Source organism: Panicum virgatum, chromosome 4K (assembly GCF_016808335.1).
Source record: "Panicum virgatum strain AP13 chromosome 4K, P.virgatum_v5, whole genome shotgun sequence".
Lineage (NCBI taxonomy): Eukaryota > Viridiplantae > Streptophyta > Magnoliopsida > Poales > Poaceae > Panicum > Panicum virgatum.
The window spans coordinates 33,948,185-34,018,935 of record NC_053139.1 but is presented as its reverse complement, the minus strand read 5'-3'; the positions used below and the strand labels follow the sequence as shown (position 1 = coordinate 34,018,935).

Genomic DNA, 70,751 nt, shown 5'->3' with positions numbered 1-70,751 from the left:
CCTGCATCACCTTCAACTTTTGCATGGCGAACCCTGCGGACGATCAAAACTCCAGATGTCACCCCTTCTAGTAGCTAGAATCCCAGTCACCGAATTGAAATTAAGTACTCGAGAAAACCATTCATCACAATGTTGCACTACTAGAAAACGGGCCATCGGTCCTGGCCAAAGGTACCAGCTGCTGTTGCAGCCGGTACCGATGGTACCCATCGGTACTGGTTGTAACAGCAGTTGGTACCTTTGGCCATCGACGATCTAGTGGAGGGAAATTGGCACCGGGTGGTAGTACCAATCGGTTCCAATGCATCACCATAGGAACCGGTCTGAACCAACACCCGGTACCAAATGAAGGCCGCGCTAAAGGCACCAGTTTATAGGAATAACCGGTTCCTATGGAAATGAAACGTGGCAGCTGCCAGGAGCTCGGACCTAAGGCACCGGTTGGTGCCTTGACCTGGTTCTATTGAATTAATTTTAGCACCGGGTCATTGAAATCAACCGGTGCCTTTGGCCCGAGCCTATAAATACCCCAGCCCCTCCCCCTCTCAAGCTGCCGTGAACTCACTGTTCATGGCAGCTGAGTGGGGTGAGGGGAGGCGAATTTTTGCTCTTTTTTTGAAAAAAAGTTAGTTATTTTTCTTTATAACTTAGCAATTAATTTTTAGAAACAGTTATTACTTGATTTAGTTTATATATGTGATAATTATTTTTATTTGTAGCATCTTATTGTAGTTATATACGTTATCAATTTATTTGATATTTGAATACTATCAAATTATTGTATTTATATGTTTTTTCAATTTATTTGATAAGTGAATAGCATCTATTTATTATAGTTATATGCATTATCAATTATATAAATATATTGTTATAAATTGGTAGTATGAATGAACTATTTGTACAGTACAATGATGTATATAAATGTATTGTGGACCCGGATGAGTCGGCAATGGATGTACATGGCCGACCGGCGTTCAAAGGAGTTCATGGATGGCGTGCATGAATTCATAGAAGCGGCCGAGAAACACAAGTATGGCGGTTTCATTCGTTGTCCATGCAAATTCTGTAAGAATGAGAAGGATTACTCATCATCAAGAACCATCCATAGTCACTTGTTCAATAGTGATTTCATGCCGAACTACTATGTTTGGACCAAACATGGCGAAAGAGGAATTGTGCTGGATAATAATGTAGAAGAAGAGGACAGGATTCCTGACTTTGTAGCCAATTATAATTCCTTTTTCAATGACACTGCAATGGGTGAGTCTGAAGAAGATACTGAAGGATACATTGTAGAAGATGATCTTGGTCAGATGCTGCGCGAAGCTGAGGAAGGTTGCGAAACAGAAAAGGAATCGAGAGATCTGAAGCGTATGTTGGAGGCTACTCTTCGAATATAAAGAGGCTACTGAACTTGAAAGAGAAGAAATTCGCACACGTAAAGTCCCATGACTGTCACGTGTTGATGACGCAATTGATTCCAGTTGCACTTAGAGGTATTCTACCAGCTAGTGTTCGAGCAACAATCATAAAGCTATGCGCATTTCTCAACACAATTTCTCAGAAGGCAATCGATCCATCGAGTTTAAGCAGGCTACAAAAGGATGTTGTCCAAAGTTTAGTCAGTCTTGAAATGATATTTCCTCCATCATTCTTCAATATTATGACGCATCTTCTAGTTCACCTAGTCAAAGAGATTGGTATTCTCGGTCTTGTTTTTCTTCATAATATGTTCCCTTTTGAACGATACTTTGCAGTACTAAAGAAATATGTTCGTAATCGGGCTCGTCCAGAAGGAAGCATTGCGAAGGGTTACGTCACAGAGGAGGTCATTGAATTTTGTGTTGACTATGTGGAAGAACTCTGCCCAATTGAGATTCCAGTATCACGTCATGAGGGGCGGCTGATTGGAAAGGGCACACTTGGAAGAAAATCAGTAAATGCCACAGATCATGCCACGTTGAGCAAAGCACATCTCACAGTTTTGCAACAATCAGCCTTGGTGGCTCCATACATGGAGGAGCACATGCAAATTGTGCTAAGTATATACCCTTTGAAGTCTGAGACATGGATTACAAAACATCATAACGATACATTCGCCACCTGGTTGCAGAAGGAAGTCATGACCAACGATCAAATTCATGAGCAGCTAGCTTGGCTGGCCAGGGGTCCGGCAAATTCAATCCTGATGTACCAAGGACATGAAATTAATGGTTACACATTTTATACAAGAGCCCAAGATAACAAGAGCACCAATCAAAATAGTGGTGTCCGTATAGATGCCACCGACTCTAGTGGCCAAACAAACTCATATTTTGGTTACATTGAAGAGATCTGGGAACTCGACTATGGGCCGTTGAAGATACCTCTATTTCGTTGTCAATGGGTTAAACTCACAGGAAAAGGTGTCGATATCGACGAGTACGGAATGACAACGGTAGACCTCAAAGAGCTTGGCTATCGAGACGAACCATTCATCCTAGCTAAAGATGTCACTCAAGTTTTCTATGTGCAGGACATGTCTAACAAAACGAGAAAGGACAAGTCCAGGAATAAATCAAGTTTTGTAGGTGCCAGAGATGAGGCAAAGCGCCATATTGTTCTGGCAGGAAAAAGAAAAATTGTGGGAGTCGACGATGTCACAGATGAAGAAGAATACAATAAGGTTGAAGATATGACTCCGTCCGCAGTGGAGGTTGACACAAGTATTCTTTTAGCCGAAGAGGAGGCTCCGTACGCACGTCATGATCATAATGAAGGGACAATTGTAAAGCGAACCATCGTTAATATTCCCTTAGTTGAATGATTATGTCTTGTAATATTCTTTGTGAACATTATTAGATTTCTTATGCAATGAATTGATTTATTGGACAATTAAATGATTTATTATGCAATTATTTGATTTATTATGCAATTAAAATGATTAGTTATGCACCTAAATGATTTATCATGTAGTATTTATAATTATTTTGCATTTAAATAATTTATTATGCAATTATTTGATTTATTATGTAATTAAAATAATTAGTTATGCACCTAAATGATTTATTATGTAGTAATTAAAATTATTGTACATTTAAACGATTTATTATTGTGCACCTAAAACCATAGTTAATATTTTCTTAGTTGAATGATTTACTAGGCAGTTAATAAATTTTTTGAGCAAATAATAAATTTATTACACAATTATTTTAACTATTAGACAATTATTTAAATTATTAGATAATTATCAGATTTTCTAGTCAATTATCATATTTATTATAAAAATATCAGATTTATTATGAATTATGAGGCAATTAATAGATTTACAAGAGAAAAAGAAAAGGGAAAAGAAAAGAGAACCTTTGGTACCAGTTGGAAAATCCAACCGGTACCTTAGGGTCCTATTTGGGTAAAAAAAAGCGGGGCGTCGCGCGGGAGTCGAACCGTGGCCGCGGAGCCCAAATTACCGAGCGTTATCATTGAGATACTGAAGAATTCCATTCAAACTGGGTCAAAGATTTCTGAAAAGTGAACTTTAAATGGCCTAAGGTACCGGTTTTGGATATTCACCCGGTACCATTGGGTCTTTTCATTTCCCGCCCGTTGGGTCCTAAGGCACCGGTTGTATATGCAACCGGTACCTAAGGCCTACATAGGTACCAGTTGAATTTTTGACCCAGTACCCTTGGCCAAGGGTATAAATCCATTACCTTCTTCCTCCATTCTCCACTGCTCACCAGCGCACTCCTCCGGTCGACCGCCGCCGCCCTCCATCTCCGCGCGCGCACCGTCGCATAGTCGTGCCGCCGCTGCCACATTGTCGCGCCGCCGCCTCTTCCTCTCTGCGCTCGGTCCGGCGTCGTCCGCCCGCGCCGGTGGCCCCCGCCCCTCCTCCGCTCTAGCCGCCGGTAAGTGCTCCGCCCGTGAAATTCCACATCGCCGGCGCGATTCCGACCTCCCTGACCCCTCCACCGGCTTCGCAGCTCAACCCCGAAGCTTCCCGTGGAGCCAAGAGTCCCGGAGGACCCCTGCATCGACTCGTCCACGGGCACCGCACCGCCCTCGCCGCTCGCCTTCGACGCCACCGCCCCTGCACGGCCGCCTTGCTCGATTTCGAGCCTCGGTAAGCCCCCCAAGCCCCCGCCATCCTTTTGCGCCCGGATCCGAGCCCCAAAGCCGCCCAGCGCGTACGCCCCGGCGAGCGCCGCCGCGCAGAGCTGCCACCGCCGTCGAACCCGCCGCCCCGAGCCTTCCCTAGCCCCGCACAGGCCATAGGTGGATCACGCATGCCGTGTAGTCCATCCTAGACCCAAAGCCCGGTCGATTTGACCCCCGGAGGGCCGAGTTCGGCCATCTCCGGTGAGCCTCCGCCGCGGGAGCGTCGTCTCCGGCGACTCGCGCCGCCGCCCCGCGTGCCCAACCAACCTTAGCCGCCCGATCTTGATCCAACAGCCGGAAACACCCGAGCCCGAGTCAATCCAGGCGGATAACGGTCAGCGCCCACGTGTTTTGCTAAAGAGCCCCTCAGCTTCTTCAAAATAAACCCGCAGTCCATGCTAGTTGAAAAGTATTTCCTAATCCGCCCCTGCTTTTACGTTTTAGACCCTGATCTTCTTTAAAATTTAACCCACAGTCCACCCAACCGCCGCCCCTAGTCTTTTTGGGTCCTAACCCCCGCGTATACCCTTTAATTACGTATAGGTCCCTGGTTTTGCAGAAAACCCCTAGAAACTTAGTTTTTCTTGCAGAAAAGTCCCTAGACCTTGTTTTAAGCGAAGTTTTCACGTTCTAGCTCCATTTTAGGCGTTCTTTGTGTCCACGCGATCGTTGTAACGCGTAGAATAGTTCTAGCATAGTTTTGGTTGCTATTTTCATGTATTGTTGTACTGTTTCTTAGTTTTTGCTATTGTTTACATGTATGTTTATGTTGTGTATTGTTTTTGGCCATGTGTTCGTGAGAAGACGTTGATCCATCTGATCAGTAGCCCCAGTACCAGTACCCGGAGCAGCCATCTTCTGAGCAGTTTGAGCAGCAGGAGCAGTTTGAGGAAGACAAGTATAACATGAACAACACCTATCACTTTAAATATATTTTCATACTGCATTTTAATACTGTACGCCTATAAGGACTTTCCTAGCCACTTTATATCCTTTATATATAGTGTATAATTTAGTTATAGAATTTAGTTATTAGAGAGACTTTATTTAATCATGTATTTAAATAGAGAGTGAATAATGCTTGTATTTATGTATTTATCATGTATTTTTGTAACTCATGTATTTATCATGTAACTCGTGTAACGACGACGAGTAATTTCGTATTCGCTCTCTAACTCACGCATTCGCCATCCCTCGACCCTCAACTCTAGACCTCGACCCTCAACCCCGTTCCTCGACCCGGTTCCTCGACCCCGTTCCACGACACACACACACTGTCTAATACACTCTAACACACACACACACTCACACTAACACACACAGACACACACACACACTCACTAACTCTCTCTCTCTTTCTCTGTCCCTCTAACATACACACACACCCTCTCAAACACGCATATTCGTTCAAAGAATTGAATTCTCCTGCTTCATTTAAGGATGGACACATACTCTAACATATTTTTACGGTTTCAGTTAAGGATGGACCCCTTCGGTGATGAGCAGGCCGCCGGGCAATACATGTTGGACGCAATAAACGAAGATACGAGGGCCAACACCACCCAGCCAATCGCTGAAGAAGATGCTCGGGCAGCTGATTCATTCCTGAATATGTCTGGAGATGCCGATGAAGAAGATGATGACTTTGCGCCGCCGCCCAATCAACAGCAGCATGTTCCAGTACGAATCTTAAAACTATTTGCATAGTGACTTCGGTAGATTAGTTTTGCGATTAACATATCTTTTCTGTAATTTAGTCGACCTCCGCATCGACTTCGTTGAGCCAGTCAAAAGGGAGACGCCGGCCAACCAAGAAAATGGAGGGAAGACAGGTCGTCACAGAAGTAGACGCAGAGGGCTGTCCAAGTGCTCCAGAGGATGCTAGCACAAAATTTGTCAACCAATGTGGGGTTATTGTTCGGGCAAGATTTCCGATCACCATAAGACTATGGAAAACGACCAAACCCGAAGAACATCAACACGCCGTGCCTGCACATCAGAAGGAAATGCTATGGGCAGAACTCAAGGATATGTTCACTCTTTCTGAAGGAGTTGACCAAGAACTTGTGAAGAAATGTGCCTTGAGAAAGATGGCCCTTGCCTTTGCAACTTTCAAGAAGAAGTTGTACACCAATTACATCAAGAAGGATAAGGAGCCGAATTGGGACGATCTTCCTTAGGTTAAACCATACTGGGAGGAGTTCAAACAATACAAACTATCAGAGGAAGCCCAAAAAAATCCGAACAAGCCAAGGTGAATGCAGCAAATAAGAAGTACAGCCACCACCTTGGGGCTGCCGGGTACAAGAAGTCAGTTAAAAAATGGCAGAAGATGGAGCAGGACCTTATGGATAGAGGCATCAGGCCGACGAATTGGGATTGGCCGGATAGATCCAAGTGGTGGTTATTTGCTAATGGCGTGACGCTAAACCAGTTGGATGGAAGTTTGGTCGTGCCCGAGCATATGCAAGAAGTGTCCCGCGGTCTAGTCGCTACAATAGATGAGACTCAACAAGGAACATTCCATCCTCAAAGGGAGAATGATGAGCTGACAAGGGCATTAAAGAATCCGGAACACCCTGGACGAGCCCGCGGCATCGGCGTGGTCCCATGGAAAGTTGCTTGGGCCGGAGATCCCTCTTACAAGACTCACCGAAAGAGCAAAGCCGAACAGGAAGAGAAACTTCGTGCCATAGAAGAAAAGATGAACAAGAAGGTTGCGTCCTTGGAATCTCAGATGGACGCCAGGGTCAATGAGGCGGTGCAGCTAGCTCTGAGCCAAAGGGGCACTGCTGGGTCGCACCCGGATGTTGTGATAAGCCCGGCCTCTCAGCGACGCAGCAGCTGTGCATCCACAGCGGCGCCCGACGTACAAGCAGAAAAGCAACCCCAGATTGAGCCAACGGCGGTAGATGACTAGAGGTATCCAGTGGATGATGTCACCATGCCGACACCGTGCGAGCTTCATGTGCGAGCAAGAAATATATCCATTCATGTCGCATACGGGTCAGCCCTGCCCCTGAATCCTTCTACTACAATTCATGGAAGACCGATACCCCCAGGCTACACCTCCGTCACAGTCGAGCAGATAGTTGGAAACAATGAGGATCTTGAGCTCGACTTCGTTGGAGGGGATGGAGAGAAGACATTGGGAGATGCACTGCACGGGGTCGTTCTATGGCGCAAGGCCGACATCAAACTTACTGCAAGCACAACGGCTCCCGTGCAGACTGATCGCCCGTCTCCGCGGCCTACCTCACCGCCGTCCCCACTGCCACCTCCTTCACCACCGTCTCCGCCGGCGCAAAGGGCCACGAGTACTCCAACTCCTCCTGCACCAGGAAAGGGAAAGAAAAAGACAGCATCCCTCCTAGCGGCTGGACCCTCAAAGAAGAAGCAGAAAATGGTCGAAAGACAATTAACCTACGAGAAAACCGCTGAGGAGTTGGAAGAGGAGACTGCTCGATATATAAAAGAACAATTGAAGACTAAAGTCCCCCCGGCGAGGGAAAAGGTACCTCTAGAACTAGGGAAAAAGCTTCTCGCAAACCTAGACAACTCACCAAAACCGAAAAGCTTACCCTCGGACTATGATCGTACTCTGACAAAGGCACACAAGGTGAGAAATCTGAAGAAAAAATATGGCAAGATCATTCCTCAGTTTGGCACACAACAAAAAGAACTCGAACCCCTCCGGGTGCTAGGGTTGCCACTCCTACACCCGACGGACGTACAACTCTAGGCGGACCTATAGGCCGCAATATTTCTTTCTGAAACTGGATTAACGCTAGAGGAGGCAACGGGGCATGTGGAGGCAAAAATCCCTGTCGCTCGCACTATTACTCCATTCCAGCATGGAAAACCTTTTGTCACTGAGGAAGAGGAGAAAAGTCTAGGCACGCAGATGTTCAATTTGTATAGATGGTACCTGCGAATGGCGAAAGACGAAGGGAAAATGTTTGGAGTCAAGTATCGTGACCATGATTTTTTCCGCGGGGAGGACGACTTCTGGGTGTACTTCCAAAATTTATATCACATTTACCATCGACAAGCCCTCGACGCCTCTATCATCACCATTTGGGTTTTGTAAGTATCACTTACCTCTACATTAATACTTTTTGTTAACAAGAACATAATTATATGTGTGCATTATAAAATTTCTATTGCATCATTTAGACAGGAGACCCAAAGAAGCCGAAAACATGGATGTCACCATTAGATCGGTTTCATGTCTCCTTTGCTAGTCAACCAGAAATTGATCAACGAAAGTTACAAGGAAACGTGCGAAAACATGTACGATTCGTTGACTAGGCAAAGTTACAAATCCTATATATTCATACCATACAACTTTGGGTAAGCCTTGATCGACTCAAACTTCTGTTATATTACTAAATAAATACTAAGTTGTCTAATACATTTATGTATATATCCTATCTATATCTGCAGTTATTATTGGATTTTACTCATACTTTCCGTAGAGACCGGCAATCTTATAGTCTTTGACTCAATGAGAAATCCAAAGTCCGCAATCCAACATATCATAGACCCCTTGAACAGGTAAGTTTAGTTTGCACAATCAAATCCTTTTTCTGTTAATAACAATTCCTAAATATCAAACTTAACTTTGAGCGCAGGGTTTGGAAAAAAATTTGTGAAAAATAACAAAGGACGTCGTCAATGGAGGCCCGAATTGAACGTTAACATGGATTATCCGGTATGTTCATTCATAAAGATTTGTCTAGTTAAGTATATAATCCCAAATTGTTCTAAATTGAGTAATTTATTTGTTTCTCCTTAAGTGTGCGAGACAACAACAAGGAACTGATTGGTGCGGGTACTACGTATGCGACTACTTGCACATCATGACTCCATGCGGGAAGGCTACTGATGAAGAAACGAGAGTATGTCCAAACCGTTCACTAGTATATTTTCATAATTGTACTAACACACATAATGTTAATGCTTTTTTCCTAAATGATAGATGTCTCAAATGGGAGATGAATATTACCTTACTGATCGGATCAATGCCGTGTGCGAGCAGCTCGCCGGATTCATTTTGAACGAGATCTTGGATCCTAGAGGCGAGTTCTACCACGACGGTCACATCTATAGAGGACTTCCATCGACATCCCGAGGGGACTAGTAGTTGGACGGCTAACATGACTTGTACATTTGTAAATATTTTTAAACATTATGCCTTAATGTTTGTAAATTTGTAAATATATTAGTTCATCTAATTAGCTTAATTATATGCTCGCATTTCACTTTTAGTTAGTTTCAAATATTCTCTGAAAACGAACACGAACGACCAATGAACGTAGAGTATTGTAGAGCTTGAGTGCGTTTAGCAATTATAAAAGAATAAACAGTAATAAATATAACAAACAAAACTGGATTTGGGAAAAAAAAGGAACAGGTCATTGGTATCGGTTGGAAATACCAACCGGTACCAAAGGGGGCTGCCACCTTACGTCAGCGTGGCAGCCTCTTTGGTACCGGCTGTTATTTCCAACCGGTACTAATGTAAGCCTAAGGCACCGGTTGAAAAATCCGGTGTCTTAAGTCGAGGCCAATGGTCGCGGTTGCGGGGCACCGGTTTCAACCGGTGCCTAAGGCCCGTTTTCTAGTAGTGTTAGTAGTGTTGCAAGACCATCCTCGATCATAGTCTTATAGTCTTAGTGCGCTGGTGGTAGCATGGGCATGTCATCACGATGTTGCTGTCAAAATGAGCTCAGCCAACGCGCCGCGCCAAACGGTTGATGAAAGGGCACCGTATACGTCCTAGTTTGGGTAGGAACGCGCGCTTTCCGTTTAGTAGTAATTAAGAACGCACATCACATCCAATCTGGTTCCTCATTAAAGTACTACTAGTATATTATTACTGTAACATCTATCAGAAGGGGCCAAGCTAATTTATGGCCGGCTGTAGAGACAGCTCCCTACAGTCGATCTCCGATTATTTTTTTCTATTTTAGTAAATTTTTTATTATTTCCTGATTAAAATGTTTTCGTAGAAATTTTTCAAAAAGAAACTCTATGGTTGGTTAGTCCACTAGACCGGCATCAATGGGGTTTTATGAAGGATTTCATGATATTAAATACTATTATTTTTGCTGACATAACAAAGGGATATAATGATAGAGTTTCATATATTGTGAGGAGAGTTTCATCACCATGACTCATCTGGCACAGTTATCTAATTCACAGACTAGATATTTGTACTTATAAAACTCCCACTGAAATTGGTCAAAGTCGCGTAGCTGTTAGCCTGTTACAAAAGCAGCAGGGGTTTCATTTAGTTTATGACGATTCATGATGCATGGAAATAATATCAGTAATTGTTAGGGCCCTTTATTTGGTCCCTCATAATTATGAGTTGCAACACTCGAATGTGTATATCCGGAACTGTTGACATCGTTGATATGGTTGATTTGTTTGGACTGCACTTTTTTTTTCATCATGACCGTTTGGGTGCAATCACAGGCAGAGAGAGGCCTGAGGGGTGGGTGGCCACCAACCACCCAAATGATAGGAAGACCCTGTATATGTCTACACATTTTTCGCCATATAAATCGAACAAACTTTTAGAAAAACAGACCCTGTTGTGATGGTTTTCTACATGGGCACCAATTTATGATCAACATCACCAATTTTATTAGTATATAAAATACTAACTTAATATGTATACAAGCATGATGTGATTGTCACCAATTCTTTCATCCACATGTAGGAAAGAAGTGACAAATATTGATTTCTATGCTAAATATAGTGACCATGTATACACTTTTTATATGTATGTATGAAAAAGTTTGTAGTGTAATTGCTAACTAAAGTATATATGTATGATCTGAGTCTCTAACAATTAATATATTATATTCAAAATTTTAAAGTAAGGTAAGCAATTGATTATTAGCTACAACCCATATTTTTTTAATACTTATTAGCTTGCTTGCTTCAGCTGGCTCTGCAGTCATAGGCAAAAAGAAAGCTTTAATGAGTACGCCTTGTATCAATTATTAGTCTTTGCAGGAGCATGGGTTGATAAACTGATATATGGCTCAAGATGCTAATATGAAAATGATCAGCTTGACAAACCCGTTTCACCAAATAGTTTTGATTGGAGAACAAAGGGTGTCGTCCTACGTGGGTAGGAACTTCCTCTCGCTTGTTTTCCTTTTTGTGTGCATCATATCCACCATGATTCTAAAAGTATACTAAAGCAGGTCTTGATAGGGAGTGTCATCGCAGAGTTATTTATGAGAAAAGAGTAGAAGTTTTATGAGATGAAAGAGAAGTGTCATCACCATGATACTCCTCCATTATAATTATCAAGTTCCTAATCTTGGTACGGCGACAGTTCCTCCTAAGAATAGGACGCACTTGAGACCTTGCATTGACCCTGTCCTGGTTGGGCGCAATATGTATATATATGAGGGCGCGTACACTGAAACTGCTGAAACGGCGCACAACATGTACACTTGTCCATGAAAAGTAAAGATTAAGCAACCGGATTTCGTATAGTGGTTACTAATAAGTGCCGTCGATATAAAGCATTCTAATCCATTCTACTTCGAACCATGTTGACCATACTATATTCATGCGACAATGGACCTACTTTATGGTTAATCCATTAATTATTATTAGTCAATACTAAGTCGCGCAGCTATTATTACAAAAACAGCAGGTAGGAGTATTTCATTTAGTGTATGACCATTCGTAGTTCAGGGCAATCTCATAAATTGCCCTTTTGGCCTCTCATAATGATGAATTACAACATTTAGAAAATGTACTCCATAATGTCGCCTTGATTCATATGGTTTGATCCGTATGATATTGATACATGTTTGGGTGCCGCTAGCCAGGGGCGGCAGGGGAGAAGTGGTAAACGGATCATGGCTCTAGTTTTGCAATCCAACTTGATTTTTATATATTTTTAGATCAAAATTGTATAAGATAAAAATCAGACTCTATTTGAGCCCGCTAGGTTAAAATTTAAGACCTTTACTACCTAGAGACTGAGGGAGGGTGCCTTTACTACCTAGAGACTGAGGGTGGGTGGGCACCCTGTCTGCTTATTAGCCAGACTCCGCATATCAAACCAACCGCTACTTTTCCATATTATGGATGAAACGAGTGAAGGAAATCCTATTTGTAGGGCCTTGTTTAGATCCAAAAAAAAAAGTTTGGCCGAAAATGTCATATCGAATGTTTGGACACATGTATGGAGTATTAAATATGGATAAAATAAAAAAATCAATTGCACAATTCACGTGTAAATTGTGAGACGAACTTTTGAGCCTAATTGTGTCATGATTTAACAATGTGATGCTACAATAAATATTTGCTAATGAGAAATTAATTAGGCTTAATAAATTTGTCTCACAGTTTACAGTCGAAATCTGTAATTTGTTTTTATTATTAGTCTATGTTTAATACGTCAAATCTGTGTTCGAATGCTTCGAAAACTTTACATGCATGTAAACAAGTAAACACAGCCTGGTAAACGGTACCCAGCTGAATCTCGGCGACTCCTGCCGAATCAACTAGCCCCGAAAATGGATGGTGCTAAAGCGCGCGACTCACACCCGGCCATCTGGACAAGCGCCATGCCCCGATGAGTAGGAGCGGCCGTCGGCGCAGATCTTAGTGGTAGTAGCAACTGAGCAGAGCATGTAACACACCTTCGGCAAAAACGAGCCCGTAGATAGATTGAAACTACAGCGGAAAAAAAAACCACACGGGAATCGTGGTGCCCTCTCTGTCACGACGTGCGCCTCCCATGGTCCTAGCGCTCGCTTGCCTGTGGCGCCTTGCGCGCGTGTCGCACGCGTGGGGCTCGTCCTATCCCAGTTCCCAGCAGCAATGTGCCTGGACTTGCTCCTGCTGTGTATTCCCAGAGCAGTGGAGTGATTCAGGAATACAGCAGCAAGCGAGCACATCCAGGATTCCAGGCACATTGCTTGCTGCTGGGCCGAGACGACGAGCCCCAGGCCGTGTTTAGTTTCAAAAATCAAAATTCCAAAAAAAATTCCGACACCTACATGGAGATTTAAATCTAGACGAAATAAAAAATGTATTGCGACTGCTGCCTGTAAATCGCGAGACGAATCTAATGAACCTAATTAGGCTGTAATTAGACGCTAAATTACTACTCCCTCCATACCCAAAAAACTTGACGTTTAGGACAGCGACACGGTCTCCAAAACACAACTTTGACTTCTTATTCCTCTAAAAATATTTATCAAAACGTGATATATGTATACTTTCATAAAAGTATTTTTCAAGACAAATCTATTCATATAATTTTTACATTTTCAAACTTAACAACTTGAGAGTTATTCATGATTTATATTCTCAAGGTTTGACTCAAACATTTTCCTAAACGTCAGGTTTTTTGGGTATGGAGGGGGTACATTAATGCTACAGTAAACAGCCTCTGATAACAGATTACTTAGGCTCATTAGATTCGTCTCGCGATTTACAGACGAGTTCTGTAATTATTTTTATAATTAATCTATGTTTAGTACTTTAAATATAAAAAGATGTTTTTTCAAAAATTTTACGGGAGGCAACTAAACATAAACATGGCCCCAAGCGGCAAGGCACGACATCCGCCTAGTGCTCTATCTGCGACCCGGGAACCCCGCGCGTCCGGTCGGCCGGGGCTCGGCTTGCTTCCGCCGCCGATCGAGGAGGGAAGGCCAGAAGGGGGGAAGCCCGAGGCACACTGGCCGGTGGGCCGCCCCGCGCTCCCGCACGCCGCACCCACCAGTCCACCAGACCACCGCAGCGCGCCGCCCAACGTGCTGCCGAGGCGCGCGTACCCGTGCCCACCTACCGCGCCGGCCGGCTTCCCTCCCCGGCGCCGCCACGCCACGGCCCCCGGCCCCCGCGCGCCCTGCACCCACCCACCGCAGTCCACTAGGGTTCAACCGCACCTGCCGCCGCGAGTCCTCGTCGGCTCGTCGCTCTTCCGGCCTCCGGTTTCCGCCCCCCACCAACCGCCCAACCCGACCGGGCCTACCAGCACAGTAGTATGATCGAGTCACACGCTGGACGCCGCGCCACCGCCATGTCTTTTTTTTTCCAACCGAACATGAAAAGCTCGTAGCAAACCCGGTGAACTTGGCAGCCAGCAGGGCAGCAGCCAACCCCCGTTCGTTCCCTCCCGCCTCCCCCCCCCCCCCCCCCCCCCCCCCCCCCGCGCGAGCCGCATATAAACGCGGGCGAGCCCGTCGCCTCCCCCACTCACTCCCCTCTTCCGGAGACCCGATCATGGAGCTCGCACGGCACCACCACCAACTACCGCACTGAGACGTGCACGCTTGCTCGCACACGCAGCGCCACCGGCGCCGTTCGAGCGAAGCAGCGCGAGGGGCGTGAGACCGAGCACCGGCCGGGCCGGCGCTTGAACGGCGCCGTACGTCCAGGCGGGCATGGAGGGCGCGATGGAGAAGGTGTGGGAGTCGGGGCGGCGGGCGAGCCGGAGCATCAGCCGGGGCATGGGCATGGACGCGTGGGGCGTCGACGACGCCTTCGTGCCGCCGCACCACCAGTCCCGCTCCCGGTCCCGGCGTGCCGGCGGCAGCCGCGGCGCCGACGACGACGAGGAGGCGCTGCGCTGGGCGGCCATCGAGCGCCTCCCAACCTACAGCCGCGTGCGCACCGCCATCCTCTCCTCCGCCGCCGACCAGTTCAAGGAGGTGGACGTGCGCAAGCTCGCCGTCGGGGACCGCCAAGAGTTCATCGAGCGCGTCTTCCGCGTCGCCGACGAGGACAACCAGCGCTTCCTGCAGAAGCTCCGCAACCGCATCGACAGGTACAAACGCATGCATCATGTCCATCATCATCCGCTGTTGTTGCCTTTCCTTCCGCTCAGCTGTTTTCATGCCATGGCTATACCACGCCACAGTTGGGAGACACCTTTCCGGGTTAGCTAGCTACTTAGCTAGCCAGGCCCCAGGCCACGGGATAGCTTGCTTGCTTCCAGTGCAGGCTGCCAACACACACCACAAATAAATTTTTTGATTTTTCTGTGGCCACAAGTACGAGTATTATCTATCCACTCGCTCCCCTTCTCTTTTCTTCAGTAAGTAGCTAGGTAATCAAACGTACAATCGGAGAGGGACCTTCTTCAGTTTGTCCTTTCCTTAGAAGACCCTACACACACAAAACAGCACGTTTAAAAAAAAAGAAGAAAAAAGAATCAAGGAACATACATAAAACCAATACATCTTTTTCAGATATCGAGAAGTATGAAAACAATCTTTGGTTCAAACTATTTTCTGCTCTGTTTTCAGAAAGAAACAGCTCTTTTTTAGCCCTCTCTTTTTTTTTGGTTGTTCTCTTCTCATGTGTGCTGCCCAGAATATTTACGGTTCCTTCCTTCCTCCTCCTCCTCCTCTATCACATAGTACTATGCATCTAGAAGACTGGGACATTGTTCTTGAGGTAACCAGCACCCACCATGAATCGACACCCATTGATTGATGGGGTGTCACAAGGAGAACGGCAGATGGCCCTCCCTTTCTGCCCCTTAATTTCCCTTGCAATTGCTTGGGTTTGGCAGGCTACCTGCTTGTGTCACAAGGCCATTTCAGTTGAGCAAACCCAAATGGCCATGCTACTGAATCCATCAAACCAACTATAGTGGGCTCTTTTTTCAAACAGAAAGAAAGAAAAAACTATGGTGGAAGTGGAGCCTTATTAATGAGGTTATCAACCAAATCTACATGACGACGAGGTTTCTCACGGATTCATTGATGGAGTGTTTCCAAGTTAGGACCAGCAAGCTATATTTTTTTTGGAAGAAAAAATAATTATAAAGTGTGCACTTGGATGTGATGATTCCAAAACAGTAGGCTGGTTCTGTATGTCTGCCTCTGGTCCCAAAGGTTTGCTCAAAAGTTGACATCCAGACCTCTACTATACAGAGCTGATAGCTTACTCCAACACAAGGCGACAACATAACACCAATCATTCCCGTTTCTATTTAGAATTTACAGTAGTATGTGATGATTTTTTCTTCTGAATTTGTATGAACCAATAATAAGGAAGTTTTGCCCAATTAATAATCTGGGAAACGAATTCGAATTGAAAAAAAAATATGTATACGCCGCAGGGTGGGCATCGAGCTGCCGACGGTGGAGGTGCGGTTCGAGCAGGTGACGGTGCAGGCCAAGTGCCACGTGGGCAGCCGCGCGCTGCCGACGCTGCTCAACACGGCGCGCAACGTGGCGGAGGGCGCCCTGGGGCTCTGCGGCCTCCGGCTGGGGCGGCAGGCCACGCTCACGATCCTCAAGGACGTCTCCGGCGTGGTCCGGCCGTCCCGGATGACGCTGCTGCTGGGCCCGCCGTCGTCGGGGAAGACCACGCTGCTGCTCGCCCTCGCCGGCAAGCTGGACCCGGCGCTCCGGCGCGCCGGCGAGGTCACCTACAACGGCTTCGCGCTGGGCGAGTTCGTGCCGCAGAAGACGGCGGCGTACATCAGCCAGACCGACGTGCACGTCGGCGAGATGACGGTCAAGGAGACGCTCGACTTCTCCGCCAGGTGCCAGGGCGTCGGCACCAAATACGGTATGACCGAGCAGCCTTTTCAGTCACTCGATCATGAGCAGCGCACAATGACCCGGCAAGAATCAACCATGAATAATCCATGATCGAGCAGATCTTATGACCGAGCTGACGAGGAGGGAGAAGGAGGCCGGCATCCGGCCTGAGCCTGAAGTCGACCTCTTCATGAAGGTGAGGACACGGAAGAGCATGGTTACTTTAATTTTGTCAGCACGCACAGGCTTGTCGCGGAGCAAAGCATCAGATAGGAACCCGACATGAAGAAGCTTCAAAATTTAGTTGCAGCGTTCAAATCATGGTCCCGAATTCCAAACAAGTGGGGCATCTCCTGCTTCAGACCACGGAATCTGCTAGGTCATCCGATCCCTAAGCTAGTGTGTACTCTATAGTGCCGGGATAGCCTAATTAAGTTTTCAAAGTACATCGTGCGCAAATAGTAGCCAACCCTGCTTTGTTTTGAACTTTACGCTGTTCATTTGTGCACATGTACTGATTAGACATCATGTTTTTACTGCTACCAGGCCACTTCAATGGAAGGGGTGCAAAGCAGTCTCCAAACGGATTACACTCTCAGGGTAAGAGTTCTACAGCTTGATTTTTTTTTCTATCTCGCATTGCTTTACGTTTATGAGCTTCTATTTTCATCGGGGTGAAAAACAGGTTAACTGAAATAATGAATAGTTCTATTTTTGATAATGCAAGGACCACTTGATTGAGCACTTCAATATCAGATAACTTTTTTTTGGGTCAATATGTTCCAGAAGATAAAAAGAACAAAGAATTACTTTCCCGTGACACTCCAAAATTGGCCATTGACACAAGGCTCCAGCAATTGCACTTTCCCCAGCATTATGTCACCCCAAAACCGCTCTTTTTCCACACTAACAGCGCAATCACTAGCAAAAGGCGGTAGAGACGTCAGATGTGGCCGCATACGGCCCACGCGCAAACGGGTATGATCTTGTGGATCGTGGTGCCATGATAAGGTGAACGAGATGATGGGAACGGGGAGCATTTTTCCAGGAAGAATCCATCACCAAGTCCACTACTTTGACACACACCATCAAGTAGTTGAGACTGATGCTGAACCAGGACGACTACTGGGCAGTGCAGCAGGGGCCAGTGGGTTGGTTTGCTCACTTCTAAATCTTTTGACGACTAAACCCAAACCAAGTCATCTCCTTCACCTGCTTGGGGGACACTTCCTCTCCATTCCGGGTGGGGTCTTGCTGCAAGCAGCTGTGAAAGCGGGGGGTTGGTGCACCAACCTCACATCAAGGCGATGGAGCGCAGGCGTCACAGAATCAGCTCACCTGTGCACACGCCCGCGACGTGTTCGTCGAAATGCCCAGCCGAAGGTTTCCACTTTTTTTTTCTAGCTTTGCCATCGGCACAGTTTGCATGGTCAGGGAGGATGGACGGTTGGTGAGGTTTGAAAAGGGAGTTTTCACGGGCAACAGTCACTTTCGAGATGTTAACTGAGTAGTTTGACTCCTGCTAATGGCGCTCTACCAGTGTTTTCAGATGTGTAATTGCCTTGATTGCGATTGGATGCCTGACCAGGTTGTTCTTGGTGCAGATACTCGGACTCGACATCTGCGCCGACACCATCGTCGGCGACCAGATGCAGCGGGGGATCTCCGGTGGCCAGAAGAAGCGTGTCACCACAGGTAAATATATGTAATCTGCTTTGCTCAGCATTATGTCATGCTTACCAAAATTTATGCGAAAACAAGAAGCCGGTGGGAGTTTAAACATGTATTTTCCTGAAAGAAACTTGCAACTCACAAGCATGTAGGGTTACATGAGTGAATTTTCCTATATTTTCCTGAAATTTCTGCAGTGTAGGGTCACGAGTGAATTTGATAGTTCTAAAATGATTAAAAATGAATGGGACGAAATCTGATAGAACATGACTGTATGGGACACTGATTACAGAGGAGCCCCAATATTGAGTGATAAACTTTTGCTGAGCATTTTTTTTAAAAAAAACTTTACTTATTTTGGAATGCAGGAGAGATGATTGTTGGCCCGACCAAGGTGCTATTCATGGACGAGATATCAACCGGATTGGATAGTTCCACCACATTCCAAATTGTCAAATGTCTCCAGCAGATTGTGCACTTGGGCGAGGCCACCATCCTCATGTCCCTCCTTCAGCCTGCCCCTGAGACCTACGACCTATTTGACGACATCATCCTACTGTCAGAAGGCCAAATTGTTTACCAGGGACCTCGCGAATATGTTCTTGAATTCTTTGAAACATGTGGATTCCGCTGCCCTGAGCGCAAGGGTACTGCAGACTTTCTTCAGGAGGTAGCACTCGTCTAATAATCACTTGCTATGTCTCTGAAAGTTCCAGTTTATGAATTGCACGACAAGCTTTTCTTTGGCTACTTTTCAGGTGACATCAAGAAAGGATCAGGAGCAGTACTGGGCCGACAAGCAGAGGCCTTACAGATACATTTCCGTCCCAGAATTTGCACAGCGGTTTAAACGTTTCCATGTCGGGCTCCAGTTAGAGAACCACCTCTCACTGCCGTTTGACAAGAGCCGTTGCCATCAAGCTGCTCTTGTATTCTCAAAGCACTCGGTGTCAACCACAGAGCTACTCAAGGCATCCTTTGACAAGGAGTGGCTCCTCATCAAACGGAATTCATTTGTGTACATCTTCAAGACCATACAGGTAAGCGAACTTCTTATGTAAGTCTCACTCGTTTCACTACTCAAAAATCCCAATGCTATTGACTGACGTTTATTATCTGTTTGTATGAACTCTGAAGCTCATCATTGTAGCCCTCATTGCGTCAACAGTGTTTCTAAGGACCCACATGCATACAAGGAATGTAGATGATGGCTTTGTGTACATTGGAGCACTGCTCTTTAGTCTGATAGTCAATATGTTCAATGGTTTTGCCGAGCTCTCTTTGGCCATAACAAGGTTACCGGTGTTCTACAAGCACAGGGACCTCCTCTTTTACCCTGCTTGGATCTTCACACTACCAAACGTCGTTCTCAGAATCCCATTCTCCATAATTGAATCTGTAGTCTGGGTTCTTGTTACATACTACACCATAGGGTTTGCTCCAGAGGCCGACAGGTACATAAAATAGTTGTCCTTTTCTTTTTACTATTTTCTGTTTCAGGAACCCACAGTTCATATACTAATTGTGGTATTTGTGTGCAGGTTTTTCAAGCACTTGCTGCTTGTGTTCTTGATCCAGCAGATGGCAGGTGGGCTTTTCAGAGCAATTGCCGGACTTTGCAGATCCATGACCATCGCTCAAACTGGTGGAGCACTATTTCTTCTTATCTTCTTTGTTCTTGGAGGCTTTCTCCTGCCAAAAGGTTCATTACCTGTCTTTTTCCCTTTTTACTCACATGCTTCTGTAGATCAATATATTTTTAGATCAATATAGCCTTGCTGAGTGGTTCTTTGTACAGGTTTCATCCCTAAATGGTGGATCTGGGGCTATTGGATTTCACCTTTGATGTATGGATTTAATGCTCTAGCAGTCAATGAATTCTATGCTCCTCGGTGGATGAACAAGTTCGTAATGGTATGCTCACGACTGCACTGATTTTTCACTAGTTTACAAATATATATTTTTGTTGACAAGGTGTTCGTGCTCATGTTTATAGGACCAAAATGGTGTTCCGAAAAGACTAGGGATATCTATGCTTGAAGGCGCCAACATCTTTGTTGACAAAAACTGGTACTGGATTGGAGCAGCAGGGCTCTTGGGTTTCACCATTTTCTTCAATGTACTTTTTACACTGTCACTTATGTATCTGAACCGTAAGTGCCTAAACTATAATCTTAATTCGTTGTAGATCATCCATAATACAAAAAATTGCCGATGATTGTTTTTGTGTTGGTATCTAATTTACCTGTTCTTTAATCGCCAGCTCTCGGCAAACCACAAGCTGTTATATCAGAAGAAACTGCACAGGAAGCGGAAGGCAATGAGCATGCAAGAGGGACAGTAAGAAATGGCAGCACGAAATCAAAGGACGGTGGTCATAGCAGTAAGCAACTCTGACGAAAGACAGGTCATAAATGAATCTGAAAAATAAGTGACAGTTTCTAATCTGAGGTTTGATTATTACAGAGGAAATGAAGGAGATGAGATTGAGTGCGCGTTTGAGCAACTGCTCATCAAATGGGGTTTCACGAGTCATGTCCATTGGCAGCAATGAAGCTGCTCCAAGAAGAGGAATGGTTCTTCCATTTAACCCTCTTGCCATGTCCTTTGATAATGTGAACTACTATGTCGACATGCCTGCGGTGAGTTCACATTCAACTATTCTCAGCAGTTTTTCCCCTCACGTTCCTCACCATCCTCAATTTGCTTGTACGTTCGAGCATGGAACATTGATGAAGAATTCCATTGGTTGCCCAGGAAATGAAACAGCAAGGAGTGCAGGATAACAGGCTTCAATTATTGCGTGAGGTTACAGGGTCATTCAGGCCTGGAGTACTGACAGCGCTTATGGGTGTCAGTGGAGCTGGAAAGACTACTCTTATGGATGTCTTGGCTGGAAGAAAGACTGGGGGTTATATTGAAGGTGATATCAGAATTGCCGGCTATCCCAAGAACCAAGCCACATTTGCAAGGATTTCTGGTTACTGCGAGCAAAATGATATCCATTCTCCTCAGGTCACAGTTAGGGAATCTTTGATATACTCTGCCTTCTTGCGCCTTCCTGAAATGATTGGAGATCAAGAAATCACTGATGATATCAAGATTGTAAGTCATTGGTTTTTTTCCTGTCTCTGACACATTCCTTTAATTGATCGATATCTTTGCTTGGAAGATAAAGTGTCTGCTAGTAAAACCTAATGAACGTAAGAAGTTTGTCTTGCTTGTTGTCACTAGGACCTGTTTGTTGTATGTGCAAGTCTGCATGATGTTTGAGATTTGAAATATTGCAAGAAACAGTGCCAATAATATCATTTCTTCTGTTTTTAAAGTAAATTAAACGTCATATTTTACCAAACTCACATGTAACATGTCTCAATGGTTGCAGCAATTTGTTGATGAAGTTATGGAACTAGTGGAGCTTGACAATCTGAAGGATGCTTTAGTTGGCCTACCAGGAATCACAGGGCTTTCAACAGAGCAAAGAAAAAGGTTAACAATAGCTGTGGAACTCGTTGCCAACCCATCGATCATCTTCATGGATGAACCAACATCAGGTCTTGATGCAAGAGCTGCAGCGATTGTCATGAGAACAGTGCGAAACACAGTTGATACTGGACGCACAGTGGTTTGCACTATCCATCAGCCAAGCATTGACATCTTTGAGGCTTTTGATGAGGTTGATATGAGTAACTTTTACAAGTTGTACCACCTTTTAAACTATTAAATGTTAACCTGAGTTCTTATGTGCAGTTGCTATTGCTGAAAAGAGGAGGCCAGGTGATCTACTCTGGACAATTGGGTCGCAACTCCCAGAAAATGGTTGAGTATTTCGAGGTACATAAAGCTCCACCTCGCGAATCTCAAACAAAAAAAAGCTCCATCTCACGTTTAAATTTTTGTGCATCAATAAATTTTAAACAAGGGTGAAAAATAAAAATAGAGAAAAATATCTAATCTGCCGTTCAACTATGCAACTAGACAATTCCGGGAGTGCCTAAGATCAAAGGTAAGTACAATCCTGCAACGTGGATGCTCGAAGTCAGTTCAATTGCAGCTGAAGTGCGACTAAAGATGGATTTTGCTGAGTACTACAAAACATCAGATCTGTACAAGTAAGTGATAGATATGCTTCTTGTTTATTTTTTTAAAAAATTGGTTGCCTTTATTCTCAGCTAGCCAGTGTATGCAATATATTCTCAAGTTCAGTAACGATTCCTTGCGTAATTCGATGGTATTGTTTCCAGGCAAAACAAGGTACTGGTCAACCAGCTGAGTCAACCAGAGTCAGGAACATCAGATCTTTATTTCGCTACACAGTACTCTCAATCCATAATAGGACAGTTCAAAGCCTGCCTTTGGAAGCAGTGGTTGACCTATTGGCGCAGCCCGGATTACAACCTTGTTAGATTTTCCTTCACTTTGTTCGTTGCCTTACTGCTTGGCTCCATTTTTTGGAGGATAGGAACCAAAATGTAAATTTTCTAACTCTCTTCATCTTTGATCGTTAGTTCCTAACTTACCGGCATCTGAAAGTGTTGATGCATTCTATTGCAGGGGAGATGCAAACACTCTCAGGATGGTTATGGGAGCAATGTACACAGCTGTGATGTTTGTTGGTATCAACAATTGCTCAACTGTACAGCCAATTGTTTCAATTGAGAGGACGGTTTTCTACCGAGAGAGGGCTGCTGGGATGTACTCTGCAATGCCCTATGCCATTGCTCAGGTAAAGAAATATTGTAGAACCATTACAAAGCAGTGATAACTGAGATGATATTTGCTCTCTGGAGACACTCAAATTTTGCTTTCACAGGTTGTCATGGAGATCCCCTATGTGTTTGTCCAAACAACTTACTACACCCTCATCGTATACGCCATGATGAGCTTCCAATGGACAGCTGCCAAATTCTTCTGGTTCTTCTTCATTTCCTACTTCTCCTTCCTCTACTTCACCTTCTACGGCATGATGACGGTCTCAATCTCACCGAACCCTGAGGTTGCAGCCATCTTTGCTGCAGCTTTCTATTCACTCTTCAACCTCTTCTCGGGCTTCTTCATTCCAAGACCGGTTAGTTGTCTCTTCACTCAAATAGCTCCCGCGATCCTTTTCTGTAGAATTACAAAAACTGATATTTTTTTCTCCACTTGTTTCAGAAAATTCCTAGATGGTGGATCTGGTACTACTGGATTTGTCCACTGGCATGGACTGTGTATGGGCTCATAGTGACGCAATATGGAGACCTGGAAGAGGTCATCGAAGTCCCCGGCGAATCCAAGCAGACAATTAGCTACTACGTAACACATCATTTTGGATATCACATGAATTTTATGCCAGTTGTTGCGCCGGTCCTTGTGCTCTTTGCAGCGTTCTTCGCATTCATGTACGCAGTCTGCATCAAGAAGTTGAACTTCCAGCAACGATAGGACCAAGATCTGGCGACAAAGCTCTTGAGAATTGAGATCTTTTTTGAAACAATATATCCTTTTTCTCCTTCCACTTTTGGGTTACTTGTATTGTCAGTGTACATATAGGGTGTAGTTTTGGTACTGGACGCGTCGTCAAATGTGGCGAGGTCCTATATGGCATTCTAGCCATTTAACTGTGGAACATTACAAGAGCGTAATTATTTGTAGAATCTGTTCATGCCCTATTTATTCACTGGTTCATATTATAAAATTCCCCAATTCCTCATGCCTCTTAGATGTTGATCCGATGATTCAGATTGAAGTTTGCATAGTTTTCAAAAAAAATTGGTTTGCACCTAATACGTTCCCTTTACATAATGGGAAATATTCGGATTTAGCCTCTATAAAGATATCAGTCCAAACTTATTACAAGGCGATAACCATCAATCTGCGAACATTATGCATACATGACGAGGGTTCGAGGAACTATGATAAAAGCAATCATAAAACTCTATAGTTGAATGAGAGACATTACTGGAAAATTATGTTAGATTACAGGGACATTATGTTAGGGCACGTACAACGGCCGTCGGTTTGCCGTCTGCTCACGATATATTTTGCAAAAAAACACCCCGGGGCATGGGCTCGTTGCCCAATGCGAGGAGACGACGGCGCTGCCCTGTTGTGCACTGCGCTGCGGCTCGTCGACGGCAGCTACGGATCGAGTGCGGGTTGTCACGCACGAGTGGAGGTTGTTGCTGTAGCCCCAGAGCTCGGCCACCGCACCGCCCGCCGATGTCGTCTCCGCGGAGGCCGTTGCCGCTACCCCGAGCTCAACCATCGCGCCGCCAGCCGAGCTCACCGCCTGCCTCGCTAAGATGTGACGATCCGGGTCGGGATAATAGCTAAGATCTACTTTGCACGTTTAGTAAAATACACTTGTTAAATAACTTTCTTGTGCTTTCGTTCTTACTTCGCGCAAAAAGTTCGAACCGGACTTACTAGTTTCTCAGGCTCAGGTTTTCAAGCTGGTCTGTCTCTCGTTCCATTTCCGGTATGAGACTAAACTGGGAAGTACTGTGCTGCCGCTACAGTACCACACGCTACAGTACCACACGCTACAGTACTTTTGCTATAGTGCCGCATATTCGGTCCTGCCCAACAACACGGCCCACGGGCTGTCACAATCACCCTCCGTTGAGGACTCGACGTCCTCGTCGAGACATCGATCCAGCTTACCCATATGGGACAAAGGAGCAGGATCTCCTCTCTTGGCCACGTCTCATACGTGTAGTGCTAACGATCACATGTGTCACGTCCGTGGGTTCACTACCAGCAGCCCATGTGTGTCCATCCACATGCCGGTGGCATCTGTGTCCCCGTGCGCGTACGTGCTCATGTACGCGCACTTCTGCCCGTATATGGCGTGAAACCGCGAGAGTTTGGCTCTGATACCCTGTAACGACCCGGCCCGGGATAATGGTTAAGATCTACTCTGCACGTTGAGTAAAACACATATACTAAATAACTCTCTTACACTTTCGTTTTCGCTTCACGCAAAAAAATCGAACCGGATTTACTATCTTTCCAGGCTCAGATTTTTAAGTTGGTCTGTTCATACACTAAATTAGAAAGCACCGTGAGCACTGTGCCGCTATCACAGTACCCAAGACACTACAGTAACTTTTTACTACAGTGTCACACCTTCCGTCAGGCCCAACAATACGGCCCACGGGCTGTCACATAAGCCGCCCGCGCACGCCGGCCAGCGCTGGCTGCCACGACACTGCACCTTTGCCGAGCCGTCTGTGGTGCTGCCCGCGCTCCCTGGTTGCTGCGCCGCCGCGCCTTGCCGCCCGCCTCGCCGAGCCAGCCGCGGCACCACTTGCGCGCGGCTGCCGCGCCGCCGCACCCGGCGCGAGGAGGGACGGCGAGGAGGCGCGCAGGGTGGATCTGTGCTCTGCGGCTACTGGAGGGCGAGTGGGCCACCATCGACCTCATCTCACTTCCCCATCACGAGGGCCGCTTAGTTCCCATCGCGGCAACACTCCTTTGCAGGTCAGACGGACGCACCTCCTATTCCATCTCTCTTCCTGCTCCTGGTTGAATCTGTTCCTATGCTAGGTTGTTTTCTGTGTTCCCGTAGTGGGTCTGGGCACCAAGTGTTAAACGAAATGCCTAGCTGGGATGGAAATGATACCAGTTATAGTTTGCACACTACGATTAGTAAGTAGCAGTAATTAGCCTTTGCATAGTTGTGAATTGGAGAGAGTTCCTGACATGTACAATTGATAAATGGGTATATGTTGATTAGTGAGTTACGATTTTTGAACTATCAGAGCAATCTAGATGTTCCTTATTGCTTCTTAATTAGAATATGCTAATCCGTCTGCTCATGGAGCTTTAATTTACTTTGATCCTCTGAAGAGTATATTTGATTTTGGCAGGAAGTACACAGCAAGCATGTCTTCTGATTGATTGATGAGTGTGCTTTCAGATGAGGCAATCTCTTTTTCATGTAAATATACTAGTAATATTTAATCTCGTCTTCATTTCCGAAATCGAATGTGGCTAATCACCTGATGCATCCGTACAATGTGGTTCCATTTCAGAGATAATTTTTGCCTTACTTGATTTATTTCCCAGAATGAATGCCGAATTATTTGATTCATGTGTAGAACTGCAGTTCCATTTTAGTTTCTCTTTTTCTTGTTGTAATCAGTAATCTTCATGTTTGTTACTGCCGTTCAAACTATTGTTTGTTCCCTTGCTTGTTGTGTAACTTTAGTGATAATTGCATAAGCATTTTACCATCAGTGCATAATATATCAACTGAAATTAGCTTGTTAACTTTAAGGTTATATGCTATCACTGAATACTTGAATCGTCTGTGCAGTTAGTCTAGAATGTTACAATTCTTGTGATGGAATACTTCTTTCAATAGTAATATCAAATGCTGGAACTGGTTTTAATTCGAATTTGCTAATTCAAAGTTTGGATTTTGTGTTCAGTGATGTATTTAAAATAAGTGATATGAATAGAAGTATAGAACTCAGCTCCTGAACTGATTGTGCTAATTATTTGGTACTCTACCAGTAAAATTAGCACATAGTTCATTTTGTGAATGACTGAACCGGCAAGCAGAATGTACATTGCATTGGCTTATAGGGAAGTAATATTAATTTGGTACTCGACCAGTAAAATTTATGGACTATGGATGGCATATGGACTGTAGGAATTTGGCAGTAATCCTTTTTGTTTTTTTTGTTTTTTTTGAAAGTACCCAGGAGCACTGGGGAGTCATGTAAGATTTCTGGACGCTCACGTTGACCGGACTCAACGCAGACGAGGCTGCCCGAGTAGTCTCGAAACGCGCCATACCGAGGACGCACACCACCACACACGCGCGCACACACACAGCACACACGCACACAGCCCCAGTACCCAGGTGCGGACGGGGGCTCGAACCCCCGCCGGTAGGCTCCCATCAACGGGAGTTACCGCTGGGCCAGAGGCCCATCTGCAGTAATCCTTTTTGTGGAATGACCTATGGATGGCATATGGACTCTAGTTGACTGCTAGTTGTTATCATGAATATTTCAAATACTTGTCCAAGTTCAGGGAAGAACTCTCAGTAATGACTGCTAGTTGTTATCATGATTATTAATTTGAGCATCATTTTTACTGAATAAACTTGGGCTAAAGAGCAGAATATGATTTATACTTGTTTGCAGGGGTCAAAATGCTTCCATAATATGATAGTGGAAGATGAAAAGGAGTTGGTTAGAATTCCATTAGATTTGAATGAGAATCCGAGTGCAACAGTTGTCCTACCATCGGAAGTGAGACAATTGTTCTACCACCGGAAATTAGAGCCACATGTCCAATAAAATAGTGACTTTATTGTTATATCATATCATGTATTCTTGAGACCATTTCTTTTGAATATATATATTTTTTATATGTATGCATATTTTAAGAGTCATGAATTATTTGAATGTACTGTGTATTCTCTAATGTATGCAACAAAAGATCTACAAAGATCAGTTATGCACTAGATCACCACGAGTTTGTGTGTCAAAGGATGAATTAATCACTCTGTAGACAACCAAAGAGACAGCTCATTGTACAAGCTGTCTGTTTGTGACAAAAAGACAGCAGCTGTCTGCACTGTTGTACTTGCCCTTAGATGTATATGCATCTTATGTATTTAATCACTAGTATAGGGTGCTCTTTGCATATTATATGTGACCTTATCGCCCCCATTGGGCATGTGATGAGAACATGCCCCCAGAGGTTACTCAAGTTACACATAAACATGTTTATGATGGGCCAATTACACGAAGCCGTGCAAAATTACTACAAAAAGAGGTGAACTCACTCCTATCTGAAACTAACTTCAATATATTTGAGGATGTTATACTGCCTAAATGTTCTATTTTGATTCTACTTAGGCATGTACATAAAGAAGATTGGAACATCAAGCAATCAGCCAACCAATTCACGTCAACCAGTTCGGACCAGTCCGAACCAGTTCGGACAGCCAGTTTGGACCACCAAACGAAACACCCATAACTCTTGATTCTCGAAAGATTTGAAGGCCCATGAGTACCCGTTGGAAAGATTATGAAGTCTACTTTCCAACCCAACAAGTTTCATGTCATTTCGACTTCCCAATCAGGATTTATGATCGAATCATTGAAGACTGCTCAGAATGTCAAGAGTCTGCCCGAGGATTTATCTTGCTCAACTTCCCATGGAAGACTGTACCATTCTACATTGTTTCATGGCGCATGCCACACAAGCATGGAAAGCTTATCAAGTCTAGTTTCACACCCAACAAACGGCTTATCGTTTCGACTTCCGAGTAGGGAGAAATGGTCATTTTACTAAATACTGCGCAGAAGCCCAGGAGACGCGTGGGAATTGAAGATGATCTCGTGAATGCTTCACCTGTTGGGCCTCCATCTTCCAATGTGGAGACTTCAGTTCATACCTATCTAGGAGGGTTGTTCCTAGTATAAATATTCTTTATGTGTACTCAGAAAAGGACCTTTTGATCATTTGATAAACCGATATGGTATTCCAGCTGATTTGCTGACGAGTGTCTTACACCTTTGTTCTTGCGAGTTCTTCTCGGACTTGTGAGAAAGATCTCTCTGAGGTCCCCTACTTCGTGCTCAACGGTTGCCAGTTCGGCTGCGCCGTTTTGTGTGGATTAGTCCCAAATTGTGGTTCTGCGATCGTTCGGAGATCGAGTCGAAGTCCTCAATGTTTCGGTGTCTCTCTCCCCGTCGCTTGGTCGCATCCAACCTTGGCAGGTATAAAGCTATTTACCCGCTGTTCGCAGCAAAGTTATATTTGTTCTTGAACCTACTGTCGTGAAGATCGGGCCATCCTTGTGCTGGTTTATATCGGCACCTATCATGTGGTAATCAGAGCTATCGTTGTCACGGTAGGTTTGTTTATCATCCACTTATCTATCATTTGTTTACCATCTATTACTGTTTTCATCCATCACATATATTTTGTTTTGCCACATCCTATAGTCCACTGAAAAGTCATACAAAAAAAATCCTATAGCCTTTTGTTGGTACTGTTTATCTTGTGTTGTTTGCACTCATCTTGTTGCTTGCTAGTCATCATCGTTGTTCTTCTACCGTACTCTTGTTAAATTTTTTCCCACCCTCCTCCTCATATACTATCTTGTGTCTGCTAAAAAAAAGAGAAGAAAAAAAAAGAGAGATCTGAAAGAAAGAGTTGAAAAAAGTAATAAAAAAAAGAGAAAAAGTTAAAGGGGTTATATTGTGGATTGTGTAGCTGCAAATTTAATTTTAGATTCTCAAGTTTGTGGTGTCTATGACACAACAACGTTTGCATCTTTTTGAGGGCATACACACTTGATTTTTTAGTACCATAAGCCTCCCTTGAATAGCCACCTATAGCTCCACAAAAATCTAAAACCGGACCTCTCGTCTTGTATCCTTTCGATCGCTTAATCACAGCTGCGGTACTTCCACATTAGTACACTCACAGTCCTTGAGAACGAGTATGAACATTGTTAAGTAAGAGGTGAGATTGTGTGACTCCACAAATTTTACCTATTCCACTTTCCATTACATTTTTGCTAACAATGGCAGGATCTGATTCGAGTGTTCGTGATGGTCATCATGGTGAGCAAGAACCTCCTGTTGCACGGGCTGAGCTACATCAACTACAAAACTCATTGTTGGAGGCTATGGAGAGGATGTTCAATGAACATCTTCCCGCGGCGGGTGGTCGAGGTCGACATCAAGAAGAATCTGGAGATGAAAATTCTGGTTTTGGTAATGGCTTTCATGACCGTTTCGGCAATGATCATGGTGGTCGTGGTGGTGCACGGCGTGCTGATTTTCGTGATCAGCGTGGAGCAGGACATGGACGTGATCGTCATGTGCATTTTGATGATGAAAATTCAGGTTTTGGGAATGAGTTTCATGATGATTTCAGAGGTCATGGTGGTGGTAGGCGTGCTGGTCACAATGATCGGCGTGCTGGAGGAGAATGCAGACATGGTCGTCGTGTTCACTTTGATGATGAAGATGAAATTCATAGTGAATCTGAAAATGGGGAATATGATGATAATGACAACCCTTTTGCTGACCATGGGCGTTTTGGACAACATCGTGATCACCGTCGAGGTGTTGGTCATGATGGAGGACATTATCGTGGTCGTCACAATAGGGATGATCCGGATAGCATTGCTCGAGTCAAGTTGAGTGTCCCTAAATTCAATGGTAGAGAAGATGCAGATGCATATCTTGAGTGGGAAGAGCAATGTGATCAGATTTTCAGAGTGCATAATCTCTCTACTCAGATATGTGTAAATCTTGTTTCCGTTGAGTTCTCTGGTTATGCTCTCACTTGGTGGAATCAAATTCAAGAAAATAAGCTTGTGTTGGGACATGATCATATCAACACATGGGATGAGATGAAAAGAGTGATGAGAAGACGATTTGTGCCATCAAGCTATTATCGTGACCTTCGCAATAGGTTACAAACATTGAGACAAGGATCAAAATCTGTTGATGATTATTTCAAGGAGATGGAGTTGCTTTTGGTGAGATCTGTAATTAGAGAAGACGAAGAATAAAAAATGGTAAGATTTTTGAATGGTCTCAATGAAGAAATTTCGGGTTTTGTTGAGATATTTCCATATAACAACTTGCAAGCTCTTGTGCAGCAAGCCATGCGCACTGGGAGAAAAATTCAGCAAGAGGGCCGACAGAGGTCATATGGCATTCAATCTATTTCAGCTCCATGGCGTCGGCAGCAAGCTGGAACCGCTGTGGTGAGAGGTCGATCTCAATGTGCGCAGCTAGGCCTGCTCCATCTATTGGTGCTGCAAAGACGGCGGTTTCTACTGCGTCTTCACCTGCAATTCAGCAAGAAAAACGACATCCTACTATAGGTACAGCAGCCCCCTCTGTTGCATCAGCTGCTGCATCATCTTCACATAGCCGAAGCATTGTTTGTCACAAGTGTCAAGGTCGTGGGCATGTTGCTGCTCAATGTCCTAGTCGAAGGACCATGGTTGTGAATGAGCTTGGTGAATGGGAGTCTGAAAGTGAAGAAGAAGATGCACCATGCTATGATGAGGAAATTGAAAATGATGAGAATGAGATCCAACCCGAAGAAGGTGATGATAAATGCTTCATTTCTCGGCAAGTGCTTAGTGTTACTGCTGCGAAGGAGAAAAATGGACAGCGGCATAATCTTTTCCATACTCGAGGCATGATCAAGGATAAATTATGCAGAATCATTGTTGATAATGGTAGCTGCAATAATATTGCAAGTCAAGAATTGATTGAGAGATTGGGATTAAAGCAGCAGCGCCATCCATCTCCATACAAAATGCAGTGGCTTAATGAGTGCGGTGCGCTGCGTGTGACCAATATGGTGACCGTTCCTTTCTCCATTGGAAGATACAATGATCAAGTCGAGTATGATGTGGTGCCAATGCAAGCTTGTCAATTGTTGTTGGGAAGACCTTGGTTGTATGATCATGATGTTCAGATTTGTGGTCGATTCAATAAAGTTGTTCTCATGTACAAAGGAGACCAAATCACTTTGCTTCCTTTGTCACCGGAGGAGATTTTGAATGATGATCTGAAAAGAAAACAGCGAGAGAGTGAGAAAAATTACGAGTGACCCACAAACATAGCGAGGGAGTGTTTCCAAAGCCAAACAAAACTCCACAGCTGCCAAGAACCGAGCCAAAGAGAAAAGAGGGTTTAGTGATGATGGCTAGGAAAAGGGATTTAAAAGAATTGAGTGAACCCAATGCCATGTTCTTTGTACTCCTGTACAAGGACAATTTTCTTTCCGCTAACGACTTACCTTCTACTTTACCTAGTGCTGTTTTTGATGTGTTACATGATTATGAAGATGTGTTTCCAGAGGAAGTACCACCTGGGCTGCCACCAAAGAGAGGGATTGAGCATCAAATCGATCTTGTTCCAGGTGCTTCACTCCCTAACCGTGCCCCCTATCGCACAAATCCAGAGGAGACAAAAGAAATTCAGTGCCAAGTGCAAGAGCTCATCAACAAAGATTATGTAAAGGAAAGTCTCTCACCTTTTGCTATTCATGTTCTTTTAGTTCCAAAGAAAGATGGTTCATGGAGAATGTGTGTTGATTGCCGAGCTATAAATAACATCACAATAAGGTATAGACACCCCATACCTAGACTTGATGACATGCTTGATGAGCTTAGTGGTGCTATTATCTTTACAAAAATTGACTTAAGAAGTGGCTATCATCAAATCAGAATGAGAGAAGGAGATGAGTGGAAAACAACTTTCAAAACCAAGTTTGGGCTCTATGAATGGTTGGTAATACCTTTTGGATTGACTAATGCACCTAGTACATTCATGAGATTGATGAATCATGTGCTTAGGACTTTCATTGGAAAATTTGTTGTTGTTTACTTTGATGATATCTTGATTTATAGCAAGTCTCTTGATGAACATGTTGAACATATAAAATGCGTGCTTGCTGTTTTAAGGAAGGAATATTTGTTTGCTAATCTTGAAAAGTGCACCTTTTGCACCGACAAGGTAGTTTTTCTTGACTTTGTTGTTTCAGCTCATGGCGTGGAGGTGGATGAGGAAAAGATCAAGGCTGTTCGTGAGTGGAAGCCTCCACAAAATGTGAGCCAAGTGCGAAGCTTCCTTGGACTCGCCGGCTTTTACCGTCGGTTTGTGAAAGATTTCAGTTCCATTGCTGCCCCAATAAATGAGTTGACAAAGAAGGATGTACCATTCCAATGGGGTGAAGCACAAGAGAAGGCATTTAAAGAGCTGAAAACGAAGTTGACAACAGCTCCACTCCTTGCACTTCCAGATTTTAGTAAGACCTTTGAAATTGAATGTGATGCAAGTGGTGTAGGGATTGGAGGTGTGCTCATGCAGGACAGAAGGCCCATTGCATACTTCAGTGAAAAGTTAAGTGGTCCAACTCTGAATTATTCTATTTATGACAAAGAACTTTATGCTCTTGTGAGGTGTTTGGAGACTTGGCAACACTATCTTTTACCTAAGAAATTTGTGATCCATTCAGACCATGAATCTTTGAAACATCTTAAAGGTCAACTAAAACTGAACCTAAGACATGCTAAATGGAGTGAATTCATTGAATCTTTTCCTTACTTTGTCAAGTACAAGAAAGGGAAAGATAATGTTGTTGCTGATGCTTTGTCTAGACGTCATGCTTTGCTGTTCCAACTTGATGCTAAAATTCTTGGTTTGGAAAGTATTAAAGATTTGTATGCAACTGACACATGCTTTGCTGAACCATTTTCGAAATGTTGTGATGACAAGGGCTGGGAAAAGTTCCATTTACATGACGGATTTTTGTTTCGAGCTAACAAACTTTGCATTCCAGATTGCTCTGTTTGTCTAATGCTTTTGCAGAAAGCTCATGCCGGTGGACTTATGGGCTATTTTGGAGCGAAGAAAACGGAGCAAGTGTTAGCTGATCATTTCTTTTGGCCAAAGATGCGGCGAGATGTAGAGAGACATGTTCTTCGCTGCGAAACCTGCCACAAAGCTAAGTCACGCTTGAACCCTCATGGTCTATATACCCCATTGCCTATTCCTAGTGTTCCATGGGAGGACATTTCTATGGACTTTGTTCTTGGTTTACCTCGAACCAAGAGGGGGAGGGATTCAATCTTTGTTGTGGTTGATCGTTTTAGCAAAATGGCACACTTTATTCCTTGTCATAAGAGCGATGATGCTTCACACATTGCTGACTTATTATTCAGAGAAATTGTGCGTCTACATGGAGTGCCACGTACCATTGTATCGGATCGTGACACCAAGTTCTTGAGTTAATTTTGGAAAACTTTGTGGGGTAAACTTGGGACAAGGCTGCTGTTCTCCACAACATGTCATCCACAAACTGATGGGCAAACCGAAGTTGTGAACCGCACGTTGTCAACAATGCTGCGAGCTGTTCTTAAGAAGAACTTGAAACTATGGGAACAAAGCTTGCCTCATGTGGAATTTGCATACAACAGGGCGGTACACTCGACCACTAAATTTTGTCCATTTGAGATAGTATATGGTTTCAAACCTACTGCTCCCATCGATCTTTTGCCTTTGCCTATGCAGGAACGTGTGAATGTTGATGCAAGCAAGAGAGCAGAATTTGTCAAGAATATTCATGATCGAGTTAGAACAAATATTGAGAAGATGACCAAGATGTATGAGAAGTGCGCCAACAAGGGTCGCAAGAAGATGTTATTTGAACCAGGAGATTTGGTTTGGGTGCACTTACGCAAGAATCGCTTTCTTTAACAACGCAAGAGCAAGTTGCAGCCACGAGCTGATGGTCCATTCAAAGTGCTTCGCAAGATCAATGACAACGCATATGAGATTGATCTTCCTAGTTCTTATGGTGTGAGTTCAAGCTTTAATGTCGCCGATTTGTCTCCATTCTTTGGAGTAGAAGAGTCGAGGACGACTCCTTTTCAAGAGGGGGAGGATGATGAGGACATGCCCCCGGAGGTTACTCAAGTTACACATAAACATGTTTATGATGGACCAATTACATGAAGCCGTGCAAAATTACTCCAAAAAAAGGTGAACTCACTCCTATCTGAAACTAACTTCAATATATTTGAGGATGTTATACTGCCTAAATTTTCTACTTTGATTCTACTTAGGCATGTACATAAAGAAGATTGGAACATCAAGCAATCAGGCAACCAATTCACGTCAACCAGTTCGGACCAGTCCGAACTTGTTCGGACAGCCAATTCGGACCACCAGTTCGGACCACCAAAAGAAACATCCATAACTCTTGATTCCTGAAAGATCTGAAGGCCCATGAGTACCCGTTGGAAAGATTATGAAGTCTACTTTCCAACCCAATAAGTTTCACATCATTTTTACTTCCCAATCAGGATTTATGATCGAATCATTGAAGACTGCTCAGAATGTCAAGAGTCTGCCCGAGGATTTATCTTGCTCAACTTCCCGTGCAAGACTGTACCATTCTACATTGTTTCATGGTGCATGCCACACATGCCTGGAAATCTTATCAAGTCTAGTTTCACACCCAACAAACGGCTTATCATTTTGACTTCCGAGTAGGGAGAAATGGTCATTTTACTGGAGACTGCGCAGAGGCCCAGGAGACGCGCGGGAATTGAAGCTGATCTCGTGAATGCTTCACCTGTTGGCCTTCCATCTTCCAACGTGGAGACTTCAGTTCATACCTATCTAGGAGGGTTGTTCCTAGTATAAATATTCTCTTTGTGTACTCAAAAAAGGACCTTTTGATCATTTGATAAACCGATATGGTATTCCAGCTGATTTGCTGACGAGTGTCTTACACCTTTGTTCTTGCGAGTTCTTCTCAGACTTGTGAGAAAGATCTCTCTGAGGTCCCCTTCTTCATGCTCAATGGTTGCCAGTTCGGCTGCGCCGTTTTGTGTGGATTAGTCCCGGATTGTGGTTCCGCGATCGTTCGGAGGTCAAGTCGAAGTCCTCAAGGTTTCGGTGTCTCTCTCCCTGTCGCTTGGTCGCATCCAACCATGGCAGGTATAAAGCTATTTACCCGTTGTTCGCAGCAAAGTTATCTTTGTTCTTGAACCTACTGTCATGAAGATCGGACCATCCTTGTGCTGGTTTATATCGGCACCTATCAGCATGGAATAGATCGAGTTGTTCATTCTCCAACATGGTATCACACCCAAGGGTTGCCATTGATCCGGCCACTGCTGCCGCCGTCATGCTACCGGCTTGTCACTGGTGAGTCTCTGGCACGGTCACCGGCAACTCCACCCTCCTTTCCCTTCACCTCCACCTCTGGACTCGCGCCCCTGCACGCCGTCGCCCCACGCCCTGACCCGCGCCCTGCACACCTCTGCCCGAGCGGCTGCTCTCCCCTTCCTCTTCCCCCTCCCCTTCCCTACCAAAAAAAAAGAAAAAGAGAAGCCGAGAGAGATAGAGAATTGAGACAAGGTTTCCCTGTTGGTGCCATGGCTTCTATGGGTCGCCTAGGTGCTGTATCCGTCCCTTGGTGCCCTGTTGTCTTCAACGGAAACAATTGGGGCGAGGTTTCCTTTCACATGGAGATCCACATGAGGGGCTAGTAGCTATGGTGCTACCTCACGGGTGAGCGGCCTTGCCAGCCCACCCCGACTGCTCCCATTCCACCAACCTATGCACCAGATGCTCAATACGGTGAAGAAGCCTCTCCTTGAGGCATTTGAGGCTGAGCTGGAGGCGTACTAGTTAGATCTTGACAACCATGCAGCGACTGCGTGTGGAGGCATGTGCTATGGCCATCCTGTTTGCGAGCATCAAGGTAGAGATTCCCATGTCCCTCCATGGTCTTTCCACTCCCCACCTAATGTGGGTTCACCTCCATCGCAGTTACGAGATTCGTAATGAGGCATCGTACCTTGCGGTGGTCGAGGCTTAGTCGCTCTGCCAGCACGACTCCATCGTGGAGGAGTTCCACTGTCAGATGTACGCTATCTGGCATCGTCTGGACATCTTGGGTGTGGAATTCTGTGCTAGCGGCACTTGCCAGTGTTGCGATCATCACCGGAGCCAGCAGGAGACTCTACGACTTCACGAGTTTCTCTCCCGCCTTCGTTCTGAGTTTGAGGTTGTCAGGTCCCATCTCCTAACCCATCGACCTCGCCCGCCTCTCAATGAGGCAATGCTGGAGCTACGTGCTGAGGAGTCTCAGCTTTGGGCCGGGGGCATGACTGGGGCCTCGCAGTCATCTGCTTTGGCTGCCAGAGCTCCCCTTGTGCCCAGCACCCCTTGCGCTTCACCGCCCCCACTACCCTCTACGACGAGTACTACACCTTCCTCCGGCGACCTGTGTGGCTACTGTGGCAAGGGTCGTCACCCTGAGGTTGTTTGTCGCAAGAAGCAATGCGAGAAGTTGGCTTGCCATGGTGGGTCCAGTAGCTCGAGGGCTACTCGTTCTGTTTCTATCATGGAGCAAGAGCTCCTAACACCGCTATGTCTCCTCACTCTGATTCCTTCCTCACCCTCTGGCACTACTGGTCAGGCTTCTGGACTGCCACCACCTCCTCCTCCCTTATGTATATCATCTAAATGGTTCCTTGACTCGGGCGTGTCTTTCCACATGACACTAGATTCTAGCTAGTTGTCCTCCATGTCACGTGTTGATCCACCTCTTATTGTTCAGACAGCTGGTGGCACACATTTCTTCCTATTGTTGGACGTGGTGTTCTCTCTACATCCTCTTTTCATGTTCCTACTATTTCTCATATCCTTCAGCTCACCATGCAGTTGATGTCTATCGATCAGATCACTGATCATGGATGTCATATCATACTTGAGTCTGACACTGGGCCTAGGCTCCATGACTCTCAGCGGCTATGGGAGCTTGACTGACTGCATCTTCCATCGGCCACTCTCACTCCTCCGTCATCCAAGCCCACTGCCTTTGCGTCAACTGCCTCCATTGCTCCTACTTTTGCTCGGTGGCATTGTCGTCTTGGACATCTCTCTGGTTCCAAGCTCTCCACTCTTGTTGGTAGTAGTGTTTTAGGCCCTATTTTTGGTGATGCTGGTCTTCATTGTACGGGCTGCAAGTTTGGCAAATAGCTGCAACTCCCATATGCCTCTAGCGATTCTGTGTCACAACGTCCTTTTGATCTCATTCACCCTGATGTATGGGGGCATGCAATCTTTGCTTCGAAAGGGGGTCGCCATTACTATGTCATATTTATTGATGATTACTCATGGTTGACCTGGATCTAACTTATGTCCTCTTGTGGTTAGTTTTTGAAACAAACCGGGTTCCCAAAAGAAGAACCCGACTCCCTGTATTATCGTGATAGTCCCTGGATCAGTAGCTATCACATACAGAACTCATTTCAATTACATATCATAGTCATACTTTGCGATAAAACACAACAGAGGTTTGATTATTACATAATCCAGCGGATTGTAGTACAAAATTCTAGTACAAGCCCATTTGGGCTAAAGCGAAACAAACAGAACACGGAAGCGGTAGCTAGACTTCTGGGCATCCTCCATCTTGATGTCCTTCCTCCACAGGCAAACTTGAGCGAAGCATGAGTCGTCCTTAGTCCTTCCTTCAACATCGTCGTCGACCTTCAAGTTGGATCCTGCATCTACCAAACTATCCCCAAGGGCGGGATAGGTTCACGTCACCATCTGTATGCAAGCTTTAAGTGGATGCAATATAGTATAAAGAATAGCCAACGGATAAGGCTAGGGTTTCCTATACAAGCAGCCAGCAGTATATATATAAGTCATCCATATCACTTGGACGCGGGCCATTCCGGCATCCCGGACTCTTGGTCAAATCTATCTTCCACTACGAAGCAACCCATCCCCGGTTTGGGGAGGGAACTCCAACTCCCTGCGCCTCAACTGCTATCCGAGCAGGAAATGGACTAGAGCGAGGTAGAAATATCAAGGCACACTAAACTAGGTGAAGTAACTGAAGAGTAGGAATGTACATGATCGAGTATGCAGCTATACGCATAGTTTTCACCCTGTAGGGTTTGTACACCTGTACCCACTAGTCACGAAGCCAACCGGCAGTAACTCCGTCCGACTCCGAGGCACCAGTCTACTAAGATCAATAACTAGTAGCCAAGGTACCATCCTGCTTTCCCGGGTTGGGATGCGTCCTCTCGCAAGAGGTCGCCCCAGGACTGTGAAGCCATCTAGAATAGGATTCCTATGAATCCCGCGAATCGGGGAACGCCAGGTCAACACCTGCTTCTCCTGCACTGATAGTACATCCTACAGGCTTGGCACCGTACTTACTAGCCTCGGACCGGATCCACCCGCATAGTGGATAAGTGGTGTACACGCTCACAAAGTCCCACTAATCATAGTTACCGCATATGTCCTTACGAGCCGGGGCAAGCATCTTCTGTCGCAGTCCTCCGCAGTGGTCCGCCAAAGGCACCCATAACAGGTATCACCTCTCCTTGGGCACCCATAACAAGTATGCCCCTCCTCATCCCGTACCTGCCACATGTGCTCCTTAAGATGTGCCCAATCCACATTCCCAGCCAGTCGCTTGCCCCCGCCAAGACTATCATATCACGAGAAATCCCACACATTCTCAAGCAAGCATATCAACAATTCAACATGATTTATAGTAGGAGTTCAAGGAATTAAGGCACAGAAATGACTATGCAGGTTCATCTCATAATAGTAATAAAGCGATAGCAGTTCTAGCAAGCAATGTCTAATAGGTTATCAAGTCATAGATAGGCGTGAACTTGAGACTTCTCATAGTCGTCCTAGGTCTTCGTAGTCTTCTCGTAGTCCGGGATATCCTCCTGGGTCCTTTGGGTGTTCGGGGCATCGATCAAGTCCTCCTCGCTAGGGGCCTATTCATAATTACAAATTAATATAGGGGCCAAAGTGCAAGAATGTACAAAAGTATCCAAATAAGTATCCAAGTAGATCATGATTTTAGAAAAATTATGAAACCGGTTTCATAATTTTTGGAGCTCCGGTTAATTTATTAAGAATTTTTGAAGCTTAAATCTATTTCTGAAATTAATAAATTATTTTTGGAAAAAGAAAAACACACAGGTTAACACGTGGTAGCCTCTGGGCGCGCCATGTGTCATGCTGACGTTAGCATGAGGTCAGCTTTTGCTGAGTCAATGCTGATGTCAGCATTGACTGGTCAACATTGACTAAGTCAACGGTCAGTGGTCAACTGGGTCAACTGGGCCAACATGTCAGTGCCCCCACATGTCAGCCTCACACAGAGACCGACGCATGGGACCTACGTGCCAGCTGGGTAAAAAGAAAAGAAAAAGACCTTAAGGTTTGGTTGTTGGGCTCAAAGTGGGGGCAGGCTGGGTCGGCTTGGTGGGCCGAGACAAACAGGCCACAGCCCACTTGGTTGCCCTCCCTCTCACCCCTCTCTCTCTTACAGGCAAGTCCCGCAGGTAGGTTTTTCCCGCCACGCTGACAGGTGGGACCTATCTATCAGCGAGTGGCTGATCCGGTGCGGCTCCAGGCGGATCCCGTGTGGCTCGGTGGTGGTGTGTCCATGTGTGTGCCACTCAAGCGGGTGTGTGTGCGACGTCCTCAGGTGCTCGACCAAATGTCGTCAAGGTCTTGGGTGCACCGTGCGCAACGCCGTAGTGGCGAACACGAACACCACGTGGTGGCGAGGCAGGGCAGGTTGGTGGCGAGGCAGTGGGCGTGCGGCCAGGCCAAAAGGCAGAGCCTTTGGGCGGTGTGGTGCGTGCGCACGCCGAGGCGTGGCCACGACATGTTCCAGACCGGCGGAGCGGTGGTAAGGCGAGGCCAGGCTGCGCGGCGGCGGCCTACCGGCGGCGAGGTCAGCGTGGTGCACGTGCGAGGTCATGTGTGTGCAAAACAAGCCAAAAGGTATGGCCTTGGCCGTCCAGTGCGCGCGCGCGCGGACAAGGTCACGTCGCATCCATGGCGTGGCAAGGACGGCGGCAAGGCGAGCTCGGGCACAAGCTCGCGGCGACGAGGTCATGGCGGAGGGTGCACGGAATGGGCTTGTGTCCGCGCGTGAGGCCACGTACCCTTGGACCGCGGCGGCAAGGTTAGCTCGGGCCAAAGGCAAGGCTTGGCGCGGCGGTGGCAGGCCATGGTGCGCCGGTGGGTTAATGTTAGGGCCTTTGGGCCGGAACGGGGTGTGCGCTCATGCGCGGGCCTCCTGGTTTCTAGGGCCGCGCATGGCTGCGCCGAGCAATGCCCGTCACGACAGCGGGGTGAGGCGACAGCGGCTGCGGGTTGCAACAACGGCGGAGGGTTCCTGTAGAAAAACTAGGGAACGGGACACCTATGGCTACTACGGAGCCTCATCGGCGGCTCTTGGTGGCTGGACAGCAAGGAGAGAGAGCAGGGAGCGGTGGACGGCAGCCTACCGGTTGGGCTGGGGGAGATGGATGGCGACGTAGTGCTGATTTGCTCCCGGGACGAGTCGTGGCCGTGCTGGCAGCGCTGGGGCGTCGATGTCGTCGATTGAGCGCCGGCTTGGTGGAGTTCCTTGCGGTGGCATGGCGGCTTGGTCCTGGTGGCGCCCCTCCTCGATTCCTTCCCTTGGAGCGGCGGCGTCCAACTGCCGAAGCGGTCGTCCTCCTCTTCACTCCTTCTCCCTTCCTCCTCCAACTTCTCCTCTTCTCCCTCCTTCCTCTGTTTCTAAGTGGCGGCGGTGGAAAAGGGGGCACTGGGGCGGCTAGGGCTCAAGGATGGAGGTCGGGCCTCTTATAGAGGAGGCTCTAGGGTTGCGCAAGCTTGAGCGAGGGCGGACGACCGACGATTGTTGTAGCTCAGAGGCTCGCGTGCGGGCGAGCGCGCGGCACAGACGTGGTGGCCGACAACGGCATCAGGTGATGTCGTCACCAGGGCAAGCGTGGCAGGTGTGACCGTTGAACGGCTTGGCGCGGAGCAGGCGGCATCGGACGAAAAGCAGAGAGGCAGCGAGAGAAGGGAGAAAGGCACACAGTGCCGCGATTGACAGGTAGGTCCGGGATGGCAGCGAGAGCGGCGAAGGGAAAGGGGGTGCTGGTGCGTGTTGGGCTGGCTGGGTTGGCGGGGCATGCGGTTCGGGCCGACGAGCTCGTGGGCCGTGTGCGGGCGGTGATGGGCTGTGCGGGTGAAACTTAGCAGGCCGGGGTGGCTGGTGCTAGCGGGCCGCACGGGCTGGGATAGCAGGCCGGTGGTGGGGTTTAGGTGGGTTTGCGTTAGATGTTAGTATTTGAGTTCAAATTAATTGGCTCAAATTAATTTGAACTCCACTCAATCCAAACAATAATTATTCAAACCAATTTTGAAACAAGGTAGATTCGAATAAACTCCAAACTCCAAAAGTTCACTCTAGCATTATTGTCCTTATTTTAATTAAATTTTATTTTACTAGGAGTTTGAGAGGGAAGAGAATTAAATCCATACATTATTTCTAGCTATTAGCACACGCTCACAAATTTTTTTCGAAATTTCATATTTTTGCATTATATAACATTTCGTAAAAATTACGGGATGTTATAGTTTTTGTCTATCTATCAGTAGTTCGCCACCATGATTCACACTTAGTTTGATTCTCCCATTCATGTTTTCCATGTTGATTCTACTGGCAAGTACATTTTTGATGTGCGTCGTCATTTTCTTGCTACACTGGGCACTCTTCCTTAGTTCTCCCATTCTGGTGCTCATGCTTAGAATGGTGTTGCCGAGCGTAAGCATCATCACATTCTTAAGACCTCTCGTGTTCTCTTGCTTTCCTCTGAGCTTCCACCTCACTTATGGGCTGAGGTTGTCTCTACGGTTGTTTATCTCATTAACAAACAACCCTCCTTTGTTTGACAGTGTTGCACTCCCTATGAGTGCCTCTTTGGTCACCCTCCTCACTACAGTCACCTCTGGTGCTTCGGGTGTTCCTGTTTTGTTCTTCCTCCTCTTTGCTCAGTTAGTTGAGTGTGTTTTCCTTAGGTATAGTACAGAGCACAAGGGTTATGTTGCTCATCGGATGAGGATCTCTCGGGATGTCATATTTAGTGAATCTCGTCCTTCCTCTAGCCCCTCTTCCACTGCTATCGAGTCTATCCCCTTCTTGACTATTCCTAATGTGCCTCTTCCACTGCCTCATTCCACGTCGCCACCTATCTTCCCACCTTCCGCTCCTCCTCCAGCTTCCCTGCTTCCATCTACACATGAGTTTTCCCCACCTTCTGCTCCTCCTCCAGCTTCCCCACTTCTACATACACTTGAGTCTTCCCCACCTCGAGTTCCTCCACCACTTCCAGCTCCACCCGACAATTCTCCATCTGTCCTTGTACGTCCTATGATGCCGCTGCCTCAGACGATTACTCATGTTTACACTCATCGACTGAGGTCTCCACCCTCGCTGGAGTCCTCTCCCTCTCTTCTTGGTCTCCTTCCAAGTCGTCTCCTTGGTATGCTCTTCGTCATTGTGGTGCTTTGCGCCCCCCTGAGCACGGGTACACAGTTGCTTCTTTTGTTGAGCCAACAACTTATCGTGAGGCTGTTATCCACCCTGACTGACTACAGTACACCATGTCTGAGGAGATTGCTGCCTTGGAGCGCATCGGTACTTGGGATCTTGTGTCCTTGCCGCCTCATGCCACTCCTATTACTTGCAACTGGGTCTATAAAATTGAGACTTGATCTGCGTGGTTTTCATCAGGAGCATGGCCGTGACTATCATGACACTTTTGCTCCTATTGCTCACATGACCATTGTCTGGGATCTCCTTGTTGTTTCTTCTGTGTGGCAGTGGTCCATCTCCCAGCTCGATGTTAAGAATGCTTTTTTAAAAGGAGAGTTGTATGAGGAGGTCAGCATGCAGCCATCTCCAGGGTATTTTGTTCCTTCTTGTATGGTTTGCCGGCTCCTCGGGCCTGGTTTGAGCACTTCTCCTCTGTTGTCACTGATGCTGGCTTTAAGCCAAGTGACCATGACCCTGTCCTCTTTGTCAACACTTCTCCTCGTGGTCGCACGTTTCTTCTCCTCTATGATGACATGATCATCACCGGTGATGACTCTCAGTTCATTGACTTTGTGAAGATGTGTCTCAGTGATAAGTTCATGATGTTCGATCTTGGTCTTCTTCATTACTTCCTTGTGTCTTCAGGTCTCTTTCATGGCTGATGGCATCTACCTCTCCCGGGAGAAGTATGTTCAGGATCTTCTCTCTCTCTCTCTCTCTCTCTCTCTCTCTCCCTCTCTCTCTCTCTCGTGCCGCTCTCACAGATTAGCGCATTGTTGATACACCCATGGAGCTTGGTGTTCACTTGCGTGCCACAGATGGTGAACCCCTTGCTGATATGACTCTCTATCATCATCTTTTTGTAGCCTTGTCTATCTTGGGATCACTCGTCCTGACATCTCTCATGTTGTCCATATACTGAGTTGGTTCATCTCTGCTCCCACCCAACTCCACTACACCCACCTTCTTCATGTTCTTCGGTATCTTCGCGGCATCATTTCTCCATGGTTGTTCTTTCCTCGCTCTAGCCCTCTCCACCTTCAGGCGTACTCTGATGCGACCTGGGTTAGTGACCACTCATTCTCTCTGTACTTATTGTGTCTTCCTTGGATCCTCCTTGATTGCTTGGAAAACCAAGAAGCAGACAACAGTTTTCCGTTCGAGTGCTGAGGAGTTGAAGGATATGGTGACCGTGACAGCTGAGGTCACCTGGCTTTGGTGGCTCCATGAGGATTTTGGTGTGATGGTTTCCACACTAACTCCTCTATCTTCTGACAGCACTAATGCAATCAGTATTGCTCGTGATCTAGTCAAGCATGAACTCACCAAACACATTAGGATTGATGCTTCCTACATGCGATCGCAAGTGCATGATGCAGTTGTGGCCCTTTGCAATGTCCCTTTGGGGTTCCAGTTGGCAGATTTCTTCACGAGGGCTTAAACAAGGGCGCAACACGATTATTTTCTCTCCAAACTTAGTGTTGTACACCTACCATGAGTTTGGGGGTGGGGGGGTTGGGGGGGGGGGGGGGGGGGGGGGGGGGGGGGTGAATGTGTATGCATCTCATGTATTTAGTCACTAGTATATGGTGCTCTTTGCATGTTGTACATGACCTTATCAGCCCCATTGGGCATGGAATAGATCGAATTGCCCATTCTCCAACAAATTATAAAGGAGAATCAACATCCATGAGGCGAAAATCTGCCTGAATGTTGTTCCCATCGTACGCGACATGCTAAAAAACATTATCTCCTTGTCTTTTTCACTGCGCTTCAGTAAGAAAAAATTATAGGGGTTAAGGAGTTCTTGAACAGTAATGTAGTTTGTTTACTATTAAAGAAGGTTAATATACATTTACTGTCTACAGGTGTTGAGCACTAGAGGATCAACTTTGCTTTCGTTTGGATTTGTGGCAAGGCATTCGGATAGAATAACTACTATGACAATACTAAAAATAACAGTGAATCTAGTTATACAACTTTTATGTCTGCTCACATAGACATGTTAAAAATGATCAAATTCGATATTTTATTGTGCTAAATTTTCATAACATCACAAGCTGGCTCCTTTTAAAATAAAAAAAAATAAAAAGGAGTAACTTGTATTCAACAATCAGCCCCTTCGGGGGTGGAATTTGTACAGAAAGTGTACCGAAAAAATCGACGGATTTTTTCGGATGTCATTTCAAGACTTGTATTCAACAATCAACGAAGATTTATTCTGCTTTCAACAAATCATTAAAGCTTTTAGCCTTTTACTATCCTATAACCGTATATATGTACAAGAAAAATTTACAGTCATGACACAGAAAGAGAATCTATCTCTTTCATGAAAAAAAAGAAAAGGAAAAAGAACTATCCAGCTGATTTTTCTTCCTGAATGAATCTACTGATGTATAAAATTTCACCAACTGGTAGGAAAAGCAGATGGCATCAACGACGAGCACCATAAATATACAAACACTTTCTCAATGCTGTAAAAAATATAATAAACTAGTACTGGAACAATGTGATCAAACTTGAGCTATGTCCACCCCTTTGAAGTACTCGACGTTCTTGGCATAGGTATTGCCTTAGTCGATGATGTTCTCCCAGCTGACACTACACCAAAAAACATTTATAACATTTTATACATTTTTATAATGCATAGTAAGGCTTATCTAACTCGGAATTGATATAAATTCGACTGAATTTACATCAGTCAAAAAATGCTCGACAATAGCCAGTTCATCCAAAACTAAGTCACAGAGCAAAGCCAGTGGTGATAAACTGCTTTAGAACATTGCCTAAGGATTTAAATTCTTTCCACTTGACATCCTCCTTTTACTTGAACAAATAATACACTTATTTTAACATTTCAGTATTCTGCTACAAATGATCCAAGTGAACAATACACTACTGGAGTATCACATATCTCATTAATTCTTTTTTCTGTACACTTTCTTATCCGAATTATGGAGATTTTCAGCTCATATTTTAGATATTCAGATTATAATCAGGCATAGGATAATTTTTTCTAGAATACGAGGCATAGGATAAATTTCAGCATCTGCAGTCAGTTATATGAACTGTGCCACAATCACTGCCTTAAGGGTGCTTATGCAGAAGCAGATATTCAGCTCATGAATCCAAAGAAAATGATAGGACCTCGAACTTACTTGGAGGAGATCTAGGAGCTGGAGGATCTCTAAGTTTAGGCCATAATGAAGTTTGAGCTGGTTTCGATGCTATCTTTTGAACTCGTGTGGCCACCTTAGACCTGCATGGAGAGGAATAGGTGCTTATAAATAAATAAATAAACTAACTAATTAAGATGAAAGGCCGACCAAACAAATAGAGCTAGCAAGTCTCACGACCCAATGCTCCTACTAAATTGTAATTATATGTAGATTGAAAAGAAATGGTAGTTATAAGGAAACTTATTTGCATCAAGAAACCAGAAGTATAGGAATTTTCACTGTGGATAAATGGAGAACACTTACAGGCGATCACTTGTTTTTGGTGCCTTCTCTTGCTCTTTCAGGGTGCTAGATGTTTTTTCCTGATCTGGGAAGAATGTCAACTCAACTATACTGCTTCCTGAAACATCAGTCTCTGTACCCATGGAAAAACCGCTATCTGATATATCACTTAACCTCTCCTCTGAATCAGCATAGCCAAAGCAAGCAAGCTCAGGGTCAGCAGAATTCTGACCCATCTCACCTAAAGAGATCTTAGGAAGTCCCATAACCCCCCTTGATGGTCGGATATCATCAAGAGACTGCACAGAACCAGATTCAGAGTGCCTGTCACTGATGTCAGAGAAGTTATCAGCATCAGAGCCAGCCCTACTGCCAATGCTCATTGCTTTTCCACCAGATGCTGTTCTTCGGTGTTGGATTCTGCTTCCTAAAGAATATATGCCCGGGGAGGAGGATGAATGTTTCAATGGGGAATCAGCACGTTTTACTGTCCTGGCCCATGGAGTTTGTGTCTTGAGTAGTTGTAATCTGTTTATTTCCTCATCTTTCTTTGCAATTTTATGTTTGAGCAGTGAAAGCTGCAGGACAGAGAGGATATTAGAAATCAAATGATGTCTAAACATCCTGGTGAGAGGAATGGTATTTGCAATTCTGTTTTCAATTGAAACAAGAAAAACCCTAACTGCATCTTATCGTGAGGTAAATCCTATTGCTAAACGATCATTGTATACAGATGAAGGATAGTAGATAGTAGTACATTAGAGAATAAAATATTTGTAATCATATCTAATGCCCTAGTATGTATAACGAAGAGATGGGCAAATGGGAAACAGAGCTTTCTCACTTGTTCCATAAACTCTCTGATATCTTTGCTCTCTTTATTCGCCTTAGCGGCACCTAGTTCCACTCCAGAAACCCTTTCAGCAAACTTTAAAGTACTTAGAGTCTCTGAATAAGATGAGACATCTGGGTTGATCTGCACAAACATCAAGGTTTTTGCGTGGCCACCTGCAGATGAAAATCTTTAGGTAAGTAACAACGTAAAATGTAAGACAATGGCGTATAGAACAATCAGCAGGAGTAATCACCCAAAGAACTTTGAAGGACTTGTGTAAGTTTGCTGTTCCGGTACGGTACATGGGCATTCTTCTGCGATAAAGAAAATATGACATCCCCAAGAGCGGACAAAGATTTGTTGATATGCTGGGCTTCTTTGAGTCTATCTCCTGTAACAGCAGAACGGTCCACTCTCTCACTCCCAGCTAGATCAACGAGATGTAGTGCACCACGCAAAGTAGCTCCAGTTTTCAAATTTACACCTCGAATGTGTATGGTAACAACACTGCAGAATTGATTAAATTAATCATGTTTTAAAATAACCAAGGAAAACAGAACTGTATTATGGAGCATGGAAATTAACCTGTGAGATCTGCTGCTTCTTTCATTCAATGCTGTTGAACCCATAGCTCTGTTCGCAAGTCCCGTTCTCATTAACTGAATAACATCAGATGTTGAGTTAACAGGATGCAATGTTGCATCAGGAACAGCAAGCCCATTAGGTTGGCTGGCATTCAAAATCCCTAGTGTGTGCAAGTTAAAGGAAAAACACAATGTTCTTTAGCATCAGTTTCATTTGAATGGTATACATAGCTAATAGTTCCATCATGGATGGTAAAATGAAGCCCAACTAATTTTCAAGTTTCTACATATGTTCACTTGAAATGAATCTGCTAAACTAGGGTCCAGTCACATGTATGCTTATCACACTGGAATAGAAAATTAAGAAATAACAAATAGAAGCAAGTACACTGATCGGAAAAAAGGATATTTCTTCTCTGGACCACTGCTGCCAAGGAGATCACGGATTTGTTCATTGTATATCTCAATCATTTGAACACTAATTTCATACATGATTGTATCCCCACGATTATGTGAAATATGGAACAGGTCATTCAAAGCTCTGTAATTGAAACCCCATTCCTTCTCAGCTGCATTTTCAGGTCCCGTCTGAGATAGTTGAAAAAAAAGATGGTATAATGAATACATTATAGCTGAAGAGAAGATGTCCATTCTCTCAAAGAAGTTTCATTTGAAGATTTTATACGCAGTGTTTCATACCATTGTGTACGTTTTTCCCGATCCAGTTTGACCATATGCAAAAATGCAAACATTATAACCATCAAGAACCGATCTGATAAGTGGTTGAATGTCCTTGAATACCTCATCTTGAAAGGGAAAAAATAAACCAATTTTTTTATGTTAGCACATCAAATATATGATCCTTACCTGATACAATAAAGCCATCAATATCTAACGCAAGAGGATATCGTATAAGTCATGTTTTTGTATGTACCTTGAGAAGCAGTGGGGCCAAGGACTTTGTTGAATTTGAACGACTTGCTCCCTTCATTTCCTTTTCGTGTGGGATTTGCAATAATAAGATCACCATCATCACCAACATATTCAATCGTAGTAGATTTCTGATCCTCCCCTGGAAGAAAAGGTCTTATCCTGCAATAGACTCTTATGTTTCCTGGTCAAGAAATAAAAACCCTCAAAATCTAGCACAGTTAAAGAGATGGATATATCATTAAAATTATCATTGTTTGTGCAGTCACCTTTTAGCTCCTGAATCTCATTGAACAATTTTCTATTTTCTTCAAGAGCAGCATGATAACTTTTAGCATCATTTATCAGTACGTTAAGACTTTGCCCTGCAGAGTTGTATGGTTATGCAAGTTATAATAGAAAGCCAATTACTAGGTGTATGCAATGTGGAATAAAATCAGTAGCGGCACTCATTCATACCAAGGCCACTAAGTTCTTCAGACCATCTTTTCTGGTAGTTTTGGATTTCATGCCTAATGGAAACAGAAGACAACCTCAAATCCTGATAGGGGAGAAGTTTCAATTCAATTGACATATTTATGATGACTTACAAGGAACACCAAGAACAACTAGTTTAACAAGAGACTACCTGGACATTCTGTATTTGCAGACGTACAAATTGGTTCACCACGATCTCCTTCTGCTCCCATGTCTCGATTCTTGATTTTAAAGATTCCTCAAGATCTCTTCCTTTCATTCTAGAATCTTCGAGCATGAGCTCTACTTCTTTAATTCTCTGTTTGAACTCTTCATTTGCCTGCAAAGCTCTACCCTCCAGTTCTTGAATATGTCTCTTATGAGATTTTCCTGCTACTGCAAGCTCTTGCCTGAGTTTTGATATTATAATCTCACAATTCTCCTTGTCCTTTAGAAGCTTACGCATGTCTTCCTTTGTAGATTTTAACAAGCTCTGACTCTCTTCATACGATAATTTTACAGCTTCTAATTCGTGTTTTAATTTCATATTTGTAAGATTACTTTCTTCTTTCTCCTTCATCATCCTAAATATTTCTCTGCTATATGTGATTGATTTAGCTACATGTACATCTGCTGATTGATCCCTGTCATCAACCTTGGCCTTCAAGGTACCAATATCTTCCTTCTCCTTAATCAGCGTAACCATTTCTTCCTTCTCTTTCATCAGTCTTATTATTTCTTCCTTATCTTTCAACAGCCTAGCCATATCTTCCTTATCCTTTGTCAATCTAGTTACATGATCCTTGTCCTTCATCAAGCTTGACATTTCTTTGTCAACTAATCTTCGATCTTCAGCTTTGCTTCTGTCCATCTAAATAATGAAGAGGAATTAAAATCAATCCAATCATTCACACAAAGGAGACTTAAGTTAAGCCACACCTTGTTTGTGAAAACTTAATCTTGTGCTGCCTTTAAGCTGAATCTTGTTAACAATGCTTAGGCCTTTTACAGAATTTAGAAATGCAAAATTCTAAAGCAAAGAGTAGCAAAAGCTCAATTAAAGATATGTAGAGGATAGTAATATGAATAAGTAGCCAGTTTTTGGACAAGAAACAAACCTTCATGACATGATCTGCAGCAACCTGAAAAGAAGTTTAAGAAACTATAAGAAAGAGAGATGTCTCAAATATAAACTGGAACTTATGTTGCAACGTACATTTGCTTTTCCAATTGTCGCACTTGAGTTTATTTGTGTTTGTTCACTTATGCCGCTTGCAAGTGCCTCTAGTACTCTTATCCTTGATTTATATTTCTCTTCACGTGCTCTCATAAGGTTATTTTGCTGAATACATGTAACAGTTACAACGAGGATAATCTAAAATTATGTACGAAATAGTACTTCTTACATTTCTTATGTGTTCTGCTTGAGTAGAAATGCGCCGTTCAATCTCCAGTATTACCTTTCTCAACAAGCAAGCAATGTGCTGTGCAGAAAATAATATTTTTTCATTCAAGAGGACAGTAGAAGTATAAAACAAAATGTACCAAAGGTTTAAAGTATGAACAGAAACAACTAACTGCATTGCTTTTGAGTAGCCTACATAAGGAATTTCTCCATTCTTATTCTCAATGATCTCATCAAGGATGCCGTTCACAAAACTCAGAAGTGACTGGGTAGGAGCGTTCTGCAAAAAATGGTTCCATGATGCAAAGAATAAAAGATAAGATTTGTACCGACATGATTGCATCAAGTACATTGTTTTTAAAAAGTATTGTATCAAGTACATTTTTTTTGAAAAAGTACAACATTGCCCTTACATCCAAGTTGGTGGATTTCATCATCTCCAAAATTTTATAAGTAGGCATATCAGAATAAACTCCTTGTCTCAGATGGAAGATTTCATGAAAATTGTGCCCAGCATGCCTTGAAATAGAAGATAGTTCGGGCCTTGACATCGGAGATGATGGTTCTACAATAAAAATTAAATGATTTTCAACTGATAAGCGACCCGCATCACATCTTAAGGCTCCCATTGCAAGCACTAAGTATCAATAACTGTATGCAATTAATTATGTGCTCATTTCTTTAAAATTGCAGAGCTAATCTGAGAGCACTGTAGCCCTCACGGTGTTAGTGCTGAAAGCTTTGACATGTAGAGGAAAATCTCACCTGACGAAGCTGGACTTTTGGAGACCTTCTGTAGGTTCCCTTTCACTTGTTTGCTCTCTTGTCCGAACCCAGAGTTCCGTGTACCATGACCATTCTCCCTTGTGGGAAACTCCATGCTTGGCATCCTACCGTTTTCTTCAAGGCTACAGTGCGAGCCTTCCCCAACATGGGAGCCAAACCGATCCCGTAGCGCAAGCAGACAGACAATCACAGTTGACATTGGGCCCTAGATGAATGCCAATAATGTGAAGGAATGAGGGCGCGTAGATAATTTTTTATATTGCAGAGAGGTGGCGATATTGCAGAACAAACAATTATTGACAGAGCATCACCATAGTAATCGAATATGCATCAGCCTGGAACATGTAAACCAATCATTTATAAGCCCATCGTTGAACAAATGAGTTGTTTACATCTTCGATTCATTTTTGCAGTCTAGAACCAATTGCTACGGACAATGTGCTTACCATCAATATTATTACGAACTGAACTTCAAACAAAACTTATCAAGCGCCCAAACAATTAACGCAGTAAAACAGATGAAATATTGGAATGTATATACGTATGTTCCAACATCTTCATATGGTCTGTCATTTGGATAGCATTCACCATGCTAGTGGAGTCACATCTCATAATAAGTTTGATAAATGAACTTCCCTGTTTCTGAATTGGATGCTAGCATATGCCGCATCCAGCATGCAGTACCGGTTTAAACAGAAAGGGACGAGATTGACGTGTCATCTGGCCAATCAACAAACCCAAGAATAGCCTCTAGCACCTACAGCGAAAGCAGAGTCCAAGCTTCTTCTTGGATTTGAAACGCTACCGCGCAGCAGCAAGAGTTCCAAAATGATGCCAGACACACAAGACAGAACTAAACCCAGATGTTTATTTTTATTTATTACTTTTAGAAAAATTACTACTGATTAGCCCAACTGTTTTTCTTTTTATTTTACTTTGGAAAATTTGGTTCTGAATCCAAACAGTTGTACTTGGATAGTTGGATATGATAGTCGTCCAAGGTAGAATCGAACACGTACCGTGTCGAGGTCTGAGGCGGCGAAGGTGGGCAGGCCCATCCTCTCCACGGCGGCGAGGAACCTCGCGACATCGCTGCCCCCAGCCGCCGCCCCCTCGTCGGGGCCCGAAGCAGCGGCGGCGGGGCCGAGCAGCCTGCGGAGCGCCGCGGCGAGGAGCGCCCCGTCGGCGAGCGCGGCCTGGAGGTCGTCGTCGGACGCGCGCGGCGCGGGCAGCGGCAGCCCCTCGCCCGCCAGCAGCGCCCGCAGCCACGCGACCGCCTCCGATCGCCGCCGCCGCTCCTCCCCGCTCCCCGCTGCGAACCAACCAAAACAAACAGACAGACAACGATCAGCTGTAGGCGCCGCCGCGCGCCCGCGTGACGGCGGTGAGGACGACGACGAGCGTATCGCAGGCGGGGGGGTTAGAGGGGCTTACCTGACTCGGCGGCGGCGGACATGGGTGGCGGGTTTCGAATTGAGTTGCGAGCGAGGGCGGAGACGGACGGCCGGGGGAGACGCTCGAGCTTTGACCCACCCGGGACCGGGACGACGGCGTGGGTGGGTGGGGGAGGACGTGGGCGAGTGGGAGGCGACGTGGCTCAGCGCGCCCGCGTGCTCTCGAGCTGCCTGTGCTTGTGGGGTTTGGGCGGCGCGGAAGGTGGCCGCTGAGGCGTGGTGTTGCGCGCGGGGTCAGGGAGAGCACGGAGCCACACGAAGAAGAGGCGAAAAAGGAAGGGTAGCCGAAAGTCCGTGGCTTGGACGGCGGTGGGTGATGGAATCGACGGTGAGGTCGGTGACAGCGGCCGCAACCGCCGCACCGGCCCATTTCACTCTCAGGAGAGGAGGGGGTTCGCCGTCTCATTTCCCAGCGACTCGCCAACCGTGCCGTCACAGATCAGGTGACCAATACTAGTTTCTGTTTTTGTTTGGGGTGAGTTCAGATTATATTTATTCTAGTTACTGCAGGGTTTCTTTTTTGTTTTGTTTTGTTTTGTCTGAATTCAAACTTTTATGGCTCCCTTCCTGCAGGTCCGGCTCCTGACAGAGTATACTGACTGCCAATTAAAGAACCAGAGCATTTTTCTAATCACCCGCTTCTGCATGACTTGATGATCCATTGCTAGTAGTTATCATCTATCCCTGCTGGCAGCTCATCATGTTTTCTTAACAAAATAAAGAAGCTCATCAAGTGCAAGATTAGCACGCCACGGAGGAGACGGCGCCAGCCTTTCTTTTTCCTAATCTCGCCATCAATTGACCACCACCAACACGTGTCACGGGAACGGGTAGCGCTTGATTGATGGTCGCCCGTGTGTGCCCGTGTTCGGTCGCCGTCTGCGCGCGCGCGCACGACCACCCTTGTTTAATCGGCCGGGAAGACGACGGGATCAGCGGAGCCGCCCGCCCGGCCGGTAGTGGCCATCACGCCGCGTACGGCATCGGTCTGTATGAAACCCCTCTGTTCCGCTGCGTGGCGTCGAGGTCGAGCACGTCGCATGTTTTATCTACTAAAAACTCTTGTGGCGGTTGGTAATCGGAAAATGAACTGATCAACCAGATTACAGATTACGAGCTGTTTGCGACTTCCAAGGATTTAAAATGAGTTCTGGCACACCGAATATTTTGATGCTAATTAGAAGACTAAATATAAAATAATTATAAAACTAACTGCACAAGCTTAGAATTTATTCACGGGATGAATTTATTAAGTCTAATTAATCGATGATTAGCATATATTTACTGTACTCCCTCCGTTCCAAATTATAAGACATCCCAAGAATCTTGGAGAGTAAAAATTTTTTATGTTTGACCAAATTTATATAATAGAATAATAATATTTATTATATAAACTAAGTACCATTAGATTCTTTATTAGTTATATTTTTATAATACATCAATTTGATATCATAAATCTTTATATTTCTCTCTATAATTTTGATCAAACTTGAGATTGCTTTTACCCTCCAAAATTCTTGGAATGTCTTATAATTTGGAATGGTAGGAGTACCATTACATACTTTAATCATAGATTAATTAGATTTAGTAGATTCATCTCGCGAATTAGCCCAATGGTTATAAAATTTGTTTGTTATTAGTCTATGTTGTAATTAGCATTCAAACATCACGGGGATCAGCGGAGCCGGAAGTGGCCATCACGCTGCGCCATCAGTCGATTTGAGTATGATCCCTGTTTTGCTGCGTGGCGTCGAGGCCGAGCACGTCGAGGCCATTTAATTTGAAAACTCTTCTGTGGGTGTTGGGCTATTGGCTGTCCGAAAATGAGCTGATCAAACAGATTAAATCGATGGATAATGACAGTCTCAGTGCACAGTTTCATAGCACAGTTATCAAGATTGAAAACTAGATAACTGTGTCAAATAAGTTTTATGGGATGAAACTCTCTCATTCTCTATTCTTACAATGTCAGCAAAATTGATGATGTTGCATAGAATTTAATGTTATAAAACTCTTCATAAAATCCTCATTGAGACTGGCCTAATCTAATTAATGCTTGCTAAGGACAGCAGCAATCTTATCTACAACCTGCCTCTATCAGAGAAAGCCACTTTGAAGCACTCTTGTCAATTCAAGCTTGGAAGCGGATTAGATCCTAAATTTTTTTCGGCACTACAGTAACTTTGACCGTTCTAATTAGGAGTATTAAATGTGAATAACTGATAAAACTCATTCCATAACTCCCGGGTGTAATTGTTGACCGTTTGACCACTAATTAGGAGTATTAAATGTGAATAACTGATAAAACTCATTTCATAACTCCCGAGTGTAATTTTGAGACGAATCTTTTAAGTCTAATTGGACTATGATTAGACACTATCATACTACAGTAAACAACCATTATGACAGATTGATTAGGCTTAATAAATTCATCTCGTGATTTCTCGTCCATCCATGTAATTAGTTTTATAATTAGATCATGTTAATTGAAAGTTGCCACAGTGAGTTTCATCCAAATTTTTACATGATCTAAACATACCCTAAAGAAAAAAAAGAAAAAAAATAGGAACTTTGTGGGCTTGTTTTGTTTGGGCTTTTATGATGGAGTAAGCAACCCCGTGAGGCCCAAAAGTCTGAGTTTGGGCATGTATCACTTATTACTATCTACTCACAAGTATAGAAACTATTTTCACCACCGCCATTTTCACTGCCGGTTCTTAAAGGACCGGTGGCGAAAATGTTTCACCGCCGGCCCGAGAGTGGTTGGGCGCGGTGGGCTTTGGGGCCGGCGGTGAAAATGATAAAAAAAAAATAACAACATCTATACTATCAAATGTTTGTGACTTCCAAGAACTTAAAGTAAGTTCTGTCACATGGAATATTTTGATGCTAATTAGAAAACTAAATATAAGCTAATTATAAAACTATCTGCATAAGTTTAGAGTTATGAATGTATTAAATCTAATTAATCACTGATTAGCACATATCTATAGTAATATCACATAGTCTAATTATGAACTAATTAGACTTAGTAGAAAAATATAACAACATCTATACTATTTAATACTTGTGTATATCAAAATAGGATTTGTTTGGTATTAGTCTATGTTGTAATTAGCATTCAAACACCACGGGGATCAGCGGAGCCAGCAGTGGCCATCACGCCGCGCCATCGGTCAATTTGAGTATGACCCCTGTTCCGCTGCGTGGCGTCGAGGCCGAGCACGTCGCCAGTTTAATTTGAAAACTTTTCTGTGTGTGTTGGGCTGTTGGTCGTAGGAAATTTAGCTGATCAAGCAGATTTAAATCGGCGGATAATCTAATGCTGGCTATGGACAGCAGCAGCCTTATCTGCAACTTGCCTCTATCAGAAAGATTTGAAGCAGCCTTGTCAATTCAAGCTTGGGAGTGGAACAATATTTATGGCCACGTGCCATAATTAATAAAGAAAAAAAAGGAAAAAGAAATGGGAACGCCGTGGGCTTGTTTTGTTTGGGCTTTTATGATGCGTGGAGTATGCAACCCCGCAAGGCTCAAAAGTTTTGGGCCGCCACAGACCTCATGTCAGGCTTTCTGCACCCACCCAATATCAGTCTAGCCCATCAAGTTCAATACAGCCCAGCCATTCCGGCCTTGGCGCGGCCCGTTCGTGTTTCCTGGCCCCGATTTGCAAATTAGGAATGTCAGTCGGTCGTCAGTTAGTCAGCAGGCTGCAGGCTTATACTATAATAATACAGTAATACTGGGACAACAATTTGGTTGGAACATGGACACCATACGAACAAACCCTTCATAACCTTTCATGTGATTTTAACTCTCAAACAGGTACAAAACCAAGTGCCGGACAACAGACGAATCTCTGTCGTCGCTGCCTCTTGGAAGTAAAGGCTTAGAGTGGTGCTTCAACTCAGCCTCGTGGAGTAAATCAGTAAACAGTGCTGCAAGCCTGCAATGCTGCATTATTCACCGCAAAAGCCATGAATATCCATCCCAATACATTCTTCTGCACAAGGCTGCACCTTTCTCCCTCACAAGGAAACTTCTAATAAATCAGTAAACAGTGCTGCAAGCCTGCAATGCTGCATTATTCACCGCAAAAGCCATGAATATCCATCCCAATACATTCTTCTGCACAAGGCTGCACCTTTCTCCCTCACAAGGAAACTTCTCTTCTCTGCTGGTTTGCACCTCGCAAGAAGTAGCAATTGTAGCGCAAAGACCTCGTGAAACTCATGGGGACCGCAAGTGCAAAACCTTTCAGTGCGAAAGGCCCACAGGGTAGCACTGCACATAGCCATAGGAAAAAAAAAACAGCTTGCTAAACATTGCGATGATACAAAAATAGCACCGATCATAGAACTTTGCACAAAGTGCACAGATATTTCAGGGCAAGCGCCCATACAAGATACCACACTTGCTTTGCTGCTGCACGTAGCCAATGTTTCAGTTACTGTAAAATTAAAAGAGCAGCAACTTGATGGACAATGCAATAATACTTTGCAGAAAGTGCAAAGATGTATGTTTGCTATCTGATGATTTTCCTAGTCCCCACGTACACAGTACTCCATAGCCAATCTCCAGTTACTTCGTTCATCAACTTGCAGCTTGAATACACAAAGAGCAAATAAAAGAGAAACTATGAGAAGGACACCGGTTACAAAGAGCATGCATTCAGACCTATCCGTCCCCCAATTAGGCCACAAGCAGCAAGCATGCTCTCCAAAGCTGATTAAAGTAGGATGCACCAAGATTCAAAGATCAAAAGAGCCCTAATTAAATATAACACCCTCAACGTTATGCTTGCCCTGTCTGCCCAGTTGCCTCCAAAACCAGCAGAAACCGCACCGGATCACATCTCCGGTAAGCGCCTTCTAGTATCCGTGTAGACCAGCACCAGTTTAAGGACACCGACTGATCAACTTAAAAAGTTATATCTCCTACTCATGGATCACAGGTTTCTGTACTTAGGTAGGAGTGCTAATAAGTGGCTTAATTAATTAATGTTTTTGTGTGCTTTCACCTTTGTGATGAGAGTTGATTACTCTGAGAGAGGGGAGGAATTGGGGCTCAGGGGTGGTGGTAGTGGGGCTGGCAATTGTGACGGTGAGGCTTGCAAAGTTACAGGCATGTACCTAATTTGGCTTTTGGGAACTGACTGATCATTCAGGTACAGGGTCTCTAGCTGGTGAAACTACTCGGCAACTATAAGAAAAGCAACAGCTTTAGAAACAGGGTTGCTTGCGGTGCCCGGTCAGTTAGTTTTGTTTCATCCTGAATGATTGACAGTTTTTTTTTTCTCGGAACATGCGTGAGCATGTATTATATTAAAGTGAAGAGAGTTAAATGACAAGACGCCAAGCGTGAAGCTTTGCGACCATGAACAAGCACAATGAGTAAAAAGAAGGTATGATGGACCGAAAGATGATTACTGTTATGTTATTTCTTTGATATGGTTGCCTAGTTAAAAATATGAGAATAGCTCTTCATCCTTCTTGTTTTGTCGGACCTGCTACAGTGCTCCGAGTTACATCATAAATCTTACTGTGTAATTAATTTTGCTCCTTTAACGAAATGACACGCTAATCTTTTGCATGTTCAGAAAAAAGAAATAAATGCTAGCTAGCTACTCGATTGAATCGCACAGGTCCTCCTTTTCTAGACCGTTCCATTATGGATCAACAATGCTCCATGGATCAGATAACAAAGCAGTGAACACTCTCTTATCGACAGAACAAGAGGGGCCCATCTTCTTTGTCCTCCTCCTCCTTTAATAGAGTGCCAAGGTTGCTGCATTCCACGGCTGCAACAAAGCAAGAACGGAAGCATGCATATCGCTCCAAAGAAGAAAAAAGCCATTTGTCTGAAGCATAATAATTGCATCGTTCGACGAGTTACTAGAGTACCAACACGTAGGGTGGACTTTTAGGACTAAAATTCAGCAACAATAATTCAGACAGTGATTTCTCAAATCACACTGAGTTAGTCGGGCATGACATTGATTTGAGCTGTGTGATTGTACGAATTAGGAGTTGGTTCTTTACTTCTTTACATGTAACACGTAGTATGGTTGGGTAGGCAATGCAAGGCAATCGTCAGGATCTGCCTGGATATTCTGCATGTTTTGATTTATACCTATTGACACGCCAATCCAACAATCAAAGGCGAGTTGTGTGCAGGTGGTAGATAAGCTAATAATAATCTTGACACGTGTACGTGTTCATTCTCTCTTTCGTCTAACTTAACCGTTCATGAAATAATGGATGAAGCTCAGACTGCAGCATGCCAGGATCAGAGAACTGCATGCCAATAATGCGATTATTCTCATTAGTGTTGCGATCTGGCTTAAACTTCACCAACCATTCCTTAACAACGATTAAAATGGAAGAACTTCGCTATCGAATCGACTGCGCGGTAGCTTGCTGCCACAGACAAGATCTCCATCAAGAACCCCAGCTCAGAGCCAGTGAGTCGTCTTCCATTCAGATCTCGACGGAAATTAAACTACACGGTGCCCAAATTTCGCCGAACCTGCTGTACATGTGGAGCACGCTGAGAGAACGAGCGTTTTGCGTCTCAAATATCGTTGGTTTGATTGGTTAGTTTGATGATTAATTAAGAAGGCCGACAGCCGGGGCCAGTAGGGCAGGGTTTATGATGGGTTTGTTTTCTTCTCCGCCACACACAAAAGCGACCCCCTCGTGCCAATCATGCAGTTTGCAGACCGGGTCACTGCCGTGGTCTCACAGCAGGTCACTTTCTTGGCATTGCACCACTTGTTGGGGGTTCCGTGGTTGGAATATGTTAGCAATGGCCAATGGTATCAAAGTTTCAGATTAAGTGTTTGTATTCATTCGTAGACTATAGTAGTTCCTGCCTTCAACCCTAAGAAAATGTCCATTTGCATGCATGTCTTATTGCAGAAGACTGTATAATAATTCCTGAAAGATATGTAAATTGGTACTCAACAAGCCTTCTTTCTTAGTCCATTTAAACTAAACTAGCACATGCTTTTCAGTTTCCTTTCTGCACTTTCCTCTCCCAAGCTCGCTCACAGTCGTTTTTCTTTAATGTAACACAGCTTATTTTGTGTACACTAACTAGGAAGGCCACCCGCGTATTTGTGTGGCTAGATGTTACCATCTCTAATATTATATTTTAAATTATTTAATTATTTATATTTATTATTTATGCGGCTAGGTGGAAGTATATTTAATGTTACACTTTTTTAATCGGCTTTCATAAAGCAATTTTTTTGTTGACGAAAATCAAGATCTATTAAAGCTATTTTGAGGATCAATAATTTGATTTTATTTTTCATACTCCTAGGTTTGAATTGGATACCATTTTGAGATAGTTCTAAGTTTGTTGTTGTATACGTTGATTAAAAATATTTAGTTTCACTAAAGTGTACATTTTTTGATAGTACTCAAAGTTGTGTTTTGAGGATCGCGTCAATGGCAAACAGATTATTATTCATTTAGAGGTAGTATTATTTTTTACATAAGAAATTTTTTGACTATTTTTTTAGGTTTAGGTGTTACAGTTAATGTTATAGCATAATATTTTTATTTATTTAACTTGGATCCTAAGTCAATGATTTGCGACAGCTTTTTGGCGTCTTCCTAGTACTCACCTGCTGGGGTTGTTGCTTCTTATTTGTTGTTATCTTGGTTGCTCAAGGGAAAAGACAAAATGAGAGGTTTACTCTCTCATTCCCAACTTAATTTCTAGAATCGATAGAGCATGTGAATCCTATTCACCCCAACTATTTATTTCTTCGTTGTTGCCCCTAATCCAATAATAGTTCCTCCACACTCCACACTCCATCCCTCCGTGTCGTCCACTCCGTATCCGCGCTGGCTTATGGTCTTTCCTTTTTTTCATTTTCCTTTTCCTTTTTTTCTTATTTTTTTCCCATCCCCCTTACCGTTTTCAATGGAATATGAATTTAGTGCACCTATTTTGTTCCTCTCTTAGCCTTGGGTACTCATTTAATCAATTCAAATATGCTGCAACTGATTTGACTAAGATAGTGAGATAAACAATAGTTGACATAAAGTTGTTTCTAGTTTTTTCAGCGCTATTTATTAGTTTCAACATGACTTTTGACTGAAATGTTAGTAAATAAAACATATATTAACTTTGTTGGTACATATTTCGATTGTATGCTAAAAATAATATTACAATTATTCAACTAAAATGATAGTATTTCTCAGTAAACTATGAGGCTACAACTTTTCTACTTTTTTCAGTGTGGTGTTGTAGTGTGCAAATATTTTTTTGAAGCTTGTCCAGAATTTTTTATCAATGTTTATGCCTGTAGAAAAAATAAATTAAAAATTATGATAGTAATTTTTAAGAATCTCCTAACATACCCAACGCTAGTTGTTTGGACTTTGGAGTCTCATTACTATATTACATATTGGATTAGTTTCTTTATAATAACATGGTGGGCTATATTTAGTCAAACACAGTGGTATTTTGGGCCGATTTTTATCGTAATGATAGTGGTGGGTAATTTTTAGGCCTTGAGATCGAACGTGGAGGCTATGTTTGTTGGCCAAATAATAAGATATCTCAGTACATTGTGAGCCTACAACTTTTCTACTTTTTCCAGCGTGGTGCTATGGTGTGCAAATATTTTTTTTGAAACTTGTCCGGAATTTTTTTATTAATACTTAAGCACGTAGATAAAATGAATTAAAAATTATGATCGTAATTTTTATGAATCTCCTAGCTCACCCAACGCTAGTTGTTTGGAGTCTCATTACTATGTTAAATATTGGATTAATTTCTTTTTAATGGCGTGGTGGGCTATAATTAGTTAGACACATGAGTATTTTGGGTCGATTTTTATCATAATGACAGTGGTTGGATTAATTTCTTTATCATGGCATAGTGGGCTATATTTAGTCAGACACAAGAGTATTTTGAGTCGATTTTATTATAATGGCAGTGGTGGGTAATTTCAATTTCTCTTATTTTCTTCGATTAATGTGGGAATTTCTAGGCTTTGAGATCAAACGTGGAGGCTCTATTTGTTGGCCAAATAATAAGATAATAGATTGCTCATTCTTAGTCCATCTTCTATATATGCAAGATTCTAGCTATTTGTTGTACACTCTTTTGATGAGGGTGTGTTAGGTTTTTGCTTGTGAATTCCTTTATTTTTGCGATGATTCATTTTTCAAATTTTTATATGCATTGTTTGTGCAATGGTGCTTTCATTATCGGGGGTCACCATATTCATACTATACATCTATACTAGGCAATTATACTCGTATGTTGATATGGCAAAGTTGGTATAAGTATCGGTTATGTATAGTTGCCCGTATATTAATTTGCAGGGATTTACGTGATAGAGTCGTGGACTGAGGGCTGGTCTGACTCGCATACGGGATGGAGTAAGCCCACCTGTCAAGGATACAAGATGGATAAGTATCGTATACGTATAGTTGTCCACATGTTAATTTACAGAGATTTACGTGATCGAGTCGTGGATGGAGAGCTGGTCCGACTCGCATACGGGGATGAACTAAGACCCACCTATCAAGGACACAAGACGGACCAAACCAAAAATTTTGGTGGAAATCTTAATTGATTTAGAAATAAGTATAGTTATTACTCTTCCGGAAGTTAAATTGCATGAGTCCTAAAGCACACAGTATTGTCAATTGGTATACAGTAATCAGTGGTTGATGTCATCATGTTAATAACACAATTGACCATGGGTTTAGTCCCACAATCTTTTGCATGTTGAGCGAGTGGGTCGGCTAGCTAAAGCTAGCTAGGGAAGTGACTCTTGTAACTACTTTACCTAAAAAGAGGTTGCGGTCCAACAAAGTTATAACACTAAGGAAGCGGTCTTTGAGAGTATGAATCCGTGTAACAATAAGAACCCCATATGAAAAGCTGCCAAATGCATAATTTCACGCATGAAGAAGGAAAGAAACCCAAGCAGAATGAAAGAAGTGGAAGAATATAAAAGTGAGAAGTGCAAATCTCGTGGTTAGCATGGGCAGTACAATATGCGTGTGTAACCATCTGCAACTGCACGCAAGTGAAAACCTAGCAGGCTGGGGGAGTTGTCAAACTGATAGATATTTCAATCTCTTCTTGATACAAAGACGTGCAGCTCCCATATATATAAAATACTGACAAGATGTATGTATTTAAGGCAAGCACGTCTATATTTCTTAATTATGTGAGTTTTCTCCATTTATAAAAATTACAGTAGCATATAACTGCATTAGCTTTTAAACAACACAAACTTGTGCCCAATATTCTGCCTAAACAAAAATATAGAAGGGACTAAGCTGAGCATCAACTAAATTGAAAGAGAGAAAAAAAACAGAATAGTGTGCACTCAAACGGTGCTTATATATACTAGCAACATAATAGAAAAATATCTAGATAACTTCTTTGTAGAAAGAAAAACATCTAGCTAACTGATAGTGCTAATACTCATGGATAAATCCACTATCCTAGAAAACAAAAGGCTGTGGGTATATGTATAAATTAATTTAAGTTTTTTTAGTCTCCTAAGGCACAGGCCATGCTTAATCTCTGAATCTTTTTGCAACAAGTGTCCTTCCAAAGTAAATTGAGATGTCCAATAATTGCACTAGTTAGTTGATCTGCTTTAGAGCATTTTCGTTGGTGTGTGGGGTTGGTACCACGTAGCTGACAAACGTGGAAAAGGTTTAAACCATGGTGCAATCACTTTTCAAGTGGCTTTTGGGGGCGTGGAGTGGAGCTGATCAGTAACAGAACTCCTGCACAGAGAAGAGAAACAGAATTGACATGACAAAGGTTAGATATTTCACACAGTAAGTGTTTGTAGTTAAGAATAATGCATCACAGTAGACTTTCTAGAACTCGATCAGCAAGGAGCAAATTGCACAAACGATTGCTGCCAATAAGCATTTCGCAACAAGTGTCCCCTGTTTTCTTCTCTAGACTCTCCATTGCATTATCGGACCGGTGATTCCGAATGTATCTTGCCAGGTGGGGATTGGTACATATTTAGCAGATACAAAGGTGAAGGCAGGGGACGGTATGAAAGACAAATTTCTTTTTCACTATCCGTAGATAAATCATCCCAATACCAAATATTGCACCATAGTGTTGAGATAATGCCTAATTTTGCACGGGAATGGGATTTATTTGTTTCCAACTCCCAAGGCAGGATGGCTTCGCATCAGAAATGGGTCCACGGGGATTGTGCTGTGTATGTGGATGATGTATAAATGACTTCTGATTTGTTACAAGAATCCTCTTAATAATTTATTATATGATATTTTGTTTTTACCTCTATTTCTGTTTTATTAAATTTGATTAGTCAAGGTCGGGGATACTTACTATTTCTATCAACATCTAGTTGCATATCAACTTGTCAGCGTTCCACTCCAAAATAGAATCGGTTTCAAAACCTAGAAATCAATAAATCAGTTTTCAACTTTTTTAAATCGACATGCTTTTGATTAAAAATGGGCACATTAATACTATTGTCTGTTAGACTTGTGTATTTTATAGAGAATGAAGAACAAAGGATTTTTGTAGATAGGATAAAGGACGTGGTAAAATCTAGTCTGGCTATGCACGCCTTCTCGTCGGTACCAGCAGGCTCCATAATTTTGGAATGATACATCATGATGTGCGTAAACAAAAACAAAATGAATTGATTGCATAGCTTGCATTGTGTCCAGTGGCGGAGCCACCACTAGGGCGAGCCCGGGCGGCCGCCCTAGGTGCTTCTAGACGAGATCTAGAGCATACTGTTAACAACAAAGGTAACGAAGAACAAGAAGTAGGATGGATTTTAGAAACATAAGAAGAACAGAGGAGAAAAAGGAATTAACTTTCAAAGGACAAATTACTTGAGTAAAGAGTAAGAGTTCATATAAGTTGTTCGATACTCCTCCTCGTATGCACTCAGTATTTTAACCAGCGACTCTCTTGCATTTATATGGGTTGGGCTTGATACGTGCGCGCAGGCACATCTAGCGAACCCATTCGCTGCCACCAAAACTAACACTAGGATTTCTGGTGGGGCTGTCCATAGTAGTAGATGCTTCCTCCGGTTCGTGGGTGCTGACAATATCCCCCCGTTCTCAACTCCGACCGGGGCTCATGACGGTGCGATGGCGCCCCCCTCCCCCAAACGTGAGGACGACGGTCATCTACTGCCAAGAGTTGCGAGACTCAGATTGGGCCAATGGAGCACTGCACGAGAGGACTTCGTGATCTCGTGGGCCGTCCGGTCGAGTGGGCTGTAGCCTCTTAAGAGGTTCAGCCTAGCCCCAGCCCAACGATGCGTCTTCTTGCCACCAGACGCCGCTGGCGACTTTGGCAGTTCACCATCCACCCCCCTACCTGCAGTCTCGCTCAGGCACTCACGCCGATGCATTGTTGTCGTTGCACGATGGCGCTCCGCGTCCGTCCGTCAGTCCGTCCTGCAACCCCAACTCGACACCCGCCAGCCGCGTCAGCGGATCCCATGCACCGCTGCCGCGGGCGCTTGCAACCGGGCAGCAATCTTCGGCGCATCACTTTGGCCGTGCGAAAATTTTGATGTTGAACTCCGCCCTAGGTCATTTTTTGGGCTAGCTTCGCCACTGATTGTGTCTGTCGAATCGGATGGTCAGACTTGGACCACGTTCTAGTCCAGAAAGTGATTAATTTTTTTTAAAGAGATCACCTGCTTTTATAGAAAGCAATTAGAGTTGGTACAAACTTCGTTGGGGAAACCAACGTAACAGAGGCGTACAAGAGTAAGAGAAATCTAGCCTAGAGCCCGCAGCTCCCCTCAAAAGGTAGACGCAAAGAAACAGAGATAACAAAATATGTTGACAAAGACTCTGGCTCCAGCCGACAGACACAAGAGAAAAAAGAAAGGAACACTAGGTCCACCAGTCTTCATCATTGGGAGTTCTTGACTCTTCGAAGTTGTTCAGCCAGCGCTCCATGGTAGAGTAAGAAGTCGCCAGCTTCTCACGCATGGGCTTCCGTAGTAGCATCGACCATTTCTGCACAAAAAGTTTTATCTTATATAGAACTGTGATTGGAGACTGGGGGAACCAGTTTTGTATTCTGATTTTGTTCCTGGTCACCCAGATCGCCCAAGCAATAATCACAACATGAAAGAGAATCAGGTAATAGTTCGGACGCCCTAACGTAATCCAGTGATCAAAGAGGTCAGTGAGACTATTTGGGACCCTATCCCACCCCAGAATTTCTTTGAAACTTGCCCACACAAATCTGGCCATGACACACTGGAAGAGGACATGGTCAACAGTCTCTAGGGAATTACACAAGCAGCACTTTTCATCCCCCTTCCACTTTTTTTGTTTTAGGGCAACCCCAGTTTGCAGCCTCCCTTGTATTGCTAACCACATGAAGATTTTCAGTTTAAGAGGAAGTTTTGTGTGCCAAAGTTTCTCCATTCTTTTATTTATCACCCCCCTATAGGTGAGGAAACGATACATCGATCTGGTTGTATATTGCCCAAATTTTTCAAGCTCCCAAATAGGGATGTCTTTGCCCCTTTGCAGAGTTACTCTTTGGAGTTTCTCCCTTAAAGTTTCCCAATCAGCTAACTCTTCTACCCCAAAGGAGCGGCGAAAAGTAATGTTCCATTCTCTCCCATCCCAGAGATCAGATATTGTTACATCTTGCCTAAGAAGAAAGTGATTAATCGATCGAGCATTCGTTGCTAAAGGTTGCATTCGTATTCATATAGATGAGCATATTGTATATCAAATTTAGCAATAGTGCTAGAGGCTCGTATCATTATTTTCATGATTGTACACATGCAAAGAAGTAAAACTTTAGTCTTAACATGGTTTTAAATAGCGGGCTACGGCAAATAGCGGCGTAGTTTTCCCCAAAGCTAAGAGGCTGTAGCTGATGCTGTAGCAGGCTATGGTAAATAACGGTTTACTACTGAATCATGAAAAATACAAGTAATAGATGCACAAAAACATAGTAATTAGCTAATTTTATAAACATGGATATGTTTCTAGGGCTACGGAAACATTACTTAAGTTGACAATACAACAAAATTCACACAATCAAATATTCAATTACTCAAAAGACCAAAACAGTAGCATTGAGTTAAGGATAAGGCTATAGCGGCGCTAACGCTACGCCATTTAGTGCAGCCTATAATTTAGCAGTCATAGCTATCATAGCGGCACAAATACAAATAGCGTAGTGGCGACCCTCTAAAAAAGCTATAGCGGTGCTATAGCCCTCTATTTGAAACCATGAGTCTTAACCGTCAACTTTATCTTCATTTTTCTTTCGAAACCAGAATACCCTGAGGAACTTCAGCAAATGAAAGAACATATAAAATTAAATCTTGCACAAACAATTTTGAGAAAAACCGTTGAGCCCCACCAAAGACTGTAGATCCATGCTCCCACTACTGAAGAAAACCCCTAACAAACTCCACCGGTTGCTTAGCCACTTTGGGCAGCCATCTCCTAGCTTTGTTACCAGCAGCTTCCCTATAAAAACCCCCCACCTCCACCCTCCTCCTCCTCGTGCTGAAACGCAAACCCTCCAAAGCAACCCCACAAAGGAACTCTCTCTCTCTCTCTCTCTCTCTCTCTCTCTCACACACACACACACACACACACACACACACCACGAACCAGCTGCAAACAACCTCGAGAGCCAGTTCAAGAAATCGAGTCGAGCAGCTGCAAAGCAACTGATCTCGATCAGGAGATGGCGGTGGAGCCGAATATGGCGCGGCGTCTGTGGCACGTGGTGCGCGCCGTGCTCTACATGCTCCGCAAGGGCGTGTCGAAGCGGAAGCTGGCCATGGACCTCCACCTCCTCCTCCAGCGCGGCAAGATCGCCGGCAAGGCGCTGGGCAACCTCATGACCGCCCACGGCCACCACCACCACCACGACAAGGCCGCGGCCGAGGCCGCGGTGCCGCCGCCGCCGCCGCAGTTCTCGTGCCGCGCCCTCGATCCGGCCCTCGCCGTCTACGACCCGCGCGGCGGCCGCGAGGTGGAGTTCAGCTGCAGCAACACCCCCTCGTACCCGTCCCTCCACCTCATCCCCACCGGCAAGCGCCGCAGCCGCGGCAACAGCCGCCGCAGCACCCACCGCGGCGCCAACGGCGCGGAGCCCGGGTGGTACAACTACGACGCGGCGGACATTGCCAGGGTCTTCGAGATCCTCAACAACAACGAGCAGCTGCTCGGCGGCGGCGGCGGCGACGCCTCGCCGGGCGCCGAGCAGCCGTCGCCGCTCGCGCTGATCGCCACGCCGTCCCCCGCGCTGTGGGCGAGCTTCGGCCGCACGCCCGCGCACGTGAGGCAGCTGAGGATCACCGACTCGCCGTTCCCGCTGAGGGACGACGCCGCCGGGGACGGCGGCCAGGTGGACCGGGAGGCCGAGGAGTTCATCAAGAAGTTCTACGACCAGTTGCGCACGCAGCAGAGCCTCGCCACCACCACTGCCACGCCGGACTACTCGTACGGCGGGTACCCGGCGCGGCCGGTCTCCGGCATCGCCTAATCAAGGAGACATCTCGTCCCACACATATATGTCCATAGCATGCTAGTCTCAAGCTTATTTTCGTTCAAGTGTGAAGTGTGTATGTGCTAGCTATATGGTGCAGTGTATATAGTAGTACAGTACATGATGCTTGTGCATGGATCAAAGCATGTTTGTAGAGAGATAGCTAGGCAGCTACACTAGAGCTTGGTGAGCGAGAGATTTTGCACAAAGCCATGTTTGCAAGCTAGATCCATGCATGCATATAGTATATATATAAGTTGTACACACTATATGTGTATATTTTGCTGGTGACATGTACTTTGTTGCAGTTAACACTAGTAGAAAACAAGCCAAAGGTCCACCCTAAAAGTACCGGTATCAAAATGAACCGGTACCTATGCTAGCATAGGTACCAGTTCATCTTCATACCGGTACTTTTGGGGTTGATGGAATCTATGGATGAGCCTTAGGTACCGGTTGGTAGGCTCACCATAGGTACCGGGTGGTAACTTTTACATTAGTACCGGGTGGTACCATCAACCAGTACCTATGGATGAGCCTTAGGTACCGGTTAGTGTTATCAACCGATACCTAAAGCTCATCCAAGGGTTACTTCAAAAGGAAAATATCTCTCTTCCCATCACAAGTGATGTGTAGGTGAGATGGTAAGAAAGGTGCACGTGACGCAAGAAGTTCCAAGTTCGAATCCCAGCCACCACTGCGTGCATATTTTTGACAAAAATGAATGCCATTGGTACCGGTTGTGTTACCCGGTGTTAAAGCAAAAAGTCTTTGGTCTCGGTTTCGGGGTACCGGTTGGAAAAACCGGTACCTAAGGCCCTATTCAACCGGTGCCTAAGGGCCTTTTTCCAGTAGTGTAGGAAAGACATTAGCACATCACAAGAAAAACATTGGTAGTGATTCAACCGTAGAAGTTTCTCATGTGTGTTTGTTGTGTGGGTCTGGTTCCTCAGCTCCTCTTGTCCAGCTAACCACAAGGGAACTTGTACATGTGTTGTTCTAGAAACCTCCACAACATGTAATTTTCACAAAATCTTTGGTTGGCATGCTGTCGCGGATTGATCAAGCTGTCTTACATAAGAGAATCGTCTAATCATGAATACAGAAAGAAGATTTCTGTCTGATAGCTAGCATCTAATTGAGATTTCAATTTTTTGTTCCTTTTCTCGATCTTGAAAACTTGTTGATCTCGGTACCAAAACCGTGTGGTTTGGGTTAGGGCAATCCCAACCCATAGTAATTATGAGTAATGTTTATGTTGTCATATTAATAAAATATCACCTTTAGAAACTATAGTCTACAACCTATGATATCTTGGTGCGGATCCTCACTCTCTCTCCTCCAGCTACTATATTTGTTCTCCATCATATTTAATATGAAGACACTATCACTCCCAACGCAAGATTTGATAGTATCTGGTGCATATGTTTTGGTGTTGAAATAAGATCTTGTATGAGACCCGATTTCTTACTCTTTTTATTCTCTCTCATTTATTATAGCACTCTTTTTATTCTCTCTCATTTATTATAGCACTATATAAGTTAAACATCCTATATGAATATGTAAGTAATAGTATGGAAACCATCCTACATCCTATATGACTATGTAACTAATATGCTGAAATGGGGAAGTAGCAAATTTCTTCTTCTTCTTTTTTGGAAAGGGTAGCTATCTTCACCACTAATTCTGTGTTCACTAAATGAGTAGACATGTTTACATATTCTTCTGAGATCCAGACTTGATGAACTCAATTTTTGATCAAGTTGATATCACAGATGACCCATTTAATCCCCACTTGGACCACTGACTAGAAGTGATACCGATGCCAGCCGTCAATGTCCTTATATCAAGTGAATATGGAACCTCCACGTACAAGTAGGCGTGGACCGGATTAGTTAACTTCGCTTAACATTATGTGGTTTGGGATTTGGGACTGTATGAAATGAAAAAGTAGCATAGATGTCGCGAAAAAATCTGGCCAAACATACACAATTAATGTGGTTAATTTGTT

General features: G+C 44.2%; 5 protein-coding genes and 1 long non-coding RNA gene across 7 annotated transcripts; 5 read left to right on the top strand and 1 right to left on the bottom strand.

The window, feature by feature from the left end:
- The first annotated feature begins 14,390 nt into the window (after positions 1–14,390).
- On the top strand, positions 14,391–24,051 carry LOC120704829 (ABC transporter G family member 42-like). Of its 2 annotated transcripts, XM_039989361.1 has the most exons (21): positions 14,391–14,959; positions 16,262–16,716; positions 16,808–16,884; positions 17,235–17,288; positions 18,293–18,383; positions 18,728–19,029; positions 19,118–19,399; positions 19,497–19,813; positions 19,901–20,061; positions 20,158–20,273; positions 20,356–20,512; positions 20,623–20,742; positions 20,826–21,001; positions 21,117–21,464; positions 21,745–22,035; positions 22,110–22,193; positions 22,338–22,471; positions 22,604–22,831; positions 22,914–23,085; positions 23,173–23,427; positions 23,514–24,051. In XM_039989361.1, the coding sequence occupies exons 1-21, from the start codon at positions 14,577–14,579 to the stop codon at positions 23,781–23,783; spliced, it is 4,473 nt and encodes a 1,490-aa protein (XP_039845295.1). In that variant the 5' UTR covers positions 14,391–14,576; the 3' UTR covers positions 23,784–24,051. The 2 variants fall into 2 exon arrangements, with proteins under 2 accessions (XP_039845295.1, XP_039845296.1); XM_039989362.1 differs by lacking the exons at positions 14,391–14,959; positions 16,262–16,716; positions 16,808–16,884; positions 17,235–17,288 and adding an exon at positions 17,694–18,071.
- Positions 24,052–25,495: 1,444 nt separating this feature from the next.
- Positions 25,496–28,858, top strand: LOC120704828. The gene is made up of 2 exons (XR_005687694.1): positions 25,496–25,823; positions 26,213–28,858. It is a non-coding gene; the product is annotated as an uncharacterized LOC120704828 (long non-coding RNA).
- A 1,040-nt stretch (positions 28,859–29,898) lies between these two features.
- Positions 29,899–30,916, top strand: LOC120702155. Its single transcript, XM_039985907.1, has one exon. The coding sequence runs from the start codon at positions 29,899–29,901 to the stop codon at positions 30,895–30,897; it is 999 nt and encodes a 332-aa protein (XP_039841841.1). The 3' UTR covers positions 30,898–30,916.
- A 143-nt stretch (positions 30,917–31,059) lies between these two features.
- Positions 31,060–31,992, top strand: LOC120704827. The gene has a single exon (XM_039989360.1). The coding sequence runs from the start codon at positions 31,065–31,067 to the stop codon at positions 31,953–31,955; it is 891 nt and encodes a 296-aa protein (XP_039845294.1). The 5' UTR covers positions 31,060–31,064; the 3' UTR covers positions 31,956–31,992.
- A 13,431-nt stretch (positions 31,993–45,423) lies between these two features.
- Positions 45,424–53,424, bottom strand: LOC120704826 (kinesin-like protein KIN-14M). The gene is made up of 20 exons (XM_039989359.1): positions 53,181–53,424; positions 52,766–53,058; positions 51,726–51,951; positions 51,374–51,525; positions 51,157–51,240; positions 50,962–51,039; positions 50,772–50,897; positions 50,674–50,697; positions 49,728–50,426; positions 49,559–49,640; positions 49,369–49,464; positions 49,104–49,283; positions 48,869–48,975; positions 48,579–48,757; positions 48,171–48,335; positions 47,839–48,092; positions 47,595–47,758; positions 46,772–47,328; positions 46,448–46,548; positions 45,424–45,890 (listed from the first exon to the last, which is right to left on the bottom strand). The coding sequence occupies exons 1-20, from the start codon at positions 53,200–53,202 to the stop codon at positions 45,814–45,816; spliced, it is 3,666 nt and encodes a 1,221-aa protein (XP_039845293.1). The 5' UTR covers positions 53,203–53,424; the 3' UTR covers positions 45,424–45,813.
- Positions 53,425–67,749: 14,325 nt separating this feature from the next.
- LOC120704825 lies at positions 67,750–69,052 on the top strand. The gene has a single exon (XM_039989358.1). The coding sequence runs from the start codon at positions 67,934–67,936 to the stop codon at positions 68,735–68,737; it is 804 nt and encodes a 267-aa protein (XP_039845292.1). The 5' UTR covers positions 67,750–67,933; the 3' UTR covers positions 68,738–69,052.
- The last annotated feature ends 1,699 nt before the right edge of the window (positions 69,053–70,751 follow it).

What these genes read in the sequence shown, in the direction of transcription:
- LOC120704829 (XM_039989361.1), top strand. Translation starts at nt 14,577, where the DNA reads ATGGAGGGCGCGATGGAGAAGGTGTGGGAGTCGGGGCGGCGGGCGAGC. An exon ending in AAAGGACGGTGGTCATAGCA is followed by an intron (nt 20,743 to 20,825) that starts GTAAGCAACTCT and finishes TGATTATTACAG; the next exon opens with AGGAAATGAAGGAGATGAGA. An exon ending in ACTATGTCGACATGCCTGCG is followed by an intron (nt 21,002 to 21,116) that starts GTGAGTTCACAT and finishes TTGGTTGCCCAG; the next exon opens with GAAATGAAACAGCAAGGAGT.
- LOC120702155 (XM_039985907.1), top strand. Translation starts at nt 29,899, where the DNA reads ATGGCAGGATCTGATTCGAGTGTTCGTGATGGTCATCATGGTGAGCAA.
- LOC120704827 (XM_039989360.1), top strand. Translation starts at nt 31,065, where the DNA reads ATGGCGTCGGCAGCAAGCTGGAACCGCTGTGGTGAGAGGTCGATCTCA.
- LOC120704826 (XM_039989359.1), bottom strand. Translation starts at nt 53,202, where the DNA reads ATGTCCGCCGCCGCCGAGTCAG. An exon ending in CCGCCTCAGACCTCGACACG is followed by an intron (nt 51,952 to 52,765) that starts GTACGTGTTCGA and finishes GCATTCATCTAG; the next exon opens with GGCCCAATGTCAACTGTGAT. An exon ending in CCAAAAACAAGTGATCGCCT is followed by an intron (nt 46,549 to 46,771) that starts GTAAGTGTTCTC and finishes CTCTCCATGCAG; the next exon opens with GTCTAAGGTGGCCACACGAG.
- LOC120704825 (XM_039989358.1), top strand. Translation starts at nt 67,934, where the DNA reads ATGGCGGTGGAGCCGAATATGGCGCGGCGTCTGTGGCACGTGGTGCGC.